Genomic DNA, 50478 nt, shown 5'->3' on the forward strand with positions numbered 1-50478 from the left:
ATACTGCAACTGCAGGTTCAGGTACCCTAAGGAGACTAAAAATTGAAATACAAGTTTTTAAAAGAAAATGTTAAAAATAATCATATTTGGTATCACTGCATCCCTAAGAGTGTAATCTATCAAAATATAAAATGAATGTACGGTATATGATAAATGCTGTAAAGAGAAGAAATAATCAAAATGTCTTTCTAAAAAATATGCAATAAAAAACTATCATAAGGTTGTATGTAGAGTTGAGTGAATTTTTCAAAATTCTGTTCCAATTATGATTGGCGACAAATATTGTTTTTTGCAATATTCACTGAAAACAGCCGAACATCATTGGAGTCAATGGGAGTAGAAATGACCGAATAAGTTCGGAACCGATCAGCAAACAGAAATTCGGCATGAATAGGGCACTAATTTGGTACAAATATCGCAAATTTAGATTCGGCGACCGATTCCAAGCACATTCCTAAAACTCAATGTAGACAAAACCGAACTCATCATCTTTCCCCCATCTCGCACCTACTCTCCCTCCAACTTCCAAATGGCCGTCATATACTGACCTCACGGGCACAGCCACTGCCTTGATTGACCAGTTCTCCACCTGGCTTCTTCACTTTCTCTCTGCTGACATTCCCACCATCATCATGGGTGACTTCAACATCGCCACTGATACCCTTCAGTAAACAGCCTCCAAACTTCTGTCCCTTATTTCATCTTTTGGACTTACTCAGTGGTCATCTGCAGCCACCCACACAGACGGACATACACTAGACCTGGTCTTCACCCGTCTCTGCTCTCTATCTAACTTCACCACCTCCCCTCTCCCTCTATCTGACCATCATCTGCTCACATTCTCATCACTGTCCTCCTCACCGGTCACCCATATCCAGCAACATGCGAACCTCCGTAGAAACCTTGCATACCTAGATGCCCTCTGACTCTATCCTACCACTGGCATCCATATCGTCACTCCACGACACAGACAGTGCCACTGCTTTCTACAAAGCCACTCTCGCATCAGCTATTGACACAGTTGCCCCTCTCATTCATGGCAGAGTACGATGTATCAATAGACAACCCTGGCACAATAACATCACTAAAAAGCTCCGGCAAGTATCCAGTGTTGCAGAGCGGCATTGGAAGAAAACACATTCGCAAGATGACTTCACTGCATTCAAACAGGCAACATTAGCTTTTAAATCTGCTCTCACAGCCCTCGTATCTTCCCTATCCTACAAACCCAAACAGTTATTCAAAACCTTTAACTCCCTCCTCCGCCCCCCACAGCCTCCCTCATCTCTGCTGAGGACTTTGCCACACACTTTAAAAATAAGATCGACCAAACAAGGCAAGTCTTCATTGTTCAACCACCACAACCCCTTTGTATACCAGACCAATGTCCAAACCCCATAACCTCCCTATCCAACATCACTGAAGGGAGGCTTAACTGTCTCCTCTCCAAATCGCACCTCACCATCTGTGCGCTCGACCCCATCCCATCCAACCTCCTCCCCAAACTCACCACCACTCTTATCCCATCCCTAACCCACCTCTTCAACCTACCACTACCTTCTGGCACCATCCCTTCTGCTTCAAACATGCCAGAATCACGCCTATCCTTAAAAAGCCAACCCTCGATCCAACTGCTATGTCCAGCTATCGCCCAATATCGCTGCTCCCATTCGCTTTCAAACTCCTGAAGCAGCACGTCCATGCTGAACTTTCCTCCCACCTCTCATCTAACTTGCTCTTTGACAATCTACAATCTGGTTTCCGCCCCCATCACTCAACTGAGACAGACCTGACCAAAATTACTAACAATCCATTTACAGCCAAAGCTAACGACAATATTCTTTACTCCTTCTAGACCTGTCCTCTGCTTTCGACAGTTGACCACTGCCTCCTACTACAGATCCTCTACTCCTTTGGCATCAAAGACCTCGCCCTATCCTGGATCTCCTCATACCTTTCCAACCGCACATTCAGCTTCTCCTACTCCCACACTACCCATGGATTCCAGTACCACCTTTATGCTGATAACACTCAGATCTACCTTTCTGACCAAGACGTCACCTCTCTGCTGTCCAGAATCCCGGAGTGTCTATCAGCCATATCCTCCTTCTTCTCCTCTCGCTTCCTCAAACTCAATGTGGACAAATCTGAACTCATCATCTTTCCTCCATCTCCTAGATCTTCCATACCTGACCTATCTATCGCAATTAACGACATCACGCTTTCCCCCATACCGGAAGTCCGCTGCCTCGGAGTAACCCTTGACTCTGCCCTGTCCTTCAAACCCCATATCCAAGCTCTTTCCACCTCCTGTCGCCTCCAGCTCAAAAATATCTCCAGAATCCGTCCTTTCCTCAACCGTCAATCTACTAAAATGCTTGTGCATACCCTCATCATCTCCCGCCTTGACTACTGCAACATCCTTTTCTGTGGCCTCCCTGATAACACCCTTGCACCTCTCCAGTACATCCTTAACTCTGCTGCCCGACTAATTCATCTCTCTCTCCTCGCTACTCCTCCGCTTCCCCCTCTGCAAATCTCTTCACTGGCTCCCATTTCCTTAGCGTATCCAGTTCAAATTACTAATACTAACCTACAAAGCCATCCATAACCTGTCTCCTGCATATATCTCTGAACTAATCTCCAGATATCTTCCCTCACGTAATCTCCGGTCCTCCCAAGACCGCCTTCTCTCCACCACACTTATTCGCTCCTCACCCAACCGCCTCCAAGACTTCTCCCGAATATTCCCCATCCTCTAGAATTCTTTGCCCCAACACGTCCAACTATCAACCACATTCGGATCCTTCAGACGGAACCTGAAAACCCACCTTTTCAGGAAAGCCTACAGCCTGCACTGACCCCGCTGCCTCCTCACCACTACCGAAGCTACCGCTTCACCAACACCGGAGCTCTTGCAACCCTCAACCTATTGTTTCCTTCCCCACCATCCTATAGAATGTAAGCCCGCAAGCGCAGGGTCCTGGCCCCTCTGTATCAGTCTGTAATTGTTGGTTTGCTTACTGTAAGTGATATCTGTAATTTGTATGTAACCCCTTCTCATGTACAGCACCATGGATTGGAATCAATGGTGCTATATAAATAAACAGTAATAATATTTTCTAATTTCTGCTGAAGACTTTGCCTCTTTCTTTAAACAGAAGATCGATACGATCAGAGAAAGCTTTGGCCCACAGCGCCCACTGCCGCTTTTAGCTGCTCACCCCTGCTCCTCCAAAACCAGCTTCTCCACCATGACAGAAGTTCAGCTCTCCACCCTCCTGTCAAGATCACACCTCACCACCTGCACGCTCGACCCGCTCCCATCCCACCTCATCCCTAACCTTTCCACGGTCTTCATCCCAACCCTAACGCACCTCTTCAACCTCTCAATCACAACAGGTGTCTTCCCCTCATCCTTCAAGAATGCCAAGATCACACCCATCCTCAAAAAGCCCTCCCTCGACCCATCCTCTGTGTCTAGCTATCGCCCGATATCTCTTCTTCCTTATGCCTCCAAATTGCTGGAGCAACACATCCATCTTGAACTGTCCTCTCACCTCTCCTCCTGCTCCCTCTTTGATCGATTACAATCTGGCTTCCGTTCCCATCACTCAACTGAAACTGCCCTAACTAAAGTCACCAATGACCTACTAACTGCCAGGAACAAGCGACACTACTCTGTCCTCCTTCTCCTGGACCTGTCTTCTGCCTTTGACACTGTGGACCACTCCCTTCTGCTACAAATCCTCTCATCTCTTGGCATCACAGACTTGGCCCTTTCCTGGATCTCATCATATCTGACAGATCGGACATTCAGTGTCTCCCTCCGCCACACCACCTCCTCACCTCGTCCCTTGTCAGTCGGTGTTCCTCAAGGCTCTGTTCTAGGACCCCTACTCTTCTCCATCTACACCTTCGGTCTGGGACAGCTCATAGAATCCCACGGTATGCAGTACCATCTCTATGCTGATGACACGCAGATCTACCTATCCGGACCTGACCTCACCTCCTTACTTACCAAAATCCCGCACTGTCTGTCTGCTATTTCAGCCTTCTTTTCTGCTCGCTTTCTACAACTGAACATGGACAAAACAGAATTCATCATCTTTCCCCCATCTCACTCTACCCCTCCACCAGACCTATCCATCAATGTCAATGGCTGCTCACTTTCCCCAGTCCCACACGCCCGGTGCCTCGGGGTGATCCTCGACTCTGCCCTCTCTTTCAAGCCACATATCCAAGCCCTTGCCTCCTCCTGCCGCCTCAAACTCAAAAACATTTCCCGGATCCGCGCATTCCTTGACCGTGACACCACAAAAACACTAGTGCATGCCCTTATCATCTTCCGCCTCGACTACTGCAACCTCCTACTCTCTGGACTCCCCTCTAGCACTCTGGCACCACTCCAATCCATCCTACACTCTGCTGCTCGACTAATCTACCTGTCTCCCCGCTATTCCCCAGCCTCTCCCCTATGTCAAGCCCTTCACTGGCTTCCTATCGCCCAGAGACTCCAGTTCAAAACCCTCACAATGACCTACAAAGCCATCCACAACCTATCTCCTCCATACATCTGTGACATGATCTCCCGGTACCTACCAACACGCAACCTCCGATCCTCTCAAGACCTCCTTCTCTACTCCCCTCTCATCTCTTCTTCCCACAACCGCATCCAAGACTTCTCCCGTGCTTCCCCCATACTCTGGAACTCTCTACCCCAGCACATCAGACTCTCGCCTACCATAGAAACTTTCATAAAGAACCTGAAGACTCACCTCTTCCGACAAGCCTACAGCCTGCAGTGATCCTGAACCCACTGAACCGCTGCACAACCAGCTCTGCCCTCTCCTAGTGTATCATCACCCATCCCCTGCAGACTGTGAGCCCTCGCGGGCAGGGTCCTCCCTCCTTATGTACCCGTGTGCCTTGTTTTTGCTCATGTTTAATGTATTTGTCTATATTTGCCCCGTATTTCACATGTAAAGCGCCATGGAATAAATGGCGCTATAAAAATTAATAATAATAATAATAATAATAATAATAATATTCGCTCAACTCTAGTTTATGTGCCACAAATTAGTATCAATCGATGGAAAAATAAAAAAGACACAAGTCTCAGAAAACGAAAAATGTTTTTACAAATTTTCAAACTTTGTTTCGCCACTTAAAAATGTTATCTGGGACATAGTAAAAAAAAAAATGCCTAAACACTAACCGGCAGGTTTTTACCACCTACCTGCCTGTTGTGCATGGCGTCATTCTTCCCCAGCACAAAGCAGTCACAGACCGCTCCTGCTGACATCACATTCACAGAGCAGCAGTTTATTTTTCACTCCGCTCTGTCGACGGGGCGGGACTTTTGACGTCATTCTGATTGACTGCCGGATCCCCGCTGCCTAACTGGGGAAGCAGCTGTCAATCAGAATGACGTCAACAGTCACCCCATATTGACAGAGCAGGGCAGAAAATAAGCCTCCGCTCTGTCAACGTGACAACAGCAGAGACAGCTGAATGGCCGGTGGGAGCGGTCTGTGTCGGGGAAGAACAGGGCCAGGCACAACAGGCAGGTAGGCAACTAACTAACCTACCTGGTAGTGTTTAGGCACATTTTTTTTTAACAAAATCCTGGATATACTTTTTGACTAAAAAAATCTATGCAAGTATGACAGCGCTTCCTCCTCCGGACTTAGCAATCTTGTGCTCACAGAAGGCCGGGGGGAGCAGGGAGACCCAGATCAGCTCTACAAAGCAGCAGGAGGCTGAATTTGTCCTGGAATTTGGGATAATACATGAGCCCCAGTTACAGAGGAAATCAGATCTAATAAAAATGTATTTATTAAAAATGTATCATGAAATGCCCCTCCAAAAGTGGCATTATGGGGGCAAAGAAAGGAAAAGTAAACGGGCACCACTCTAGGATCAATTTATTGTGTCCTGCTCTTACCTAAAGTCAAAAATAACATATTTTAGCAGCCTTTTGTGATTCTAGCAAAAATATGAAAAATATATATAGTTCCTCTTATTTTCCGTACCTCACTCTAATTTTTTTTAGCAAAAAAAATATATTACTAATGGAATTTAACATAAAAACCATGAGCCACAGAAAAAAAGGCAAAATCTATTGTAATGTGGTCTTCAAGGGGTTCATTTTAATTCTGTCACTGTACTGCTGTTTCACTTCAGGCTGTACCTCTGCCCACATGACACCACACAGATACAGATGTCATGGCTCCAGCTCTGCCCCTTCCTATGTGACCTATGACGGCAATTCAGTGTCAGCAGCAATCATCTCCTTCCCCAACTCGACAGCAGAAGCAATGCTGCATCTCTATAGGGGGCAGTGTTGTCCACAATGTAAGAAGGTCTCCGACAACATGGCTTCCACAGAGGAGACCCAATGTGTGTACAGCTGTCCCCCTAGTGGCGGCAACCAATGAGAGCGCAGTAACAGTTTCCGGTTGAGGAGAGACCCATGTGGAGTTTCTGAGCGACTACCGTGTGCGGCGAGGGTCATGCGGTACTCCTGAAGTGATTGGCGGCGCGGTGCCTGACAGTCATGGATGTCGGCAGAGCAGCTCACAGGCTGGCGGCGGCCGGCAGGAGGCTGCACGTCCACTGTGTGCGCTTCCAGCAGGCGAGGACCCTCCCCAGTTCCCCCGGCTGCCTCCTCCAGAGCCTCTGGCTGACATGTGGACGGCGGCGCTGGCTCTGTCCTCACAGCAGTGAGTGGCCGCTGCGCACTGTACCTCCAGTGAGGGCTCATTACTCTCTAGTTCTCTCTGTTATCAGCCACTTCCTATTAGTTGGAGCGAGTTTGTAAACTAAGTGGCGCCTCCTACAAGTAGACAGCAGCGCCAGTTCTCTGCAGTCCTGTGTAAACCCATAGACTTATATCTGCAGGTTTCTATTGGGGGACAGTTAACCCCTTGTGGCACTTGTCTTGTTTGTACAGTGGCTATTTAAAGGGGTTATCCGGTCTGGTGGGGAAAAAACCAGCAACGTTAGCCCGAATAAAGGGACGGTGATGATTATCGCTGCTGTGGACAGTGTGCCCTGTAATGACGCATAGCGCTCACTATCAGACGAGCTGCTACTATAGGCGCTCGCTCTCACCAGGTGCCGTGTACGCTCGCATAATCTGAGGCGTTTCTCCAGGTCCAGACATGGCCGCCTGCTGGAACTGTGAACGTTGGATGAATGAAATTGCCATTAAAAGGCATAAGTCACCATATCCGGAGTCCCCTTTAGATTGATCCATAAATCATAGGTGAAAAAAATCTATTCTGGTGTTAAAATCCAAATATCTATTGATCCAGCATTAGAAACAAGCGACGGTTCGGCCCACACCTAATAATGGATATTCAGGTGCCAGAACAATGCAGCTTGGCGTCAGTGATTGTTCAGTAACTCCCACCCTGTGTGTTTCAGGTCCCATATCCCGGCACACACAGTCTGACACGTCTCAGGCCACGCTGGCCAGTGTGGCTCCAGTGTTCTCAGTGGTAAGTTTCCCCGATAATCTCCTGTGTATATAATATGTCCCACCTTCTGGTATAGATTCAGCACACGTTTTTTCCCTTTACCAAGGGGTGAAATCCACAGGAAAATGGAATGAATGTGTCTGAACATAGGGCTTTTATTTTATTACTTTTATACAATATTGTCTTTTATAATGTCAGTGATTTGTCGGTGAATTTTGTACTTTCCCGTTCACAGATGAAATTTGACAAAGAAGGGAACATACTGTCGTTTGGTGAGTGCGCACTGGACTGTAGCATGCAGTTTGTATACTCCATGCATTTCCCCTTCAAGGACATCTGCTCAGCCAGCAGAATAGGATACATGCGAAATGTAATGTAGTTGCATTTAAAACAAACAAAAAATGAACAGTCTGAAATAAAAGTAACTAAATCACCTGGTATATTTTTAAATCAATACTTGTCAGCAAGTTTTTACATCTGGAAATAGATGGCTGATTAGGCGCTTGTCCCCCTATTTTTTTTTTGTTTAAAATGATACTTTTTTTTGTAAAAAACCAATGAGCTAGTGATAATAAATCTAGCATAGAAGCCATATGCAAATCAGCGGATAGTTGATTAGGGGCCCTTGAGAATAATGATACTTTTTTTTTTTTTTTTTTTTTTATATAGCGCTAACATTTTCTGCAGTGCTTTACAGACATTATCACTGTCCCCATTGGGGCTCACAATCTAAATTCCCTATCAGTATGTCTTTGGAATGTGGGAGGAAACCGGAGGAAACCCACGCAAACACGGGGAGAACATACAAAATCCTTGCAGATGTTGTCCTGGGTGGGATTTGAACCCAGGACCCCAGCGCTGCAAGGCTGCAGTGCTAACCACTGAGCCACTGTGAGAAAAAAGGAGTCCAGGGTGATGGACAGGCCCCAGTGCACTTCCAGGCTCATTCGTATGTCTTTTATGCTCGATTTCTCATGATTTGCACATGGGATCACTGGGGAAAAGTAGCTTCTTCTTCTGAATAAAAGTGAGCATGTGTTTATTCAGTGATGCCAGCTAATTTTTACATTTGGAAATATTGGCAAGTTACCTTTAACCATTTCCGGACCACAGATAGATGAAAACAATACCAATCTGGGCGGTCTGCGTTCTACTTTGCAGTGTCATTGTAAATCGTCCCTACATGGTAGATCTATGAGAGCAGGAGCCGTCTGTCACACAGCTGGACTTCCAATGAAGAAGGCAGAAATGGTTGATTTTCATGTCTACCTTCCCGTTTCCTGTTATAAAAAGCGTTAAAGGAGCCTCCTCCTCCCCATCATCCTCCTCCACACCCTGCAGTCATGTGATCGATGGGAGCAGGACTTCCTGGGTCCTAGAAAGCCCAGTCAGCTGTGCAGTGCAGCCAGGAGTCTGAATTTCTCCTGTAACACAAGCTAATTTACCATCCCCAGATAGGGTTATGCGCACATGTTCAGAATTTCCAGCAGAAAAACATATGCTACAAATGCTGAGTGGCAGGAAACCACTGCTTAAAATAAATGCTTTTTTTGGCATACGTTTTTGATGCCTTTATTTTCCTGTTCATTTGAACAATGCTGCAATAACACTAAAAGAATTAACACGTTACAGATTTGAAACGGTTTTAAATCTTCAAGACCAAAATTAGCAACGTGTGCATGAGATTTCAGAAATCTCATTCACTTTGTTCCAATAGTGAGTTTTTGCAGCAAAAATATGCCAAAAACTTAATTTGTGAACATACCTTTACAGGGTAAAAAAAAAAAAAAAATCTTGAAATTCCTTCCGAAATTCTTTTACGATTTTATGGGGAGCACAATATGTGAAATGAAAAATAAAAAGCAGTAAAAAATAAAGCTGCTCCCAATACAAATCACTTTTACTAGCCCTGCAAATAGTGTCCCATATAATAATTGCAGTGTAAAGAGGACCAAAGTGTAAAACGTATTTTGGTGGTCCTTTGTGATTATTTATATATATATATATATATATATATATATATATATATATATATACACAGGTCCTTCTCAAAAAATTAGCATATAGTGTTAAATTTCATTATTCACCATAATGTAATGATTACAATTAAACTTTCATATATTATAGATTCATTATCCACCAACTGAAATTTGTCAGGTCTTTTATTGTTTTAATACTGATTATTTTGGCCTACAACTCCTGATAACCCAAAAAACCTGTCTCAATAAATTAGCATATTTCACCCGTCCAATCAAATAAAAGTGTTTTTTAATAACAAACAAAAAAACCATCAAATAATAATGTTCAGTTGTTATGCACTCAATACTTGGTCGGGAATCCTTTGGCAGAAATGACTGCTTCAATGCGGCGTGGCATGGAGGCAATCAGCCTGTGACACTGCTGAGATGTTATGGAGGCCCAGGATGCTTCAATAGCGGCCTTAAGCTCATCCAGAGTGTTGGGTCTTGCGTCTCTCAACTTTCTCTTCACAATATCCCACAGATTCTCTATGGGGTTCAGGTCAGGAGAGTTGGCAGGCCAATTGAGCACAGTAATACCATGGTCAGTAAACCATTTACCAGTGGTTTTGGCACTGTGAGCAGGTGCCAGGTCGTGCTGAAAAATGAAATCTTCATCTCCATAAAGCATTTCAGCCGATGGAAGCATGAAGTGCTCCAAAATCTCCTGATAGCTAGCTGCATTGACCCTGCCCTTGATGAAACACAGTGGACCAACACCAGCAGCTGACATGGCACCCCACACCATCACTGACTGTGGGTACTTGACACTGGACTTCAGGCATTTTGGCATTTCCTTCTCCCCAGTCTTCCTCCAGACTCTGGCACCTTGATTTCCGAATGACATGCAAAATTTGCTTTCATCAGAAAAAAGTACTTGGGACCACTTAGCAACAGTCCAGTGCTGCTTCTCTGTAGCCCAGGTCAGGCGCTTCTGCCGCTGTTTATGGTTCAAAAGTGGCTTTACCTGGGGAATGCGGCACCTGCCACATTGTTTCCTTCCAACAGACTTACCATTGAGGTGCCTTGATACAGCACTCTGGGAACAGCCTATTTGTTGAGAAATTTCTTTCTGGGTCTTACCCTCTTGCTTGAGGGTGTCAATGATGGCCTTCTTGACATCTGTCAGGTCGCTAGTCTTACCCATGATGGGGGTTTTGAGTAATGAACCAGGCAGGGAGTTTTTAAAAGCCTCAGGTATCTTTTGCATGTGTTTAGAGTTAATTAGTTGATTCAGAAGATTAGGGTAATAGGTCGTTTAGAGAACCTTTTCTTGATATGCTAATTTATTGAGACAGGTTTTTTGGGTTATCAGGAGTTGTAGGCCAAAATCATCAGTATTAAAACAATAAAAGACCTGACAAATTTCAGTTGGTGGATAATGAATCTATAATATATGAAAGTTTAATTGTAATCATTACATTATGGTAAATAATGAAATTTAACACTATATGCTAATTTTTTGAGAAGGACCTGTATATATATATCAGTAGACACCTTTTTATTTTTCCATCTGATATCAGTATGATATAAAAATAAAGTGTGGGGAAAAAAAACCAGCAGAAATTATTTGGATATCCGAATAAGAACATTTTACAGCTCTTTAAACAAACAGCATGTATGGAAAAAAGTGTACCTGGTCAAGAGTGGGGGTGTATGGTCTGGTCTTGAACTGGTTTAATGGCCTGTAGACTGCCATCTATTTTAAATGGTGTGCCAGTCTCACCCTTAGTGCAAAAGATTTATCAACCAAATATGTTTTTGTGACTGAAGTCCTCATACTTTTCAGTTTTTGAACAGTTCTGCTTGAATACCATGCTTATACCACAAACCTAATGTTAATTGATAAATCTGCGCCAGTTTGGTTAGAAATAGTGTAACACACACACACACCCTATGTACTGTGAATTCAACAAATGTGATTTGTAATTTTTTTTTCTGGCAGAAAGAAAGAAAACCGAACTCTACCAGGAGTTGGGGCTCCAAGCAAGAGATCTGAGGTTTCAGCATCTAGTGAGCATCAGTTCTAGAAACAAGAAGATCATTTTAAGAATGGAGGTAATATTAACCTTACCCCGTTTTAAATATAAAATTTATATTGTTTAAATCTTATTAAGTATTGGCCCCCACCCCCATATTGGTATACAAGCCCCTCCCCATCTCAAGAACCAACAAGAGACCCAAACCAAGACGCAGTTTAGAAATATGTTCAAAATATCAGGACAAAACATATAATTAAACAATGCCATTATTAAACAGTATAAGGGCAGTCGGTGGCACTGAAAGCGCTCACAGTAAATGGGTAAAAATAATAAAAATGTTGATAGACACAGTGATAAATATGAAAACGTGGATATATAAAGTGCAGAGTGCTAGCAGAAACCAAAGGAAGGACATATAAATATAAGTCACAAAGTGATGGTAATGAATGGAAGAACTATACAGTACAGACCAAAAGTTTGGACACACCTTCTCATTTAATGATTTTTCTGTATTTTCATGACTATGAAAATTGTACATTCACACTGAAGGCATCAAAACTATGAATTAACACATGTGGAATTATATACTTAACAAAAAAGTGTGAAACAGCTGAAATTATGTCTTATATTCTAGGTTCTTCAAAGTAGCCACCTTTTGCTTTGATGACTGCTTTGCACACTCTTGGCATTCTCTTGATGAGCTTCAAGAGGTAGTCACTGGGAATGGTCTTCCAACAATCTTGAAGGAGTTCCCAGAGATGCTTAGCACTTGTTGGCCCTTTTGCCTTCACTCTGCGGTCCAGCTCACCCCAAACCATCTCGATTGGGTTCAGGTCTGGTGACTCTGGAGGCCAGGTCATCTGGCGTAGCACCCCATCACTCTCCTTCTTGGTCAAATATCTCTTACACAGGCTGGAGGTGTGTTTGGGGTCATGGTCCTGTTGAAAAATAAATGATGGTCCAACTAAACGCAAACCTGATGCTGTGGTAGCCATGCTGGTTCAGTATGCCTTCAATTTTGAATAAATCCCCAACAGTGTCACCAGCAAAGCACCATCACACCACCTCCTCCATGCTTCATGGTGGGAACCAGGCATGTAGAGTCCATCCGTTCACCTTTTCTGCGTCGCACAAAGACACGGTGGTTGGAACCAAAGATCTCACATTTGGACTCATCAGACCAAAGCACAGATTTCCACTGGTCTAATGTCCATTCCTTGTGTTCTTTATCCCAAACAAGTCTCTTCTGCTTGTTGGCTGTCCTTAGCAGTGGTTTCCTAGCAGCTATTTTACCATGAAGGCCTGCTGAACAAAGTCTCCTCTTAACAGTTGTTGTAGAGATGTGTCTGCTGCTAGAACTCTGTGTGGCATTGACCTGGTCTCTAATCTGAGCTGCTATTAACCTGCGATTTCTGAGGCTGGTGATTCGGATAAACTCATCCTCAGAAGCAGAGGTGACTCTTGGTCTTCCTTTCCTGGGGCGGTCCTCATGTGAGCCAGTTTCTTTGTAGCGTTTGATGGTTTTTGCCACTGCACTTGGGGACACTTTTAAAGTTTTCCCAGTTTTTCAAACTGACTGACCTTCATTTCTTAAAGTAATGATGGCCACTCATTTTTCTTTACTTAGCTGCTTTACTCTGCCGCCTCATTGGGGGACACAGGACCATGGGTGTTATGCTGCTGTCCACTAGGAGGCGACACTATGCATAATCTGAAAAAGATTAACCGTGGCTCCTCCTCTGCAGTATACACCCCTGGACGGCGTCAGCCTTCTCCAGTTTTTGCTTAGTGTCGCATAGGAGGCACACCTAAGATTTTTTTACTTTGTTTTTTTCCGACGGATTACAGATGAAGAAAAGTGGGTCTCCTGAGAGACTCCCGGCATGGCTCCTTCCTCGGCCCCCTATTACGGGGTGCCCGGTTGAAGTAGAGATGGCTATTCCCCATGTTGCTCCTTCCCCAGTCCCTCGGGTGCTGGTTCGAAGTCGAGACCCCTCCTCCTTCCCCAATTCCTTTTGGTTTCTGGGTTGAGGTCGAGGCGAGGATAAAGGCCCCTGAAGGTGACAACAGCACCCTCCCTAATCCCCCTCTGGGGGTATTAGGTTGAGACGACTCAGGTAGGGCCTGTACAGGCAGCATTCTACAGCTCCCAGCAATGGGCCAGCACACTGCGCCTGCATCCAGGGACCCCAGCCCAGCTGCGGGCTCCTGTCAGGGCCGGGGGGAGTGCAGGCAGGCATGGCACAGACAGACACAGGGCTCCTTGCGCCCCTGTCTCTGCGGCAGCACCAGCTCTATACTGCTTCAAGGGGACCCCTCACCGGGCCCCCCTACCGCTTACAGCCCCACCGCTATCCTGCCTTTAAATCCGAGGGGGGTCCGGTTCAGATCCGACCCCCCCCCCCGGACTTCCGCGCCGGTCTGGAGCCTTTCTGGGCATCAGGCATCTAATTTAGGCCCTGGCTTCGGCCTAGCTGTAGCTGCCGCCTCCTCTCCGCCCGCCCCCTGGATTACAAATCTGACACTCTACAGTGTCATAAAAGGGGTGGATCGAGACAGAAAGGGCGCGTTTTTACACAGCTTTGCCACCTTTTTCTCAGCTCTCCGCCCCCTTCTCCCCCTGCCTCTTCTCCTCTGCGGCCATTTCTACTGCAGCAAGGATTAACCCTGCATCTCCCGGTTAGCTGGACCAGGCCAGCCAGTCTCCGGGGGGCACAAGACTGTGGATCTTCGGCGCTGGACCTAGGGGCATACTGGTGGGGTAAGATCACACCCGCGTTGTTTTACTTGGCTGTGAATCCATATTACCTATAAGGCTCCCCTATAGGTTTCTCTACCCCTGTAAGGTCCTTTGCATAGCAGCCCTTCTGCACTCTGTGCACTATGCCGGGCTCAAAGTCCAAGAGAACCAGGCTGGACTGCTATTATTCATTCTGTACAGCCTGCTGGACCGCTCTCCCCAGTGGCAGCACGTAATGTGCTGCAAGGACTGCATCCAGACTACTGCGTCAGAGCCCCAAGAAGCCCCTGCGAATGCCTCGGTGTCTAATGCCACGCCGGAATGGGTCATTCAGAGGTCACAATCTATGACGCAGTCTATAGATAACCAAACCTCCACATTGCTTTAGGCTCTGCAGAGTCATGCCTCTGCTATGATCGCTACCCAGCAAAGGGAGAGCTTGACTCAGGAACAGAACGACCTGGCACGTCTAGGTCAGGACGCAAGCGGACCCATAGGTCAAGTCCATCTGCGTCATCCCATAGCACACGGTCATCCCCTTCTAGGGAGAGACACTGTAGTTCCAAGTCATCTAGACCGTCCTCTTCCAGGGGCAGACAATGCAGATCTCCGCAGTACCCGACCAGAGAACTCCTCCTCCCCAGCTCACCTAGCAGGGGACGCCTCAGTGATACACAGGATTCGGAAGGCATCTGTGACTCCAACTCAGACAGGGAAACGGAGGGGTCCCTGATCCCAATCCCCCCTAGCAATACAGTGCTAGTTGAGGACATAATCTCTTCCATCCATCGGGTGCTGGACATTTCTAATCTGCCACCAGAGGATTTCCTTTGAAGGACCTCTGAAGTCACCTAAGTTTTTCTCTAACCACCCAGAGTTTAAAGCGATCCTTATAGAGCAGCTCTCACAACCTGAGAAAATATTCGCTAATGACAAATATCTGGAGGCAAGGTACCTTTTCCCACAGAAGGACACTAAGGAATGGACAGATCCACCCGAAGTGGACCCCCCAGTCTCTAGACTAGCAGCACAGACTCTCCTTTCACTGCCAGATAGCTCAACCCTCAGGGACGCAGCAGACCGGCAGTTAGAACGCATGGCTCGTTCAATTTTCGAGGCGTTAGGGGCCTCCCTGGCTCCCGCATTCTCTTCAGTTTGGGCTGCCAAGGCCATACTGGCTTGGGCCAAAAATTTACAAGCTGGCCTCCAAGCATCTGCACCTGAGCTGTCGGACCAAGCGGCTCAAATAGCAGTTGTAGCAGATTACATGCTTCATGCAGCTCTGTATTCAGCAAGAGGCGTAGCGGGGATAGCATCAAACGCCATCACGATTCGGCGTATCCTCTGGCTGCGGAATGGAAAGCGGACGCAGCCTCAAAGAAGTCCCTCACGCACCTCCCGTTTCTCAGTGGCTGACCTTTCGGTGAAAAGTTGGACACAATGATATCCAACGCCACCGGGGGGGGAAAGAGTACCTCTCTCCCTCAACTGAAACCTATACGCACTTACAAGAAGTGTAACAAAACCGATTCCGATCCTTTCAGAATTCCTCGGGCTGGTCCGTCTCACGTTCAGCACAAAATCGTAACCACACAGGGACAACTCATGGTCGACGCAAAGGTCGGACAAGACCTGGCAGTTAAAAGCAGGCCAGTCAAAGCCCAAAGAAGGTAAACCTCAGATTTTTTCCTCCTCATGACTCACAGACCCTGGAAGACATCCCACCCGTAGGCGGCCGACTTTGCTCTTCCAGCAAGTCTGGATACCTACTACAGAAGACAGGTGGGTCAGGGAACTAGTGTCTTCCGGATACAAGATAGTGTTCAACCTCCAACCCACCGAACTGAGTCTTCCTCTCTGTTCCCCCAAAACCGCCAGCCAAGGCTCGTGCCTTCCACCAAGCGGTTCCCTCGCTTCTTCAAGCAGGTGTCATAGTACCGGTTCCCACGGCCGGGCGCTTCCGAGGGTTCTACTCCCAATCTATTCTTAGTCCCCAAGAAAGGAGGCAGCGTACGGCCCATACTGGACCTAAAACAACTCAACAAATATGTATGGGTTCGTCACTTCCGCTGTAGTCCCCTTCGGTCCATCATTGCGTCCATGGAGAAGGGAGAATATCTCGCCTTCATAGAAATACAAGACGCATACCTGCATATACCGATTGCACCTGCTCGTCAGTTTCCTTAGGTTCGCAATCGACCAGGACCACTACCAGTTCGTGGCTCTTCCGTTCGGACTCGCCACGGCTCCCAGAGTGTTTACCAAGGTCATGGCAGCCACCATGGACATCCTGCACTCCAGAGGCATAGTAGTCGTTCCATACCTGGATGATCTACTCATCAAGGCTCCTACCTTCAAGGACTGCGAGCTCAGCGTCTCAATCACAATCGACACTGAGTCGCATGGGCTGGTTAGTCAACCTACAAAGGTCATCACCAACCCTGAGTCTGTCTCTGACCTTCCTGGGAATGCTATACAACACCTCCAGGGGTCTAGTGCTCTTTCCCAGGCACAAGGCACTGGCTCTCCGCCTAGGGGTTTTTCATCCTCTTCCGCAAACCCCCTCGATCTCTCCGGTTTGCCATGAGTCCTCGGCAGGATGGGGGCAGCAATAGAAGCGGTCCCAATTTGGCCCAGTTTCACCTCAGGCCTCTCCAACTAGCCATTCTCATGTCCTGGGACAGGAATACCTTTCTCTCTTGACAGGGAGTTCCGGCTAACGTCGTCAACCAACAGGTCCCTGCACTGGTGGCTCAAGCCAACCTCACTAGCAAAGGGGAAATCCTTTCTCACAGGTCAGTGGAAGGTTCTGACCACTGATGCGAGCCTGACGGGTTGGGGTGCAGTGCACCTACACCACAGGGCACAGGGCAAGTGGTCCCCAGTGGAAGCGACCATGCCCATCAACATCCTGGGAATTCGTGCCATCCTCCTGGCATTGAGGGCCTTCCATCACTTACTGGTAGCCTCTCGCATCAGAATACAATCGGACAATGCCAACACTGTGGCATATGTGAATCACCAAGGGGGGGACCCGCAGTACCCAGGCGAAGCGAGAAGTGTCACACATCCTCCACTGGGTGGAGGACACAGGCTCGGTTCTCTCAGCGGTCCACATTCTGGGTGTGGACAACTGGGAAGCAGACTTCCTCAGACGACAAGGAATAGATTCGGGAGAGTGGTCTCTCCATCCCGAAGTTTTTCGTCAGATCTGCCATCGCTGGGGGACCCCAGATGTGGACCTAATGGCATCCCACTTCAATGCCAAGGTCTCCAACTTCATGGCCAGAACACACGATCCGTGGTCGCTTGGAGCAGACGCTCTGGTTCAGGACTGGACCCAGTTCCAGCCTCTGTACATTTTTCCACCTCTCCCCCTGTTATCCAGAGTGGTGAGGAAGATCAAGCAAGATGGAGTTCCAACCATCTTAATCGCACTGGTCTGGCCCAGATGCACATGCTACGCCGATGTCGTACAACTTTCAGCAGGCGCCCCGTGGCGCCTCCCCGACCGCCCGGATCTTCTATCACAAGGCCCGTTCTACCACCAGAACTCAGGGGCTCTCAATTTGACGGCATGGCCCTTGAAACCTGGGTTCTAACCCAGGCAGGGCTCTCGACGGATGTCATTAGGACCATGATCAGGGCACGAAAGCCAGCCTCTGCCAAGATCTATGACCGTACCTGGAAAGTTCTCTTTACCTGGTGCGAATCTCGCGGCCAGACCCCATTCCCTTCTTCCCTCATCGAACTACCTGCTTTTTTCTCCAATCGGGTCTGGAGGCCAGGCTGTCCCTGGGCTCGCCTAAGAGCCAGGTGTCAGCCCTCTCAGTGCTTTTTTTCAAAGGCGCATTGCTACCAAGCTGCGAGTAAGGCCTTTTCTTCAGGGGGTTTCCCGATTGGTTCCCCCCTACAGACGACCACTAGAAACGTGGGACCTCAACCTGGTCCTGACAGCATTGCAGGAACCACCCTTCGAACCCCTTAAGGAGGTCCCGCTCTGCCTTCTCTCCCAGAAGGTGTTTTTTTTCCTGGTGGCAATCACCTCGCTACGCAGGGTGTCTGAACTGACCGCACTCTCCTGCAAACGGCCCTTCCTGGTTTTTCACCAGGATAAGGTAGTTCTCCGTACGGTCCCATCCTTCCTTCCGAAGGTTGTGTCCAACTTCCACCTCAATGAGGAAATTTCTCTGCCTTCCCTTTGTCCGGTCCCGGTTCATAGAGTGGAGAAGGCTCTGCATGCGCTTGACATTGTCAGGGCATTGCGTATATATGTGTCTAGGACTGCGTCCTTCCGGAGGTCTGATCTCTTTTCCTTCTTCCGGAAGGCGGCCGCAAGGGTCTCCTAGCTTCCACAGCTACCCTTGCCAGGAAGATCACATCCACCATACAAGAGGCCTACCGCTTTAAGAATTCTCTTCCAGCCGGTATTACAGCACACTCTACACGGGCGGTAGGGGCCTCCTGGCCATTCGGCTCCAGGCTTCGGCACAACAAGTGTGTAAGGCGGCCACTTGGACTAGCCCACACTCGTTTATTAAACACTACAGGGTTCATACCCAGTCCTCAGTGGAAGCGAGCCTGGGTAGATGTGTTCTGCAGGCGGCGGTGCCCCAAATATAGGGGCCTGTCTGCACAATATTCGTCCACTGCTTCCCACCCAGGGACTGCTTTAGGACGTCCCATGGTCCTGTGTCCCCCAATGAGGCAACAGAGTAAAGGAGATTTTTGTATACTCACCGTAAAATCTCTCTCTTAGCCTCTAAATGGGGGACACAGCTCCCACCCTGTTGCCCTTTTCGGGCCGTTGTTACTGTTGAGTTCTCATATTGTTCTTTGAGCTCCTACATAGTGGCCTTCTTATAGGCATGTCTATGTCATTCATGTTACGTTCCTCCTACTGCTTTTGCACAAAACTGGAGAAGGCTGACACCGTCCAGGGGTGTATACTGCAGAGGAGGAGCCACGGTTAATCTTTTTCAGATTATGCATAGTGTCGCCTCCTAGTGGACAGCAGCATAACACCCATGGTCCTGTGTCCCCCAATTAGAGGCTAAGAGAGAGATTTTACGGTGAGTACACAAAAATCTCCTTTTTTCTTGCCATAATACAAATTCTAACAGTCTATTCAGTAGGACTATCAGCTGTGTATCCACTAGACTTCTGCACAACACAACTGATTTATAAGGCAAGAAATCCCACTTATTAAACCTGACAGGGCACACCTGTGAAGTGAAAACCATTCCCGGTGACTACCTCTTGAAGCTCATCAAGAGAATGCTAAGAGTGTGCAAAGCTGTCATCAAAGCAAAAGGTGGCTACTTTGAAGAACCTAGAATATAAGACATATTTTCACTTGTTTCACACTTTTTTGTTAAGTACCGTATTTTTTGGCATATAAGACGCACTTTTTCCCCCCCAAAAAAGGGGGGAAAATGGGGGGTGCGTCTTATATTCGCAATGCAGGCTTACCGTGGACCGTGGCGGCAGAGGTGCGGCGGCAGAGGTGTGGAGATGAGGAGGCGCAGTGAGCGGGGTCCCTTTCCCCGGTGAGGTGATGCAGCAGCCCCGGTAATGCAGCAGAGCCGGGTGAATCCTGTTGTTAACGGTGCGCGCGGCCATCTTCCTGAGGCCGCGCGTGCGCAGATGGAGGTCTCTGCTGCCCGGGGCTTCAGGAAAATGGCCGCGGGATGCCGCGCGTGCGCAGATGGGGATCGCGGCGGCCATTTTCCTGAAGCCCCGGGCAGCAGAGCTCCATCTGCGAACCGATAACAACAGGATTCACCCGGCTCTGCTGCATTACCGGGGCTGCTGCATCACCTCACCGGGGAAAGGGACCCCGCTCACTGCGCCTCCTCATCTCCACACCTCTGCCACCGCGGTAACAACAGGATTCACCCGGCTCTGCTGCATTACCGGGCTGCTGCATCACCTCACCGGGGAAAGGGACCCCTCTCACGCCATACCTCTCACTGTGCCTCCTCATCCCAACACCTCTGCCGGTAACCACTGCTGCCACCCTCCCATGGACACCAGGCCGTGGCGTCGCCCACCTAAGCAGGAAGGGACCCTGCTCAGGTGCACGCCGTACCGCCTCACCCCACCTCTGCCGACACCATGCCTCCTGTGACCCTGCTCTGCCACCACCAGCCCACAGGTAAGATACTGTAAATTCGGACAATAAGACGGACCCCCATCTTATAAAAAATATTTTTTTCTGCAATTTTCACCCCAAATTTGGGGTGCGTCTTATGGTCCGGTGCGTCTTATATGCCGAAAAATACGGTATATAATTCCACATGAGTTAATTCATAGTTTAGATGCCTTCAGTGTGAATTTACAATTTTCATAGCCATGAAAATACAGAAAAATCTTTAAATGAGAAGGTGTGTCCAAACTTTTGGTCTGTACTGTATATATTTTTATTTCAATCTATAACTCCAGATAACTCATCCATATCCAAGACTCAATATATTCATGAACACATATTAATCACATAAGATGAGTATTTGTGCCAAAGGAAATACTGTTCAACAGCCTATGCACAATGGATATATGAAGGTATATGTATATATAGTGGCTAGAATGTTTTTTTTTTTTTAATGGAAACAGTTGGAGTCATGTAGAGATACAGAGTTAACAATTGTCAACCCATGAATATATCATTAAGGTATATATCTAACACTCATTCTATCCATAAAGAACACACAATTGTGGAGACTTATTAAGGTCACATCTTGTTGGAACCTATGTGCTGCATAGCATACATATCTATAGCACACCATAGGAGAAGTACATACCATGGGATTGATTGTGCTGTGTGAGGAATGCAGTGTCGAACCCTGACTCCCACCACTACCTGACTAAGGTCTGGTCCAATTATGGAGCAGAAGGATTGCAGTAGTGAATCAGAACAAATAAAAAAAAAAAAAAAGAATGAGATATTCGAAGTCCTCACAATGATGTGCACATGGTCATTCTTCCAGTAGTACCGTAGTAATTGAAAATTAAGTCACGACAAATGGAACTATAGTAAAAATGTAAAAAATAAAGGTTAAAATCATTGAACACATACGACGCAATTAAAACTCGCCATTGTACCTATAATCCTGTAAAAACAAGACTAGATATAAATAGTTCATATATCAACCAAGGTCCCAGAGTCTGGAGGAAGAGTGGAGAGGCCACAATCCAAATTGCTTGAGATCTAGTGTGAAGTTTCCACAATCAGTGATGGTTTGGGGAGCTATGACATCTGCTGGTGTCGGTCCACTGTGTTTTATCAAGACCAAAGTCAGCGTAGCCATCTACCAGGAAATTTTAGAGCACTTCATGCTTCCCTCTGCCGACAAGCTATTTGGAGTTGGAAATTTCAATCTCCAGCAGAACTTGGCAGCTGTCCACACTGCCAAAAGTACCAATACGTGGTTTAAAAACAACAGTACCACTGTGCTTGATTGGCCAGCAAACTCGCCTGACCTTAATCCCATAGTGAATCTATGGGGTATTGTCAAGCGGAAGATGAGAGGCAACAGACCCAACGATGCAGACGAGCTGAAGGCTGCTATCAAAGCAACCTGGGCTTCCATAACACCTCAGCAGTGCCACAGACGGATCTTTTCCATGCCACGCCGCATTGATGCAGTAATTGATGCCAATGGAGCCCCAACCAAGTAGTGAATGCATTTACTGAACATACATTTCAGTAGGCCAACATTTTGGATTTTAAAATCATTTTCAAGCTGGTGTTATAAAGTATTCTAATTTACTGAGATAATGACTTTTGGTTTTTCATTGGCTATAAGCCATAATCGTCAAAATTAACAGAAATAAACACTTGATAGTCATTACAAACATAGTGATCTATCTAATGTATGACTTTCACTTTTTGTATTGAAGCACTGAAATAAATTAACTTTTTGATATTCTAATTTTGTGAGATGCACCTGTATGTTTGAGAAAAACATACTTTGAAAGCAGTAGGGGACTGAGCAGTGCTAGAGATTAGTCAGGCAAGCAGGTCCTCGGCAGCTCCTCCCTGCCCGCTGCTTGTTACTGACAGCTCTCTGCCTACACACGTATATAGGCAGAGACATGGCAATCCAGGGCAGCTGGTGGGAGAAGCCACTGGAGGCTAGTCAGACAGGTGGGTCACCAGGGACAGGATCTGTCAGCTGTTGGGTTTACTTTAAGAAGAGGAGACACTCCTGCTAAATTAATTTTTGTAGTTAAACTCTTAAAGGGTTGCTAACTATTTGGACAATCTTTTCTTAAACTCTCTAGTCCCCCCCCCAAAAAAAAGCTTATTCTCCTCTCCTGCACGTTTTCCATTCCGGCAATGTCAGTAGGCAGGAGAGGGGATCTCTCTGCCTTCGCCTGCCGTGAATTAGCTGCTGGAATGGCGAAGGTGCAGGTGGTGAGTACAAGCCTTTATTTATTCAGCGGAATTCAACATTTAGGGAGGGGTTCTCCAAATAGTGAACAACCCCTTAAACATTTACCATATTCAATATTCTCAGAGAATCTGCTCCACCCGCTCTCCATTGGTATAATAGGTGGCATATTTAGGTATACTATGGAATTCTTTCATATTTCGGCATCTCATCCTGTATATCATTTTTGTTCCCCTTACGGTTTTGCAGTTTGTAAAGGCTGTTATCACTTCTGAGTATCTTCTGATATTGGATTATCGGAACTTGCATTTGGAGCAGTGGTTTCTCCGAGAACTGGCCCCGCAGTTAGCAGGAGAAGGACAGCTTGTCACATACTCTTTACCTTTTGAATTCCGAGCTTTGGAAGCAATTCTGCAGCACAGGGTAAGACATTAGTGTTCATTCGGGTGCTTACAGCTGGGTTGGATATTGTAAAGAAACTAGACTTTTTTTCTTTTTTTTTTTTTCAACCCTATCAATTAATTGGAATAAAATAGTTCTTTTTAACTTTTGGGTCAATTAACAGTTCATGTACTCTCCCAGATGTCTATTGTTCCATATTATGGATATTTCAGACACCTTGGGGAACTGATCTCTCTTAATCTGTAAGATTATATGTCCTTTAACCCCTTCATCCGAGACTGCTTTCATCTTCCTGTCCAGGCCAAATTTTCCAATACTGAGAAGTGTCACTTCATGTGGTAATAACTCTTGAACGCTTCAATGTCTGACTCTGAGATTGTTTTATCGCTACACATTGTACTTCATGTTAGTGATAAAAATAGGCAGGTTTTTTTTACATTTATTTGTCAAAATATTGGATATTTGGCAGCAATTTAGAAAATATCACACTTTTCAAACTTTTAGTTTTGTCATTAACCCCTTCCAGACCGCCCACTGTATATAAATGTCAACGCTTACTGGGCTCCGTGCAGCTCTGACATTTCTCTATGGTAAGCCCCAAGGTTCTGCAACTGCCGCGATTCCTGTGCAAAGCGGTATCTTTGACAGGTAACATCATCGGGACCTGATTGGATCAGGTCCCAATGATATTAACTCTTTGCTGTCTTCTCAGCATTTAGAAGATGGCGAAAGGGAGAAGACTGTTTCACTCACCTCTCTGTCATGCCCCGTGATGAAATGTGATCATGGGGGAGCCGAGGGTTGTCATGGCAGGCGGAGGTCATGTGAAGACCTCCAGGTCTGCCAGCTATGGTGGCTTGTTAGATTCTGCCGGCAGCTGAGTCTAACAAGCGATCTGACAGTAAAACTGACAGGTCTCAGGCATTGCACTACATGTGTATTGCAATGCATCAGACCAGTGATAAGAAAAATAAAAATTGAAGTCCCATACAGGGACTAAGTAAAAAAAAAAAAAAAAAAGGAAATGTTTTAAACCTATTTAAAAAAAATCATACAACAAATTAAGAAAAAGGGAAAATATTAAACCAATAAATGTGTATTTTTATGTAAAAACCAAAAAAGTGCACATAATTTGTATCGCCGCATCCAGAACAAGCCAACCTAACCTATAAGTGTCACACTTTTAACCCCTTCTGTGCACACCGTAAAAAACAAAAACTGAGCAAAACATTAAGCTTTTTCATCATACTGCCAAACAAAAAATGGAATAAAACGTGATTAAAAAATAAAAATGGTACCAAAGATGGTACCGCCTAATGCTATAAAATTCTGTGACATACATGTGCAGTCAATATGATCACTGCACCCCTAGATGAATTCATTGAGAGGTGTAGTTTGTAAAATGGTGTCACCTATAGGGGTTTCTGCCAATCTGGGACCTAAAGGACTCTGCCAATGTGACAAGGCACCAGCAAAACATAACAGCAAAATCTGCACTGTAATATAGCGCCTCTTCCCTTCTGAAGGTTCGCACCGTGCCTCAAAAGTAGTTTTCGACCACTTAGCGGATTTATTGATATACACGGGAGAAATTGCATAGCAAATTGTACTGTTAGTTTTCTCCTATTACCCCTTATGAAAATTGCAAACTTGGGGCCAAAGCAACATTTTAGTGAAAAAAAAAAAGTGTTTTTTTTTTTTACTCTGCCCAATATTATACAACTTTTTGAAAGATCTTGGTGTTAAAAGTACTCACTACTCCCCTAGATGAATTCCTTGAGAGTTTACAAGGTGTAGTCACTTGTAGGGGTTTCTGCTGTTTTGGCATGTCAGGGATGGGACCCTTCAAATGTGACATGTCGTTTTCGACTATATATGTGGTGTTGGCGTACTCAAGAAAAATTGCACAACAAATTTTGGCATCTATTTTCCCGTTAACCCTTGTATTAATTTTTTTTTAAAAAAAATTGGGGGTAAAACAACATTTTTGTGGAAAAAATTGACTTTTTGTAAAATTTTGTGAAGACGCTGAGGGTTCAAGGTGCTCACTAGAGATGAGCGAATATTCGATTCGCATTACGATCACTTTATTTGCAATAGTCGCTGAACACCATTGGAGTCAAGTGGGAGTACATACGAGCGAATATGTTTGGAAGCGATCGTCCAACACAAATTCAGCATGAATATGTTACGAATATGGCACATTCGGATTCAGAGATCATTTCTGAACATATTTCCTCATCTCTAGTGCTCACCAGACATCTAGATAAGTTCCTTGGGGGGTCTAGTTTGCAAAATGGGGTCACTTGTGGGGAATTTCAACTGTTTAGGCACATCAGGGGCTCTGCAAACAGGACATGACGTCTGCTATTGATTCCAGACAGTTTTGCATTACAAAACTCAAACTGTGCTCCTTCCCTTCCAAGCCCTGCCGTCTGCCCAAAGATTTGTTTTCTGCCACATATGAGGTATCGGCGTACTCAGGAGAAATCGCAAAACAAACTTTTTGGTGCATTTCTTCTGTGACCCTTGTGAAAACTAAAAATTTGGGGCTAAAGTAACATTTTTGTGGTAAAAAGTTAAATGTTCATTTTTTTTTTTCCTTCCACATTCCATTAATTCCTGTGAATAAACTTGAAAGTTTAATAAATTTCTTGAATGTGGTTTTGAAGGGTGCAGTTTTTAGAACTGTCTCACTTTTAGATATTTTCTGTCCTATAGACCCCTCAAAGTCACTTCAAATGTAAGGTGGTCCTCAAAAAAAAAAAAAAGCTTTGTAAATTTTGTTAAAAGAAAAATGAAAAATCGCTGGTCAACTTTTAACCCTTCTAGCAAAAAAAAGTATAAAAAATTGTGCTGATGTAAAGTAGACATGTGGGAAATTCTATTTATGAACTATTTTGTGTGACATAAAATGTGAAATTTCAATATTTTTAGAAATATGATCTAACAGCAACTGGGTGACCTGGAGGTCATGCTAGCTATCTTGGATTGCCGTGGCAACCAGGGCTGTGGAGTCGGAGTTAGTTTTGGTCGGAGTCGGTAGAAATGTACCGACTCCAGCTTTTAAAAAAATGTATTAATATTTCATAATTGAAATTTCATAAGAATTTTATAAATGTTACTCAAATATATATGTTCTATCAAACTATGAACAACAGTGATGAGCAGTTCTGCTGGAGATAGAGACATTTCTTACTTCTTGTGTGTCACTGTTCTCCACTGCCCTTATCTAATCTTATACTTGGTTAACCTCATGCTGCCCCAACCCCCCTACTTACAATGTATGAAACTGAAAGTGAAAATGTGTTGCAAATTCTTAGTAGTAAAGCTCCTCCTCTAGACTAGATGTTTACTAGGTGTGCGTCTTCCAAGCATCTCACAGCTGCTACTCAGAAGAGGAAGACTGTAAGAAGTATTATCCTTTCAACAAACTTTGCATCAGTTAACTGTGAGTACATGAGGAATAACAGTATTACTGACCACTATATCAGTTCTACGACCTGGCAATAATTGTTTTTAGGAAAAACAATTGTCATTTGGATTGTGAATGCAGAATTAAAAACCTGAGAATGTCAAAGAAGCGTCACATTAAATCAGCTGTATTTGAACATTTCACCATCACTCAAGATAGAAAACATTATGTCTGTCAGTGTATGACAAATGATCCAGACGAAAACAAATGTTGTGAAGCCAAGATCAGTGCATATTCAGGTAAAGATAAAAATGCTTCTAATCTAAAGAGACATTGACAGCGCTTTCATCCAGAAGTACTGAAAGCAGTGGATGAGAATGACTGCATCCAAACCAATGAACCAGTGCCCAGCTCTTCCAGCCAAACAAAGGAGCAGAGAACTTTGCAGCCATCAGTTGCAAGATATTTTGTCAGTGACAAAGTTACTGTGACAATGACAAAGTTACTGTGACAATGACAGTAGATACATTTAAAAAACAGATCATAGAGCTTGTTGTAAAGGATAGTGAGCCTATTTCATTATTTTCACGACCAGCTTTTATGTGTCTGAATGGGGAAATGGCCCGCAAGCTTGGTGTTTCTCTGGAGAGAGAGAGTATTAGAAAATTAGTAATCGAAGAAGCTTTTAAACAAAAGGAAGAACTTTAAGAAACTCGAGGGACGCTTTCTGTTTCTTAAAATGGATGCCTGCACATGTCAGAGTGAACTATTTTGCCATCAATGTCCGATTTGTTTGTGACAAAAATGAAATAGTTACCAAGACATTGGCAGTAAAAGACACCAAAGCTCATCACACCAGGGAGTTTCTCCAGGTCTTGGTGGAAAAGGTTCTGCAAGACTATGAACTTAAAAAAGAGCAAGTTCTTTCTGTCGTAACTGACAATGCTTCAAATATGATAAGTACTATTAACCCCTTCATGACCCAGCCTATTTTGACCTTAATGACCTGGCCGTTTTTTGCAATTCTGACCAGTGTCCCTTTATGAGGTAATAACTCAGGAACGCTTCAACGGATCCTAGCGGTTCTGAGATTGTTTTTTCGTGACATATTGGGCTTCATGTTAGTCGTAAATTTAGGTCCATAATATCTGCGTTTATTTGTGAAACAAAACGGGAATTTGGCAAAAAATTTTGAAAATTTCGCATTTTTCACATTTTGAATTTTTATTCTGTTAAACCAGAGTGTTATGTGACACAAAATAGTTAAAAAATAACATTTCCCACGTGTCTACTTTACATCAGCACAATTTTGGAAACAAAATTTTTTTTTTGATAGGAAGTTATAAGGGTTAAAATTTGACCAGTGATTTCTCATTTTTACAACAACATTTACAAAACCTTTTTTTTTAGGAACCACCTCACATTTGAAGTCCGTTTGAGGGTTCTATATGGCTGAAAATACCCAAAAGTGACACCATTCTAAAAACTGCACCGGTCAAGGTGCTCAAAACCACATTCAAGAAGTTTATTAACCCTTCAGGTGTTTCACAGCAGCAGAAGCAATATGGAAGGAAAAAATGAACATTTAACTTTGTAGTCACAAAAATGATCTTTTAGCAACAATTTTTTTTATTTTCCCAAGGGTAAAAGGAGAAACTGGACCGCGAAAGTTGTTGTCCAATTTGTCCTGAGTACGCTGATACTTCATATGTGGGGGTAAACCACTGTTTGGGCGCACGGCAAGGCTCGGAAGGGAAGGCGAGCCATTTGACTTTTTGAATGGAAAATTAGCTCCAATCGTTACCGGACACCATGTCGCGTTTGGAGAGCCCCTGTGTGCCTAAACATTGGAGGTCCCCCCCAAGTGACCCCATTTTCGAAACTAGACCCCCAAAGGAACTTATCTAGATACATAGTGAGCACTTTAGACCCCCAGGTGCTTCACAGAAGTTTATAACGCAGAGCTGTGAAAATAAAAAAATAATTTTTCTTTTCCTCAAAAATGATTTTTTAGCCCGGAATTTTTTTTTTTGCAAGGGTAACAGGAGAAATTGGACCCCAAATGTTGTTGTCCAGTTTGTCTTGAGTACGCTGATACCCCATATGTGGGGGTAAACCACTGTTTGGGCGCACGGCAGGGCTCGGAAGGGAATGCACGCCATTTGGCTTTTTGAATGGAAAATTAGCTCCAATCATTAGCGGACACCATGTCACGTTTGGAGAGCCCGTGTGCCTAAACATTGGAGCTCCCCCACAAGTGACCCCGTTTTGGAAACTAGACCTCTTAAGGAACTAATCCAGATGTGTGGTGAGCACTTTGAACCCCCAAGTGCTTCACAGAAGTTTATAACGCAGAGCCATGAAAATAAAAAATAATTTTTCTTTTCTCAAAAATGATTTTTTAGCCTGCAATTTTTTAATTTTCCCAAGGGTAACAGGAGAAAATTGACCCCCAGAGTTGTTGTCCAGTTTCTCCTAAGTACGCCGATACCCCATATGTGGGGGTAAACCACTGTTTGGGCACATGCCGGGGCTCGGAAGTGAAGTAGTGACGTTTTGAAATGCAGACTTTGATGGAATGCTCTGCGGGCGTCACGTTGCGTTTGCAGAGCCCCTGATGTGCCTAAACAGTAGAAACCCCCGACAAGTGACCCCATTTTGGGAACTAGACCCCCAAAGGAACTTATCTAGATGTGTGGTGAGCACTTTGAACCCCCAAGTGCTTCACAGAAGTTTATAACTCAGAGCCGTGAAAATAAAAAATAATTTTTCTTCCTCAAAAATAATTTTTTAGCCCGCAATTTTTTATTTTCCCAAGGGTTACAGGAGAAATTGGACCCCAAAAGTTGTTGTCCAGTTTCTCCTGAGTACGCTGGTACCCCGTATGTGGGGGTAAACCACTGTTTGGGCACACGTCGGGGCTCGGAAGGGAGAGCGCATCATTTGACTTTTTCAACGCAAGATTGGCTGGAATCAATGGTGGCGCCATGTCACGTTTGGAGACCCCCTGATGTGCCTAAACAGTGGAAACCCCTCAATTCTAACTCCAACACTAACCCCAACACACCCCTAACCCTAATCACAACGCTAACCACAACCCTAACCCCAACACACCCCTAACCCTAGTCTTACCCCTAATTCCAACCCTAAGGCTATGTGCCCATGTTGCGGATTTGTGTGCCGATTTTTCCGCACCGTTTTTGAAAAATCTGCAGGTAAAACGCACTGCGCTTTACCTGCGGATTTACCACGGATTTCCAATGTTTTTTATGTGGATTTCACCTGCGGATTTCAATTATGGAGCAGGTGTAAAAGCTGCGGAATCCGCACAAAGAATTGACATGCTGCGGAAAATGCAACGCAGCGTTTCCGTGCTGTATTTTCCGCACCATGGGCACAGCGGATTTGGTTTTCCATAGGTTTACGTGGTACTGTAAACGTGGTGGAAAACTGCTACGAATCAGCAGCGGCCAAATAGCCCTAAGTGCAGCCCTAGCCCTAAGTGCAGCCCTAGCCCTAAGTGCAGCCCTAGCCCTAAGTGCAGCCCTAGCCCTAAGTGCAGCCCTAGCCCTAAGTGCAGCCCTAGCCCTAAGTGCAGCCCTAGCCCTAAGTGCAGCCCTAGCCCTAAGTGCAGCCCTAGCCCTAAGTGCAGCCCTAGCCCTAAGTGCAGCCCTAGCCCTAAGTGCAGCCCTAGCCCTAAGTGCAGCCCTAGCCCTAAGTGCAGCCCTAGCCCTAAGTGCAGCCCTAGCCCTAAGTGCAGCCCTAGCCCTAACGGAAAAACAAAAATATATTTTCTGTATTTTATTATTGTTCCTACCTATGGGGGTGATAAAGGGGGGGTTTATTTACTATTTTTTTTATTTTGATCGCTGTGATAGAACCCATCACAGCGATCAAAATGTACAGGGAACACTGCGCATGCGCCCGCCATTTTCCAAGATGGCGGCGCCCATGCGAGAAGACCGAGGACACCGGGAGGGACACCGGGACTAGGTAAGTATGGGGGGGTGCGATCGGACAGCGGGGTTGGGGGGGGGCGGAGGGGAGGACGGGACGGGGGAGGGTCGGAGGGGAGAGGACGGAGGGGTAGGGAACACTGACGGCGGCTGTAGATCGCCGCCGTCAGTCAGTGGCAGTGGGGGGGGCAGATCGGGGTCTCAAGCCATGGCCGATGCTATTGCATATGGCTGGATTGTAATATTTCACCAATTTTTATAGGTGAAATATTACAGATTGCTCTGATTGGCTGTTTCACTTTCAACAGCCAATCAGAGTGATCGTAGCCACGGGGGGGCGAAGCCACCCCCCCCCCCCCCCCCCCCTGGGCTGAAGAACCACTCCCCCTGTCCCTGTAGGTCTGGTGAAATTGGAGTTAACCCTTTCACCCGGACTGCAGGAACGCGATCATTCTGTGACACAGCATATGCATCACAGGTCGGATTGGCACCGACTTTCATGACGCATACGCTGTGTCACAGGTCGGGAAGGGGTTAGGCTAATGAATGAGGGTAATGATGGTGACCAGCAGCTAGTAGAACATTCTGGGTCCACAGACACAGAAATGTTTGAAATTGAGGAACACAGTATTGTAACTGAGGAGCAAACTGAAGTTGCTTCAGATGAACAGCAACATGATAGTTTAGAATGATGATCTTGTTGAAACTGTGTCAAAACGTTCTTTCATTCATCACATGCGCTGTGTTGTGCATACGCTACAGCTGGCTATAAGAGACAGTCTGCAAGAAGGACATGCTGCTGCACTCATTGGCAAGGTGAGAAAATTGGCTACTGTTGCCAGAACCCCTAAAGTTGACTCAATTTTGAAGAGACGTGCTGGAAAAGGGGCAATTATTGATCAAGCCACACGATGGGGCAGTACTTACTTAATGTTTCAGCGCTTGGTTGAACTGAAAACCTTTCTTCTAGACATGGCTAACCCTCAACTGACGCTAAATGAAAGTCAGTGGAATCAGGTGACTGAGCTTGAAAAATTGCTAGAGCATCCATTTACAGTGACTAAAAAATTACAAGCAGAGGACTTAACTCCAGGTTTTTTCTTAAAGGAGTGGAAGAACGTGATGTTTCGCCTGTCCCAAAGAGGAGGGTTAATTGCAAGTGGCATTGCTACATCAATGAAACGGAGAGAGGAGCTACTATTACAAAATAACATTCTTTTGGCAGCTGTTTATGTAGACCCAGTGCATCGGATTCTTCTAGATGATCAACAGCTAACTAAAGGAAAAGAAGCTCTGTTTGAAATAGCAGTAAGGATGAAAGGGTTGCAGAACAGTCAGGAGGAACAAGAAGAATTTGGTCGTCCTGCCACATCTTCACCCTCATCAACTGATGAAGAATTTAATTTCGAAAAATATTTGGATCACAAGGACCGTGCAAAAGCGTTCCCGCATAGAAGAAGAGTCATCCCCATCAAAGAACACAGCCAGTACATTTCAGCAGAATTTTTCATGTGCACTAAAAGAAATTGAGAAATTTGACCGTTCATCAAAAATAACAGTGCAACAAGCGATTCCTCTGTATCCTGACATTGTCAGAGATGTTGCCCGAGTGGTTACTGCTTTGCCACCAACCCAAGTTAGTGTAGAGAGGTTGTTCTCTGCTCTCAAAATAATTAGATCAGATTTGAGGGCATCCATGAAGGAGGATCTGAGACAATACTTTTTCTGAGGACAAATTTATAGATTTCTTCTTATTACCTGCATAACAGTGTTTATTGCATATTTGCTTACAAGAGTTTAGAAAAGTTTATAAAAGTTATTTGCTATATTCTAATTGTATTCTAATAAATATAGTTTTTGCTCTAAGTGGTCTGATTACTTATATGATGGTGAGAAACTGAATAAGCACGATGTTAATATTTTACAACAGTAAATTTATTGTTACGAATTGGCCATTTATGAAGGAGTCGGAACCTGATAAAATCCAGGAGTCGGAGTCGCAACTGTGGCTTACCGACTCCACAGCCCTTGTGGCAACGATCGGGCCCTCATGGGGACACAAATATGAAGGGAGAGAGAGCCTCTTCCTTCTTCCAATTCAATAAAGCTACTTTCACATTTCTGTCGGTTCAGGGCCGTCGCAAACCGTCGGCTCGACGTACCGACGGACGTTGTGCTAAATTTAACACAACGTGGGCAGCGGATGCAGTTTTACAACGCATCCGCTGCGCATTGTGATGAGCGGGGAGGAGGGGGCGGAGTTCCAGCCGCGCATGCGCGGTCTGAAATGGCGGACACGTCGCACAAAAAAACGTTACATTGAACTTTTTTTGTGCGTCGGGTCTGCCAAAACACGACGGATCCGTCGCGTGACGGATGCGACGTGTGCCCATCTGTCGCCAATACAAGTCTATGGGCAAAAAAAACGCATCCTGCAAGCACATTTGCAGGATCCGTTTTTTGCCCATAACGACGGATTGCGACGGAGGATAAAAGACGGAAGTGTTGAAAGTAGCCTAAATGATGCGATCACAATTGGTCTTGGCATTTAGGGGCTTAAATGGCCCAGGACAGTGTGGGCACCGCTCCTGGCAGTGACAACCAGAGTTCGTCATTAACTTACGCTGAGCTTCCTTCGACAACCGTGTGGGCACAGCTTCTAAACTTGTCATTTTGTAGAAACCCTTTCCCAGCGTGACGTAACTTACATCAAATGTTGTGAAGGAGTTAAAGGAGTTTTCCAGTCACACAATATTGATGAACCTGTCCAAAGGAGAGAGATCATGTATCCCCGAGTGTGATAATGCTTCTCCAGATAACCCTTTAATCATTGGAAACTGTATTTGACTTGTATATTTTTTAATTATTGATGTATAAAAAGAGATGTCACTCAGATCTCATTTTATTCCTATTTTTCCCCTGAATATTCCCCATCTCCTTTCTTCTGACTGTGCTTTCTGCACTTCTGGGTGTATTTGTGCAGTAAGTGGCGTCAGAAGTGAGATGGAGTAGAAAGCGCACGGCCGCACACACCGGCAGCATTCAGACAGTTCTTGGTCTGTGGAGCGAGCGCTTTCAATAAGAAGCAGAGGAATGCCACAGACAAGCAAATGGGGAGGTATAACTGCACCAAACTCTTTGCCACGCCGAGGGTGCACAGGAGCCTCCTCATTTTCACATGAATTAGGGCAGCACGGTGGCTCAGTGGTTAGCACTGCAACCTTGCAGGTCTGGAGTCCTGGGTTCAAATCCCACCAAAGACAACATCTGCAAGGAGTTTGTTTGTTCTCCCCGTGTTTGTGTGGGTTTCCTCCGGGTACTCCGGTTTCCTTCCACACTCCAAAGACATATTAATAGGGAATTTAGTTTGTGAGCCCCATCCGGGACAGTGATGATGATGTCTATAAAGCGCTGTGGAATATAATAGCACTATATAAGCAATGCATACTGACTAAATGAATGAGGGTAGTTTCTCAGGCACTGTAGCAATGACAGGTACAGTGCTAGTATGGTGGTTATAGGCTACATAGTACTTAGGCCCTATCTAAATTGCATTTTGGGTGTGACTGACGCCCTTTAAGTGGAAATGCATGTATTATACAATGGGTAATTTTGCAAAACATTATTTTTTCTCTCCAGATTAGCACTCTGCAGGCAAGACTTCATTTTTTACAACCTCGAATTCTAGAAACTTTAGAATCTTTGGTGGACCCCAAGCTTTTATCTGTAGATAGAAGTAAACTGCATATCCTGTTGCAAAATGGGAAAACGTGAGTTTGTTATATTGGAGGAGGAGTTGGCAAATTGCCTTCTGCATTGGATAGGAGGAGGCAAAATATACAAAGGTTTTCCTTGTGTCTCTTACCAATTTATTTTACAGTCTTTCTGAACTGGAAACTGATATAAAAGTTTTTAAAGCAGCCATTCTGGAAATCCTGGATGAAGATGAGCTTATAGAAGAGCTGTGCCTGACCAAGCTGTCTGACCCTCAGGCGCTGTATGTATTACCCTAATAACATGCTTATAGTGAGACTGTTTCACTTTCCAGTATATGGATGTATATTTATTTAGTCACCATGAAAAGCAGTACAACCTTGTGACTCATCATTACGACTATACATTTTTTTTTTAATTATGACCCAAGACATGCCTCTCATATTGGTACCTTCTGTACTACTACAAAAGGCCCAATTCTTTAAGACTAGCGTTTGTAAAACAAGTCTTGACAAAGTGAATGTTGCCGAAAGATGCACAAAATTCATTAAGAGGTGTGCCTCTCTAATTTAGTGTATCTTTCAACTGTCATGGGCCCGTGCTAAAATGTATGTAAGCCATGAGCTGCCATGTGTTTGTCATCATTAATACCCAGTGCTGCCCAAGCGCCATTTATTTAAAAAAAAAAAAAAAGTCCCAATTATTTGTCTAACATAATAAACATCCGGATACAGTGCAGTTCATTGCCATACTCTAGTTAACCAGTATGTAGTAATATATAATTCCTGAGTATTTTGGCAGCTGTAGAGCTTCTCCCTTTATGGCATATTATTTACATATGACTGCTCAGACCACTCCAATATAGAAGACAAAACTTGCCTTTCTAGTGATGGATGGATTTCATCAACTAAGGTATCATTTTAATCAGTATAACGGCCCCGACACCTGTTCCCTTTAATCTATTTTTTCTTTTTCTTACTATGGGCATACGAACTAACAGGCAGGTAGTTTCTAATTTAATTGATAAATGAACTTCTAATGCTAAAAGTATCTGGTTTAAATGAAAGAGCATCTGTAGAAGGATTTTGTGTTTAGGATGTGCTACTAACATGTAATGTTATTTGCAGTGCAGAGGGTACGTCTCGCATAGATCACACAGAAGAAATGGAGCTGCTTCTTGAGAATTATTACAGACAAGCAGAAGATCTGGCAAATGTTGCCCGAGAATTGCGTGTGCTAATTGATGACTCCGAAAGTGTGATTTTTATTAACTTAGACAGGTCAGTCTATATGTCTATTATTTTGTATGCGATGTGTGTGAGTAAATATGTATTTATATAATGTATATAGTTTTGGGTTTGTTGTGTATTTTTCCTATAACATGTGGACAAAGGTATTGGGACACAACACTTAATGATTGAATTCAGGGTTTTCATTCAGTCCCATTGCACAGGTATATAACATACTCCACCTAGCCATGCAGTGTGCCTTTACTGATACCTGCTGAAAGATGAGTCGTTCTACAGAGCTCACTAGATTCCAGTGTTATAAGATGTAACAGATCAGTTAGTGACATTTCTTCCCTCCTAAATATGCCACAGTTAATTGTGAGTGGGTATTATTGTAAAGTGGAATTGTTTAGGAATGACCACTACTTGACCAAGAAGTGACCGAAAACATGGAGTGACAGAGAGCCGAGGTGCATAAAAGTCCCCAACGCTCTGTCAACATCAGCAGATAAGCTGCGCTGGGAATCCATGGGAATAATGGATTTCCATGACCGAGCCAATGCATGCCAGCTTTATATGAACAAGCACAATACCAAGCGTCAGAGGGAGTAGTGTAAAGCCCCCGGCCACTGAAAGCTGGATCAGTGGAAATGTGTTCTGTAGCGTGACAAATGATTCTTCTTTATATGCCAGTTTGATGTACGAGTCTGGGCTTGTGAAGAGCTGCAGAACATTACCTGCCGGACTGCATTGTTCAACTGTGAAGTGTGGTGATGGAGAGATAATGCTAGGGGGTTGTTTTTCAGAGGTTTGCCCAGCCCCCTTAGATCCAGTGAAGAGAAGCCTATCTTAATATGTCAGAATATCAAGGCTGATCTACATGATAATCTACATGATAATCTGTTTCGACAGCTTATTTTAAATAGGAGGGGAATTACCAGTGTGATGTGTAATGGTTACCAGTAGTGATGAGCGAGTGTGCTCGTTGCTCGGGTTTTCCCGAGCACGCTCTGGTGACCTCCCGAGTATTTATGACTGCTCGGAGATTTAGTTTTCATCACGGCAGCTGAATGATTTACAGCTACTAGCCAGGCTAAGTACATGTGGGGATTCCCTAGCAAACAGAAAACCCCCACATGTACTCAGCCTGGTTAATAGCTGTAAACCATTCAGCTGAGGTGATGAAAACTAAATCTCCTAGCAGTCATAAATACTCGGAGGTCACCCGAGCAACGAGTACACTCGCTCATCACTAGATAATGACAACCCAAAACATCCAAATAACCCTAATCAAAAGTGTATTAATATTTCTAAATGCGGTATAGACTCATCACAACCCCAGCACATATACCGTAACAGACAAAAAGTACTCCAGAAAACTACTTTTGTTCAGTCTTTTGAGCGTCTTTTAAATGCTTTAGGCTTTCAATAATGCCGGGAGGGAGAAGAGAAAATAAGTACATGACACGACTTTTAATCTGCTCCTTATTGAAAACACTACAAACTAAAGATTTGTCCTAATTTTGTCTTTCAGCCATCGGAATGTGATGATGAGACTGAATTTGCAGCTGACCATGGGAACCTTTTCCCTTTCTCTTTTTGGTCTAATTGGAGTGGCTTTTGGGATGAACTTGGAATCGACTTTTGAAGAGGTTTGTTTCTCTTTATTTTTTTTCTGATATACACTCACTGGCCACTTTATTAGGTACACCTGTCCAACTTCTTGTTAACACTTAATTTCTAATCAGCCAATCACATGGCGGCAACTCAGTGCATTTAGGCATGTAGACATGGTCAAGACAATCTCCTGCAGTTCAAACCGAGCATCAGTATGGGGAAGAAAGGTGATTTGAGTGCCTTTGAACGTGGCATGGTTGTTGGTGCCAGAAGGGCTGGTCTGAGTATTTCAGAAACTGCTGATCTACTGGGATTTTCACGCACAGCCATCTCTAGGGTTTACAGAGAATGGTCCGAAAAAGAAAAAAAATCCAGTGAGCGGCAGTTCTGTGGGCGGAAATGCCTTGTTGATGCCAGAGGTCAGAGGAGAATGGGCAGACTGGTTCGAGCTGATAGAAAGGCAACAGTGACTCAAATCGCCACCCGTTACAACCAAGGTAGGCCTAAGAGCATCTCTGAACGCATAGTGCGTCGAACTTTGAGGCAGATGGGCTACAGCAGCAGAAGACCACACCGGGTACCACTCCTTTCAGCTAAGAACAGGAAACTGAGGCTACAATTTGTACAAGCTCATCGAAATTGGACAGTAGAAGATTGGAAAAACGTTGCTTGGTCTGATGAGTCTCGATTTCTGCTGCGACATTCGGATGGTAGGGTCAGAATTTGGCGTAAACAACATGAAAGCATGGATCCATCCTGCCTTGTATGGAGCATCTTTGGGATGTGCAGCCGACAAATCTGTGGCAACTGTGTGATGCCATCATGTCAATATGGACCAAAATCTCTGAGGAATGCTTCCAGCACCTTGTTGAATCTATGCCACCAAGAATTGAGGCAGTTCTGAAGGCAAAAGGGGTCCAACCCGTTACTAGCATGGTGTACCTAATAAAGTGGCCGGTGAGTGTATATTACAATGTAGTGTGCCTATACGATTTGTGTTATGTACAATGGCTGTTCTCTGCTCTCCTTATTCTACTGCAGAGCTGTGTGTGATTATACCTGAGACATCTGCAGGATCCTCTCAGGTTCCATCTCACAGGCAGACAGGGCTACAATATTGTTACAATACAGCAGCGCCCAGGGAGCTGCAAAAAATGTGTTTGCAAGAAGACAAATTTTCATTTTTCATCTTGTGTGGTAGTTACTTGTCTCACACTGGTAACTCCCCTTTTATTAAAAATTGGATCTTGAGGCAGAGTTATCTTTCAGGTATCATCCAGGTATCATCCTCCCCAGAGCCTGGAAGAGATCATATACATATAAGAAACATGAGGATTTCTCTGGAATAAGACATCGGATCACACATTAAGATATCGTTTTATTCAGCTTCCTATGACCTACATACCCGTGTCAATGGCTGAGGAGGGTTGATCTTATTTCCATGTAAATCAGTAGATGTAGTGTGCAAAACAGTTAGTTTGTCCCTGCTACATCAACATCTGGATGTTAAGGTAAACCATAGTACACACTCACCATAGATCATTATGTTGTGTAACTTTAGGATTCGCACTGAGGTTCTGACAACACAACTACATGTTGCACAACAATAATTATCCCCCAACTTGCTGCATTTTGTTTTGGAGCAGTGATTTGGCTGTGGGAAAAAAAAAATGGCCATGTTGCAGATAAATGTACAACTTGCAGCCAGTGACTTTCCAACACGTGTTAAAAATCGCAGATCTCAGTGCAACTCCATAGGACATCGTGAGATGGAATCTCGCAATGCGACGCTTGTTGCCATGTAGATCCAGAGCTAAGCGGTGGTCAAGAATATAAAAATCGTTTTAGAAAGGTAGGAAATTCAGTCTACCCTCATGACTGCCTCGCCCAGTGATTGTTTGCAGTTGATGGCACCTGATTAGCTCTAGAAAAGTTAATGCGGACCCTGTGATGACAGACTTAACAGTGGTGCTGATGCTGTGGAGGTTTAAATAGGATAGTCAATTTTTAGGGTGGGGGGGTTGTTATATTACAGCATTTCCAGCTTTTTAAAAAAAAAAATGTTTGGGCAATCCCTTTTAGTGTATTTGTAGATGCAGTAAAAGGAGTTTCCTATTGAAACTGACTTTACATGTCATTGGTTTTTTTTTCTCCCTTGTCTTAGGATCCCCAAGTTTTTTGGTTCATTACTGGAGTTATGTTCCTAGGAAGTGGCCTGATCTGGCGACGCTTGCTCTCCTTTCTTGGAAGACATCTGGAACAATCAAAGCCACCTTCAGTATGTAATAGTAAAATATGTGTACTATACATCTCTCTAAAACCTCTCTTTTCATATATAGATAGAAAAACGTAAATATGGGAACCTATTGAGTCCATAATCCATTGATTCGGGTAACCAATTACCCCTATGTATCTTGAGATTTGAGGAGACCTACTATATTTGTAAGGTCCACTCGACTGCTATCAAGAGAGGAGCTTTATTAGTGTTTCTATGCCCCTTTTCCTATGTCTATTGTTTGGGATATGATCCAAGATGCCATTGAAGTGTAGACTTTTAGTTTTAATTAAAGGGGTTGAACAAAAATATCCTGTGAAACGTTTAGAAATTACAATAATTTTTCTACAAAGCCTTCTCATTTCAGGAGCTCAAAAGTAATTGGAAAAATTAACTTTATGATAAACAAAATGTTCATGTTTAAAACTTTGTAGAGCATCCTTTGCAGGCAATGACAGCCATAGACATCACCAAACACTGGGTTTCCTCCTTTGTGATATTTTGTCAGGTGTTCACTGCAGCTGACTTCACTTGTTGCTTGTTTGTGTGTTTTTCTGCCTTAAGTTTTGTCTTAAGCATGTGAAATGCTGCTCGATGGGGTTGAGTTATAGTGACTGACTGGGCCATTGCAGAATATTCCACTTCTTTGGGTTGCTTTTGCAGTATGTTTTGAGTCATTTTCCATCTGTACTGTGAAGCGCCGTCCAATCAACCTTGCTGATTTGGTTGAATCTGAGCAGAAAGTATAGTCCTGTACACTTCAGAATTCACCTGACTGCTTCTGTGTTCAGTCACATCATAAATACTAGTGAGCCATTGGAAGTCATGCATGCCCACGCCATCAGACTGCCTCCACCATGTTTTACTGAGGATGTGGTGTGCTTGTGATCATGAGGCTTTACAAGCCTCTACTCTTGATCTTGGTTTAATCGGTCCAAAGAATGTTTTGCCTCAAATTAAAGCGGAGTCTGCACTTTAACCCAATAGTGATGATATAAATATATCTGGAATGTTTTGGTAAACAGTTAATTTTTGGACCTAGCTGTACGCTCTCCTTAACATTGAGATTGCAATACCAAGGTGGATAAGTTGTGGAATCATGCCAATCACAGAACTGCTAGACATGCTAATGATATATAAATGATGGAAACAAAATTTTCAAAACTTCTCAATTTATTTAGTATTGTATATGAGCACCACATGCAGATATCCTTGCACTTGTATGCATTGGCATGCTATCGATGGGGTTATTATTGGTTGAGAAGTGTTTTTGCACAGTGAATGCACTTGGGCCCACAAATCATCAAGATCCACTGCTGGCAGCTCCATTGGCAATTGCTAACCAAGGCCGTCCCAGGTGTGCTGTATGGGAGACAAATCCGGAGATGCTGTAGACCTTGGTAGCACATTTAGGTCATACAATATCACAAGCAAGATTTGGCATGGTTATTGTGTTTTTAAAGCAATTTCTCTTAAGTTTTTCCACACTTGTTTCCCGGCCAAATCACTAAGGCTACGTTCACATTAGCGTTAAGCTAATGTGCGTCGGCGACGCAGCGGCGACGCATGCGTCATGCGCCCCTATACTTAACATGGGGGACGCATGCGTTTTTTTTGTTGCGTTGTGCGACACATGCGTCTTTTTTGCCGCAAGCGTCGGACCAAGAAAACGCAACAAGTTGCATTTTTCTTGCGTCCGATTTTCGGCAAAAACCGACGCATGCGTCGCAAAACGCAGCGTTTTTGCGTGCGTTTTGACGCGTTTTTGCGTGCGTTGTGCGTTGCGTCGCCAACGCAACGGCGCACAGCGCTAGTGTGAACGTAGCCTAACGCTGAGCTGGACACAAGCAGACTTGTGACTTCAGGAGTCCACGGCTTGAGCAATGTATTTACATGCACATGTGTGCGACAGAGACAAGACATCATGAGAATATACAGTAGATGAATATGGATAAGTGAGAAAATCACTTCGTTTTCTATTTATGTTAATTTTCAAAAATGTGGCGTTTTGTTTTTTAATTGTCAATGGTTTTTTTTTCTTGTTTTTAAGATCTGGAAGAGAGCATTCCCCTTCAATGGAAGAGCAGATACTACAAACGGACATAAAGTATAATTTTGCCTGTGAGGTCGGGTCAGAAAACCATGGACTGCTACTGAACTTCTGACTGTTACATTTCTGCTCTTTGCCATCGGTTGTACACTCCAGGATGTGGCAGTCATGTTGTTTGTACACATATTATGCAGCTCTGCCTGGGACACCACAAGGCATAGATGGATCACCGAGCAAGGGCATACAGTCCACTGAACATATTCGTTTGCACCTTACAATATTTTTTATATATATTTTTTTTAGAATTTAACAACTTTTGTTAAAAGAAAATACGTAATCAAAACGTCGGGTTTCTTGGTCTCACGTTGAAGCATATTAGGAGACTACTTTAAGGTACAGTAAGTGGTTAATGTGATTTTTATTTTTGTAGGTTAGTCCCTCGCCACAGTGCCTTGAGGATGTTAGTCCTTGATCTCATGTTCCCTGCTGTACTGTACTTTGCTGCTAATTTAAAAAAACAAATATTATGCATATCTATCATCTGTGGATCTAATGCCTTGTGCCTTACTGATTGTTGTTCCTTGCCATCTTAAAGGGAACCTCAGCAGGTTTTTACCACCTACTGTGAGATTCGCATAACGTAAGAGCAGAGACCCTGATTCCAGCGATGTGTCACTTACTGGGCTGCTTGCTATGGTTTTGATTAAATCACAGTTTTATCAGGAGGAAATTATCACTAGTCTCCATATTCATGAGCTCTATAATACTGACTCCACCACTGACTGGCTGCTTCTGCCTCCATTCATTGTACACAGAAAGCTGTCAGCCAGTGGTGTGAACGCGTTCTGCAGATCTCCGCTTTCAGTGAGCTGGTTTTTATCACCTGGACACTATCATTAGAGGATTAGTGAGGGTATGTGCACACGTCCGGATTTCTTGCAGAAATTTCCTGAAGAAAACCGGAAATTTTCTGCAAGAAATCCACATTTTTTTTTTGCGTTTTTTTTTCCCTTTTTTTCGCGTTTTTTTAGCATTCTGCAAGCGTAATTAGCTTGCAGAATGCTAAAGTTTTCCAAGCGATCCGTAGCATCGCTTGGAAAACTGACTGACAGGTTGGTCACACTTGTCAAACATAGCGTTTGACAAGTGTGACCATCTTTTTACTATAGATGCTGCCTATGCAGCATCTATAGTAAAAGATAGAATGTTTAAAAATAATAAAAAAAATGGTTATACTCACCTGCAGGCGTCCGTTCCTATAGATGCCGGTGTGGTTCAGGACCTTCCATGACGTCGTGGTCACATGAGCGGTCACATGACCGGTCTCGACCAATCACAAGACCGTGACGTCATCGCAGGTCCTTCACCGCACACCAGCTATAGAAACCGAAGCGGCAGCATGCAGCTGAGAGGCGGGAAGACATCGAAGGTGAGTATAGGACTATTTTTTATTTTAATTCTTTTTTTTTTTTTTACCAATTATATGGTGCCCAGTCCGTGGAGGAGAGTCTCCTCTCCTCCACCCTGGGTACCAACCGCACATAATCTGCTTACTTCCCGCATGGTGGGCACAGCCCCATGCGGGAAGTAAGCAGATCAATGCACTCCTAGGTGTGCGGAATCCCCTGCAATTCCGCATTTTAATGAACAAGTTGCTTTTTTTTCCGCGATGCGATTTTTTTCGCGGAAAAAAAGGCTACATTTGCACAAAAAATGCGGAATACATTGAAAATAATGGGAGGCATATGTTAGCGTTTTTTTCGCGTTTTTATAGCGAAAAAACGCGAAAAATACTGAACGTGTGCACATGGCCTAAATCTAATGTCATGTACTTATCCATATTAATGAGCTCTGTATAACCCAATTGCCACGACTGATTTGAGCTTTCTGCCTATGCAGAGTTTGCTTTGAAAGCTGCCAGTCAGTGGTGGGTACAGGGTTACACAGCACTTAGCATTCAGAGAACTGGTACATCTGCATGAGATACAAGTTATTTTTTTTATAGCAAAACTACAGCAAGCGGCCAAGTAAGTTATATATCGCTGAATTTGGGGTCTCTGCCCTTTCATCGTGCTTCTCTCAGATGACAATAACCTGGTGACTGATTGCCTTTAACGGTTCAAGAACATATTATTAAAAGAATATATGCAAGAGTAGAGCACCCATACTAATTCTAGCATCCCTACTCTACCTCCATTTGCGTTTTTTTGGAGTCTCTACAGATTTGAAGAAAATCTTGCCATGTTTTATCAGAAATATTACTTCTAAGGTGAAAAGTGACATCTGACAAAGCATTGTATGATGGCACACTGACTCTTTCTCTTCAAAGCATGGAGTCCTATGGGAAAGCCTATGAACTTATCCATATGGCACAGTGGATGTTTGTAGTCTAAGACTTGGAAACAACTAGTACTTGCCAAAATTAGAGTATTCTGATGTTGTAATGGTTTCCTGCGGGTTTCCAGCTTTTGATATTGATTGGCTGTGCTTGGGGAGACTATAGTTCTTATATTTGGGGATATGGCTGTTGGGACTGCCACAGCTCAGCAGCAAAGTGGCTGGACCCAGTACAGTGAGGTTTCCGTGTGTGTGACTGTGTGTAGTATTGCTGCTCTCGCCCATCTGCTGAGTGGAGAACCAGGGGTTGCTAGATTAGAGCACCTCTGTATTAGAATTGAACTAGAGGGGCAATAAAGGTCCAGTGAAAGCTGCATGTTCTCAATTCTGCTGAATGTCCAGGTTCCAACAGTCCTATTCCACCCGAGCGCACATTTTATGGCCACATTAGGTGAAAGTCAGCCAATCCCATTGATTCTGTGGGGATCAGCCAATTATGTGGTGTATATGGAGCCTCCCGACTTTACCCTGACATGATTTTGGGGGTGAGAATGAGCGGTAGTTGAAAGTTTAATTTCTGATCCTTTTTTTTCATAGGAGATGAGCTGCCTCCAGAGGAGACTTGCAGGTGCTTACTCCTCATTGAAAACGCATGACTGCTGAGCTGAATTGATTGCTCTGGTGTAAGGGTATATAGCAGCTAGAAGAGTATAACCCAATAATTTTAAAACATAACCTTTACTGATAAGATTAAAAAATGGACAAACAAATCACAACACACATCAAAATAAAGTGCTCACGCCGAGGCGTTAACTACATTCTACATGGTGGGGGGTGTCCATAGTAGGTTACATTCGGGCCTGTCCTTGTGAGGACAGGAGTCATTGCTGGGGCACGACAGGGGTTTAGGAAAAAGGTCCCCGTCCCCTCTACCTTATCCTACTATTGTTGGACCCTCCCTGGGACCCTGTATAACCTGTGTGGGTTCCCTTCGTCCAGAATTGGTGAGATCAAACCAGTTTTTTTATTAGAGCACAGTTTTCGGCGTGAGCACTTTATTTTGATGTGTGTTGTGATTTGTTTGTCCATTTTTTAATCTTATCAGTAAAGGTTATGTTTTAAAATTATTGGGTTATACTCTTCTAGCTGCTATATACTATGTACCCTAAGAGTTGTGCAACAGCTTGGTGAATCTTAGCTGCAGCTGATTGTTTCTCTGGTGTAAGGGGGAGTCGGGACAGAGTGCCTAACCAAATGCACAGTTGGTAGACAGCTATCTCGAGTACAGTGGCATGTAAATGTATGGGGACCCCTGGTCTTTTACATTTTAAAAATTACAAAAAGGAAAATGAGCCTGCATGGTTAGTACCTATTTAAATAGAAAAATGGAGTTCCATACATGTAATATTTCTTTAAAAGTAGTACATTTTATTGAAACATATCAAAAATCACATACAATTAACAAAAAGACTACTAAAAGTGACACAAAACCCTAGTCTGGAGATTGCTGCTCTCCCGGCACAATACATGTGTCTAGATGTACCTAGAGCATGGTAAAATATCCACCATACCATGGATAGTCCAAGTTATACGTACTGATAGCCAAACATAAGTATGAGGCAACATTCAGTATCTATCTGATAGTATATGCCACAGGCATTATCAAAATATCAAAGGATCCATGTAAACAGACAGAAATACAAGGTGGCGTTATTAACCCCTAGGGGGTTCTACACTGGCATCCCGGCACTTGATTGTCCTACAGCATGGGTAAGGAACTTTTCTCTTAATAACGCCACCTTGTATTTCTGTCTGTTTACATGGATCCTTTGATATTTTGATAATGCCTGTGGCATATACTATCAGATAGATACTGAATGTTGCCTCATACTTGTGTTTGGCTATCAGTATGTATAACTTGGACTATCCATGGTATGGTGGATATTTTACCATGCTCTAGGTACATCTAGACACATGTATTGTATTGTGCCGGGAGTGCAGCAATCTCCAGACTAGGGTTTTGTGTAACTTTTAGTAGTCTTTTTGTTAATTGTATGTGATTTTTGATATGTTTCAATAAAATTTACTACTTTTAAAGAAATATTACATGTATGGAACTCCATTTTTCTACTTAAATAAGTATTGGGAGTATACACCTACTGGCCAGTAACTTAATGGGTATCTACATGAAGCCAATTTGGCATTACCTTTTAGTATTTGGGACCCATTTTTCTTTTGTGAGTCTGAGTTTTATGGTTAGTACCTAGTTAGTACCTAGTAGCACCCCCTTTTGACAGTATTAAAGCTTGTACACACTTTTTGCAGCCAGCCAAGACTCTTTCAGTTCTTGTTCGAGGGAATTTCATCCATTCTTCTGTTAGAAATTTCTTCCAGTATTTTGAGGTCTAGCCACAGATTTTCATTGATGATCAGAGGACTGAGGGCCATTTTATAACCTTCAGCTTGCATCTTTTGAGGTAGTTCTACACCATGTTCCAAATTATTACACAGGGGAACAATTTGAAAAAAAATTTCTGTTGAGTTAGGTTTTTGAGCTGATTTATACTAAAATTGGCATGCTGATTCCAAAAATGTAGTCAGTTTTTTTCTAGCACGTCAAGTTTTTCCTACACAACTTACCTGCCAGAGAAGCACAATTGCACTGATATCTGTAATAAGACTTGTTATCTGATTACAATTCGACTCATATAGAGCTACGTGGCAACTTGTAAGAGTAGTCACAACTTTGTCATGCCTATTTCTTATATATTTCATTTTTTGTTCATATTTGTACTATTTAAAAAAAACAAAACACTTTTTAGGTACTGTAGTTTACATAGTTTTGAGAAGACAAAAATCCTATAGTTCAAAAACTTGACGTGATACAGAAAAACTGAGATCATTTCTGGATTCAGCATCCAAAAATTAATTAAGAACAGTTGTCTGACCTAACTCTTAAAAAATTGTGTTCCCCAGTGTTATGCAAATGACATTTTTCTCAGATTTTCCTAAATGGTCGGTGCAAATGAGTCAGTCTAATAAGTCATCACCCATTAGAGTATATATCGAATTTTAATGAAGAAACCTCCCAATGATAACAGTGTAATCTCCAAAATGAATAAAAACTCAAAATGCACTGTTCCAAATTATTAGGCACAGTAGTATTTCTAAACATTTGATATGTTTTAAAGAACTGAAAATGCTCATTTGTGGAATTTGCAGCATTAGGAGGTCACATCCACTGAACAAAAAAGCTATTTAACTCCAAAACATCCTAACAGGCCAAGTTACATGTTAACATAGGAACCCTTCTTTGATATCACCTTCACAATTCTTGCATCCATTGACCTTGTGAGTTTTTGGAGAGTTTCTGCTTGTATTTCTTTGCATGAAGTCAGAATCGCGTCCCAGAGCTGCTGTTTTGATGTGAACTGCCTCCCACCCTCATAGATCTTTTGCTTGATGATCCTCTAAAGGTTCTCTATAGGGTTGAGGTCAGGGGAAGATGGTGGCCACACCATGAGTTTATCTCCTTTTATGCCCATATTAGCCAATGACTCAGAGGTATTCTTTGCAGCATGAGATGGGGCATTGTCAGCATGAAGATGATTTTGCTCCTGAAGGCACGTTTCTGCTTTTTATACCATGGAAGAAAGTAGTTGTCAGCCAGAAACTCTCTATACTTTGCAGAGGTCATTTTCACACCTTCAGGAACCTTAAGGGTATGTGCGCACATATTTTTGAGCGCTGCGGATTTTTCCGCAGCGGATTTCATAAATCTGCAGGTAAAAGGCACTGCGGATTACCTGCTGAATTAACGGGGTTTTTATGTGGAATTTGTGTGGATTCCACCTGCGGTTTTACACCTGCGGATTCCTATTATGGAGCAGGTGTAATCCGCTGCGGAATCCACACAAAGAATTGACATGCTGCGGAATGTAAACCGCAGCGTTTCCGTGCGTTTTTTTCATGGGCACTGCAGATTGCGTTTTCTATTGGTTTGCATTGTACTGTAAAAACATGGAAAGCTCCTGCGGATCCACAGCAAAATCCGCAACGTGTACACATAGCATAAAGGGCCCTACCAGCTGTTTCCCCATGATTCCGGCCCAAAACATGACTCCTCCATCTCCTTGCTGACGTCGCAGTCTTGTTGGGACATGGTGGCCATCCACTACTCCATCCATCTGGACCATCCAGGGTTGCTCGACACTCATCAGTAAACAAGACTGTTTGAAAATTAGTCTTCATGTATGTCTGGGCCAACTGCAACCGTTTCTGCTTGTGAACACTGTTTAGGGGTGGCCAAACAGTAGGTTTATGCACCACAGCAAGCCTTTGAAGGATCCTACACCTTGAGGTTTGAGGGACTCCAGAGGCACCAGCAGCTTCAAATAACTGTTTGCTGCTTTGTAATGGTATTTTGGCAACTGCTCTCTTAATCCAATTAATTTGTCTGCCAGAAACCTTCCTCATTATGCCTTTATCTGCATGAACTCTGTCTGTGCTCTGTTTCAGTCACCAAGCTCTTCACAGTATTATACTCTTTAAGTTTTCGTGAAATATCTAATGTTTTCATACCTTGTTCAAGGCATTGCACTATTTAACGCTTTTCAGCAGCAGAGAGATCCTTTTTATTTCCCATATTGCTTGAAACCTGTGACCTGCTTAATAATGTGGAACATCATTTTTAAGTAGTTTTCCTTTAACCCCTTCACCCCCAAGGGTGGTTTGCACGTTAATGACCGGGCCAATTTTTACAATTCTGACCACTGTCCCTTTATGAGGTTATAACTCTGGAACGCTTCAACGGATCCCAGTGATTCTGACATTGTTTTCTCGTGACATATTGTACTTCATGATAGTGGTAAAATTTCTTCGATATAACTTGCGTTTATTTGTGAAAAAAACGAATATTTGGTGAAAATTTTGAAAATTTCGCAATTTTCCAACTTTGAATTTTTATGCCCTTAAATCACAGACATATGTCACGCAAAATACTTAATAAGTAACATTTCCCACATGTCTACTTTACATCAGCACAATTTTGAAACCAAAATTTTTTTTTGTGACGGAGTTATAAGGGTCAAAAGTTGACCAGCAATTTCTCATTTTTACAACACCATTTTTTTTTAGGGACCACATCTCATTTGAAGTCATTTTGAGGGGTCTATATGATAGAAAATACCCAAGTGTGACACCATTCTAAAAACTGCACCCCTCAAGGTACTCAAAACCACTTTCAAGAAGTTTATTAACCCTTCAGGTATTTCACAGGAATTTTTGGAATGTTTAAATAAAAATGAACATTTAACTTTTTTTCACACAAAATTTATTTCAGCTCCAATTTGTTTTATTTTACCAAGGGTAACAGGAGAAAATAGACCCCAAAAGTTGTTGTACAATTTGTCCTGAGTACGCTGATACCCCATATGTGGGGGTAAACCACTGTTTGGGCGCATGGCAGAGCTCGGAAGGAAAGGAGCGCCATTTGACTATTCAATGCAAAATTGACTGGAATTGAGATGGGATACCATGTTGCATTTGGAGAGCCCCTGATGTGCCTAAACATTGAAACCCCCCACAAGTGACACCATTTTGGAAAGTAGACCCCCTAAGGAACTTATCTAGATGTGTGTTGAGCACTTTGACCCAACAAGTGCTTCACAGAAGTTTATAATGCAGATCCATAAAAATAAAAAATCATATTTTTTTTCACAAAAATGATCTTTTCGCCCCCATTTTTTAATTTCCCCAAGGGTAAGAGAAGAAATTAGACCACAAAAGTTGTTGTGCAATTTGTCCTGAGTACGACGATACCCCATATGTGGGGGTAAACCACTGTTTGGGCGCATAGCAGAGCTCGGAAGGGAAGGAGCGCTATTTTACTTTTCAATGCAAAATTGACTGGAATTAAGATGGGATGCCATGTTGCGTTTGGAGAGCCCCTGATGTGCCTAAACATTAAAAAACCCCACAAGTGACACCATTTTGGAAAGTAGACCCCCTAAGGAACTTATCTAGATGTGTTTTGAGAGCTTTGAACCCCCAAGTGTTTCACTACAGTTTATAACGCAGAGCCGTGAAAATAAAATTCTTTTTTTTTTCACAAAAATGATTTTTTAGCCCCCAGTTTTGTATTTTCACAAGGGTATCAGGATAAATTGGACCCCAAAAGTTGTTGTCCAATTTGTCCTGAGTACGCTGATACCCCATATGTGGGGGGGAACCACTGTTTGGGCGCATGACAGAGCTCGGAAGTGAAGGAGCGCCATTTGGAATGCAGACTTAAATGGATTGGTCTGCAGGCGTCACGTTGCATTTGCAGAGCCCCTGATGTACCCAAACAGTACAAACCCCCCACAAGTGACCCCATATTGGAAACTAGACCCCCCAAGGAACTTATGTAGATGTGTTGTGAGAACTTTGAACCCCCAAGTGTTTCACTACAGTTTACAACGCAGAGCCGTGAAAATAAAAAATCCTTTTTTTCCCACAAAACTTATTTTTTGGCCCCCAGTTTTGTATTTTCCCAAGGGTAGCAGGAGAAATTGGACCCCAAGAGATGATGTCCAATTTGTCCTGAGTACGCTGATACCCCATATGTTGGGGTAAACCCCTGTTTGGGCACACGGGAGAGCTCTGAAGGGAAGGAGCACTGTTTTCCTTTTTCAACGCAGAATTGGCTGTAATTGAGATCGGATGCCATGTCCCGTTTGGAGAGCCCCTGATGTGCCTAAACAGTGGAAACCCCCCAATTATAACTGAAACCCTAATCCAAACACACCCCTTACCCTAATCCCAACAGTAACCCTAACCACACCTCTAACCCAGACACACCCAACCCTATTCCCAAACGTAAATGT

The 50478-nt window shown here is 43.9% G+C and overlaps 1 protein-coding gene across 2 annotated transcripts; it reads left to right on the top strand.

Moving 5' to 3' along the window:
• Positions 1–6386: 6386 nt before the first annotated feature.
• On the top strand, positions 6387–43984 carry MRS2 (magnesium transporter MRS2). 2 transcript variants are annotated; one of them, XM_077269967.1, is made up of 11 exons: positions 6387–6725; positions 7432–7505; positions 7720–7756; positions 11448–11560; positions 22867–23040; positions 34030–34160; positions 34271–34387; positions 35232–35384; positions 36868–36985; positions 39115–39228; positions 41276–43984. In XM_077269967.1, the coding sequence occupies exons 1-11, from the start codon at positions 6560–6562 to the stop codon at positions 41336–41338; spliced, it is 1260 nt and encodes a 419-aa protein (XP_077126082.1). In that variant the 5' UTR covers positions 6387–6559; the 3' UTR covers positions 41339–43984. The 2 variants fall into 2 exon arrangements, with proteins under 2 accessions (XP_077126082.1, XP_077126083.1); XM_077269968.1 differs by having other exon boundaries at positions 6458–6520; positions 41276–41459.
• The last annotated feature ends 6494 nt before the right edge of the window (positions 43985–50478 follow it).

Source organism: Ranitomeya variabilis, chromosome 6 (assembly GCF_051348905.1).
Source record: "Ranitomeya variabilis isolate aRanVar5 chromosome 6, aRanVar5.hap1, whole genome shotgun sequence".
In the NCBI taxonomy this organism is placed as follows: domain Eukaryota; kingdom Metazoa; phylum Chordata; class Amphibia; order Anura; family Dendrobatidae; genus Ranitomeya; species Ranitomeya variabilis.

Bases quoted from the DNA above. Each gene is read 5' to 3' on its own strand.
- MRS2 (XM_077269967.1), top strand. From the start codon at position 6,560: ATGGATGTCGGCAGAGCAGCTCACAGGCTGGCGGCGGCCGGCAGGAGG. The intron at 7,506-7,719 runs GTAAGTTTCCCC...TCCCGTTCACAG, and splicing joins TGGCTCCAGTGTTCTCAGTG to ATGAAATTTGACAAAGAAGG. The intron at 34,388-35,231 runs GTATGTATTACC...TGTTATTTGCAG, and splicing joins CTGTCTGACCCTCAGGCGCT to TGCAGAGGGTACGTCTCGCA.